Source organism: Dendropsophus ebraccatus, chromosome 2, assembly GCF_027789765.1.
Source record: "Dendropsophus ebraccatus isolate aDenEbr1 chromosome 2, aDenEbr1.pat, whole genome shotgun sequence".
Classification (NCBI taxonomy): Eukaryota; Metazoa; Chordata; class Amphibia; order Anura; family Hylidae; genus Dendropsophus; species Dendropsophus ebraccatus.
This window is the reverse complement of record NC_091455.1, coordinates 54,608,194-54,674,928: the sequence shown is the minus strand read 5'-3', so window position 1 is coordinate 54,674,928 and position 66,735 is coordinate 54,608,194. Positions and strand designations below refer to the sequence as shown.

Genomic DNA, 66,735 nt, shown 5'->3' with positions numbered 1-66,735 from the left:
TTTAGCCTGTGCCTAGGCAGGGTAGTTACCCCAAAAAGAGTGTCCCTCCTGAGGAACCTGTCCCTCCCTGTTATACCCTAATACCCATGCAGGTACCACCACTGGGTGTTATACACCTGCTGGGTGGGTCAGAGTGTGAGGTCTCTTGCTACTAGAGTCTATCTAAAAGGACCTTTTACACGGGCCAATTATTGTGCAATTAGTATCCTTCGAATTAAAGTAATAATCTTCTGGTGTAAAATGGCAATGATCAAACGAGGAACGAGAAATCATTTATATGTCGTTGATTGAAACTTTTGAGCTGACCTTGTTAATCGTTCAAAAGTCTTTCGGTGTAAACACTCGTCGGTTGGTCATTCACAGTTATCAGTATTATATTACGATATTAAATTGATTAAAACTAGAGATGAGCGAACCTGGAGCATGCTCGAGTCCATCCGAACCCGTACTTTCGGCATTTGATTAGCGGTGGCTACTGAAGTTGGATAAAGCCCTAAGGAAAACATGGATATAGTCATTGGCTGTATCCATGTTTTCCAGACAACCTTAGCGCTTTATCCAAGTTCAGCAGCCCCAGCTAATCAAATACCGAACGTTCGGGTTCGGATTGACTCGAACCCGAACCTGGTTCGCTCATCTCTAATTAAAACGATTTATCTTTTCGTCTAAATGTCTCTCAGTTAAAAGAACTCTGAGTGGGAGGCCTTTTTCCACTGTGGCTGGGGAGGGGGTGGATGAAAGCAACAATGTCTACTTACCTCCCAGGTTCATGGGAGGTTCACGCTGCTCTGGTCCCCAGGTCGCTTTCTGGTCTGAGACATAATGTTTCAAGCACGCTCGGGCATTCAGCTGCAGAGGCGGAACCCCATTACAGACGCTGAATGGCTGAGCAGGCTTCAAACAACCCGTCTCGAACCACGAAGCAGCCAGAGATGAGAGCAGCGTGATGCAGGCCCCAGAGCTGGAACCAGGGAGGTAAGTGGACTTTGTACCTTTCATCCACCCCCCTCCAGTCATAGTGAAAAAAGGTCTCTCCTGCCCAGAGTATCCCTTCAAGCGATTTATCTGTAAGTGTAAATGGACTCTAATAAACAGTAGTCATAGACCCAATCTATATAAACTTCCTATTGTCTAAGAACACAGACCAATATATCAGACTCAAATGTCATGCAGACGCAGTATCGGGTCAGATGTAATGATACATTACACACAATAAGCAAACAATGTTGCAAAATTGTGGATACTTAGCCATCCCTACGCTGCATTTCGACCCTAGGCACATTTCCTCAGGGATAGATGCAGCCATTTGTGATAGGTACACATTCATACCTGCATTCTGCTATGTCCAAGATGTCACCAAACACCTCCGTCCCACTACGATGCAGGTGGCCTGGAATCTTCTTTCACAAATGGCCGCATCTATCCCCTGAGGAAACCCGCCTAGGGTCGAAACGCCACATATATACTTTGTTATTTGTGTGAAATTGATAGAGAAGTGCTTGCAGGAGCTTAGGACACAGAGACTATACACAGTGTATTGTACCTCAGTATATGAGCAATGTTCAGCATTAAAAGAACAGTAATACAGTTGGAGGTTCACTTTAAGGCTATGTTCAGGAGTAGAACTGACGGGGCAGATTATAATGGAAAGATTAGCACAGTTTCTGTGTTTTCAACTCACTCCTGGTTTTAGATGAAAAAAGGACTGACCAAAAGACTGACAGAAATATTATGTGTAAACATAGCCTAATAGTCAAACATTGTGTAATCAGGGCTTTACTCCAATAAACACAGACACCACTTTGCTTTTTTTTGCTACTTGTTTTTTTGTTGCTACAACCTTTTTAGACTGCAGTGTTATGTATACTTACCATCAAAAGCAACAGGAAACTGAAGGGCTCTATTATGAGGCAATGGGATCTGTCATATTAGCCATGACATTGGCTGCTCTTAAGTAAAAACACTCTGGTAATGCCTATGGTACTTTATAAATTTTTTTTTTACTGTTATATTTTCCATTATGATGAATACTATTTGTCATGCCATATATAATGCATACTTAAAAAAACCTTGTTCGCATTTCTGTATTTGTTCAGTATTTTTCAACAGTTTTTTTTTTATAAGGTAAGAAGAGACAGGGGTTCAAAAGTGTGAATAAGGCCCCCTTCATACGTCCGGAAAATCTGTCCAGATTTCTTATCAGGAAATCCAGACCGATTTCCGGACCAATTGGGTTACATTAGTGACGGACACCCTTCAGGATTTTTCCTGAAGGGTGTCCGTTCCGGAAAATAGGTCAGGATTTTTTAGATCCTGCCCTATTTTCGTCCGGAAATCCGGCACGGACACCCCCATAGAAGACTATGGGAGCGAATGAACTCCGGACGCTTTCCTGATGCACATCATGAAAGCGTCCGAAGCTCGCTGCTTGACACCCTCATCCTCCCCAGGAACTCACTGTCTGACAGCCTCCCGGAGCTCACCACCCGACAGCCACCGGTCCTGAGCTCACTGCCCGCCGCCCGAACTACATCTCCCATCATGTCCTGCTGACAGAACATGGTAGTTGTAGTTCTGCAACCTGGATGGCCACAGGTAGCTAAACTCCCATTATGACCTGTCATCAGGACATGATGGGAGTTGTAGTTTTGCCATCTGCAACCATCCAGGTTGCAGAACTACTACTCCCATTATCCTCTGCTGACAGATCATGATAGGAGTTGTATTTCTGCAAGATGTGACCATCCAGTTTTCAGAACTACATCTTCCATCATGTCCTATTAGCTGGCCATAATGAAGGTTGTAGTTCTGTAACAGATTAGAGAACACGGTGGCATGGTACACGAGGGGGAGATGGTGGAAGGGTACATGAGGGGCAATGTGGGTTCTTGGGATGTATGTTGGCATACTAGACCATATTGAAACCACTTTTTTTTCTTATCAGGAAATCCTGAAGGTTTTTCCTGATGGTTTCCTGAAGGTAAAAGCGGATTAGGCCCCCTTCACACGTCCGTGTCAGTTTTTACTGTCGGGTTTTCCGGCGTCCCCATAGAGTTCTATGGGGGCGTCTGTGCCGGAATTCCGGACGAAAATAGGGCAGGATCTAAAAAATCCTGACCTATTTTCCGGAACGGACAACCTTCAGGAAAAATCCGGAAGGGTGTCAGTGAGTAATGTAACTATATAGGTCCGGAAATCCGTCCAGATTTCCTGACAAGAAATCCGGGTGGATTTTCCGGGCGTGTGAAGGGGGCCTTACTGTCAGGAAATCCTGATACTTTCCTGATGCTATTTGAGAACTCCTTATCAGGATTTCCTGACAGTAAAAACTGACACTGACGTGTGAATGGGGCCTAAAAGTATAAAGGGTTCCATTATATATTTTCTTAGACTCACTTCTGACTTTACGTTGACTACACGTTGAGTGTAGCTCCAGTGCCAGTAGTGGATTATAATAGGGGCGTTTCGGGCGGCAGCCCGGGGCTCTGAGCTCCTGGGGGGCCCATGACCATCCAAAAAGACTTATACTTTCAGTGGTGTACTGTCTCCTGGCTACACTTCTGCCATGATTAAAAATCTTGGACAGATCTTGGATTAAAAGCAGCTATCCGAAGGTACAAGTGGTTTGGGGGGGGGGGGGGTCAGATTGTGGGTACAGAGTCTCTTTAAGCTTCATAAGGTGATACACACCAATGGATGGAAGGTACCAGCATTCCCCTCTTCTGCCTAATCTGTCAAACACAACTGCAAAGTATTTCTATCTCTGGTTTTCTGTTTGGAGGAAACTAGCAGCTGCTTAGTGTAGCGTGTTTAGATGCACTTTTACCCTTCCTCCAAGAATAAAACCACCAATCAGATGGAATTTCTCTAAATTCCTCAGCAATAATTTTGGGAACTTCCTTATCTCCTCTTACAGGTGCCAACTTGTTGTCTTTATTTGTTGAATGTAACACTGTTGATCAATGGTTAATGTTAATGTTACCTTGCTGGTCACACTGCCACCTACTGTTACTCATTTTCTCTTTCACCCAGTAATGTTGTGACCAGGCGCACACAGAGCATGTCACAAAGGTCCTCTCTAGAGATTTCTGAGAATAAAGAATACACAGTGAAAGGATTTGGTTCTTGATCTGCATTCTCCCCATCATGTCCGTGCAGCCCTTGCCCAAACTGTTAATACATTAGCTGTCCATGCTCCGTTTTCTCCTGAGCTCCCGATCCCCCAGCTGCCGCTTCAGAACATCTCTGAGCTGACAGGCCGGCCTCTGTGTTACTGTTTGGATTTTGACCCTTTTTCCTGTCTTGTGGACTTTGCTCTTTAGGATATTGATTTGGCTTTGACATGACCTCCCGGTTTTGACCCCCTTTGACTGTCTTCTCTGGTTTTGACTTTTGGCTGGGACTGGTGGTCCTCCTTGTTTCTGATTTGGCATTTGATGTGACCTCCTGATTTTTGACTTGACGTGTGGACATTTCTTTTGGTTCTTTCCCCATTTACTGGCTTTCCTGGTTCTGACATCTAACTAGGACTTGTGGTTCACCTGTTTGTTATTTTGCATTGGTCATAACCTTCTTTGCCTTTCCTAGACTGGTGACTATTTCATCTCCCCTCCTGTGCACATAGTCAGCATAGAGACTGTGGCCCAGCTGGGGACTGCTACCCTAGGGCAGGTCATCCAAGTAGGCAGGGAGCTGGGCTCAGTATAGGGGTCACTACCTCCGTGTCCCAGAGGTGACACTATTAGGGTATGTTCACACTGAGGAAAACAGGCGGGAATATCCTTGCTCCCCAAAGTATCCCATAAATGTATTCAATGAATACATTTGCAGTCAGCGGCCGGCCGGATAGTGAGGAGAGGCGCGGGCGACGGGGAGTCAGCGGCGCGATAGTTAGTTTGAAGCCGGGAGGAGGAGGGGGAGCGGAGGAGGGGGCATGAAAAGCAGCCCCTGTGTGAGCGGCGGCGATGTGATAGGCATAGCACAGGTACTACCCCCCCATTATCTGCAGATAATGGGGGAGTAGTACTGTGTATATGTTCCAAGCACCAAGCAGGGAGGGAGGGGGGAGGTAGATGGCACTTCTCTCCCTCCCTGCTCGGTGCCCTGCAAATGTATTCAATGTATACAGATGTAGCCAGGGTTAACATGATCCCTGACGCAACAATTGTGTCAGGGAGCTATGTTAAGTCAATTAGAATGTTGAGTTAAATGCGTCATTGTGATCAAGTTAACCCTGGCTACATCTGTACATTTATGGGATACTTTGGGGAGCAAGGACACTTGTTCCCCAAAGTATTCCATAAATGTATTCATGAAGTCACAAAAGTGCAGTACATAACATTACATTCACATACACTGTAATTCCTACGGAGTGTCCAGCAGGGGCGCACTATATATAGAGTATATATGGTACTCATTGACTTCTATATAGAGAGCGCCCCCTGCTGGACACTCCATAGGAATTACACCATTCGTCGTGACGTCACTGGATCTGAATTTTAACACTTCCTGATACACTAAATTAAGGGAAATAGCAGTATATGAGCATTTCCCATAATTAATGTACATTAGAAAATTGTATAACTTTCTATAAGTAATAACATATAAAAAATTAATTTTGGCTTTCTTTTTGGACTTCTCCCCCCTGCTTCTCTCCTGTGCTTCTCTCCACTGCTTCTCTCCACCATACTTCTCCCCCCTGCTTCTCTCCACCATACTTCTCCCCTGTGCTTCTCTCCCCCATGCTTCTCTTCTGTGCTTCTCTCCACCATACTTCTCCCCCCTGCTTCTCTCCACCATACTTCTCTCCACCATACTTCTCCCCCCTCTTCTCTCTTGTGCTTCTCTCCACCATACTTCTCCCCTGTGCTTCTCTCCACCATACTTCCCTGTGCTTCTCTCCACCATACTTCTTCCCCCTGCTTCTCTCCGCCATACTTCTCCCCCCTGCTTCTCTCCACCATACTTCTCCCCCCTCTTCTCTCTTGTGCTTCTCTCCGCCATACTTCTCCCCCCTGCTTCTCTCCACCATACTTCTCCCCCCTCTTCTCTCTTGTGCTTCTCTCCACCATACTTCTTCCCCCTGCTTCTCTTCACCAAACTTCTCTCCGCTGTTTCTCTACCCCATCCCCAGGTTTCTCTCCCCCCCCTTCCTCCTCACCTCCTCCGAGATGGACGCCGCTGCTGCCCGCCTCACCTACTGGCCGCCCGTAGGGCCCGGACGTGCTCCTCCAAACAGCGGAGACCGGGAGCGTGGTGGGCTGTAGCGCACACGTTGATTGGATGCATGCATCACGGCCCGCCGCAGCGCACCACGCAACCGCCCACATTATAATCCGCCACTGATCGCTGCACATTGCCGGGGAACAAAACACAGGGGCACCATAGTTTGGGGAACTTTCCCCGCAGCACACCCGACCATGTGTCGCGGCACACTAGTTGAAAATCACTGCTCGCGTGTGTGTGTATTTTTTCCCCTCACACATTCTTTAACACAAACTTCTGGGATCACATGACCTGTAATGAGAACAATGGACAGACTATATCCACATTATAAGGGGGCGGGGAAGCAGCACAAGAACTCCAACATGGAGGCAATAAACGGGCGTTTTTGTGGCCTGTTTCTGCCCCCTGCGCGTACTCCCGCACACCGGACGCCTACAACGTCTCCTTCCTATTGAGGGTATATGAGTAGCCGTGCGGCGCTCGCTGCCTGCTCTCCTCAGCACGGAGCCTGCGCGGCCATGTTGCCATAGGAATGAGCCGAGCGCTGGCTGGTGACAGACATGTCAGGGAGCTCAGGGCGGTGACGTAAGCGGCGGGGACGGGGGCCGCGGTCACCTGCTCGCCTGCAGCTATATCAACATGGAGGAATCCCGGGCGGAGGAGAGCGGACAGGACGAGGCTGATGGAGAAGAAGAGGATGAGGAGGAAAGAGAAGGAGACCGAGGAGAGGATGGAGGGGAGGAGGAGGAGCCAGAGCAGGGGGCGGCGCCTCTCAGACCCTCCGTGCTGGACATTCAGGTGTGTGGTGGTGAGGAGGTGTGTGTGTGTGTGCGCCGCCCTAGCGTCCAGCCGTGTCCCTGCACCTGGCTCACCCCTGCGCCCTGTATGCACTGAGCAGTCCCTGTGTGAGGTCACAGCCTGTAGATGACTGTGTGGCATCCTTTGGTGCCATCTCATTGCCCTCAATGGGGTGCTATGTGCAAAGTGCATGTAAGAAATGTGGCATTGCTGTCAGTGACTGCAGGTTGTGGAGAGGTCACAAGTTTTTAGGAGACTTCACCTTCAGGAGACAGGTCCGAGACTTGTAATGCTGCCCGAGGCTTCCTGAGTGCAGTGGCCCCCCTGTGTCCTGGCCGTAATCCCCCAGCACACGTGCACTGCACACCCACTGTCATCACTAGTGCACCCACTGTCATCACTAGTGCATCCACTGTCATCACTAGTGCACCCACTGTCATCGCTAGTGCACCCACTGTCATCACTAGTGCACCCACTGTCATCGCTAGTGCACCCACTGTCATCACTAGTGCACCCACTGTCATCGCTAGTGCACACATGGCGGACACGGATATGACCCCCAGCCTCCTGCATCTCTGCCTGATACATCCACAATATGGGACAGGGATCTGAACGCACAATAATATGCACCACAATCCACAGTGGGTGCACTAGCAATGACAGTGGGTGCACTAGCGATGACAGTGTGTGCACTAGTGATGACAGTGTGTGCACTAGCGATGACAGTGGGTGCACTAGCGATGACAGTGGGTGCACTAGCGATGACAGTGTGTGCACTAGCGATGACAGTGCACACACTGTCATCGCTAGTGCACACACTGTCATCGCTAGTGCACCCACTGTCATCGCTAGTGCACCCACTGTCATCGCTAGTGCACACACTGTCATCACTAGTGCACACACTGTCATTGCTAGTGCACCCACTGTCATTGCTAGTGCACCCACTGTCATCACTAGTGCACCCACTGCCATCGCTAGTGCACCCACTGTCATCACTAGTGCACCCACTGTCATCACTAGTGCACCCACTGTCATCGCTAGTGCACCCACTGTCATCGCTAGTGCACCCACTGTCATCGCTAGTGCACCCACTGTCATCACTAGTGCACCCACTGTCATCACTAGTGCACCCACTGTCATCGCTAGTGCACCCACTGTGGATTGTGGTGCATATTATTGTGCGTTCAGATCCCTGTCCCATATTGTGGATGTATCAGGCAGAGATGCAGGAGGCTGGGGGTCATATCCGTGTCCGCCATGTGCTAGAGAAGCCGGGGACCACCCTTCAGAACTTACCCAGTGTATTTTGTGGCATATCCTACACCGTGTGATCATCCTCTGAGGATAACACAACTAGCAAAACTGCCTGGACACTTATTGTTGCACACAGTAGTGGTGTTGCCTGGGGTCAGGTGAGAGGGATAACTACAGGTACATGCACATACACCGCGGACAAGCTGTCACTAGCCCCATCTGTCAGGAGCGCATTGCCAGTGCAGTTTAGAATTGATTCCAGATAGAACCATGATTATAGATTTCTCCACTTTGGAAAAACTAATAAAGTGCAAAAAACCCCACTAAGGGCCCTATTCCACCGGAGGATTATCATTTGCATAATCATTAACGATCTCAAACGACCACTATTGCGAAAGACCTGAAAACGTTCACTCATTTCCATGGAACGATAATCGTTACTTATGATCGTAATTGCGATCGTTTTTTTCTTTGCTATTGCGTTCGTATCTACTGCGAACGACTGAACGACGTCTTATTCAATGCAAATGATTTGGGAACGAGCAACGATGAAAATAGGTCCAGGTTTTTATAAAGCGATCAACGATTTCTCGTTCGGTCGTTAATCGTTAACTGTATTTCAACCGAACAATTATTGTTTAGATTCGAACGATTTAACGATAATCTGAACGATAATCGTCCGGTGGAATAGGGCCCAAAGGAAGATCATATGATCAGATAAATTCCCAAGGACCCATATAGGTAGTGGGGGACCAGCTGCTACAGTATTCACATTTAGTGAAACAGCAGTTATGCTAAATACCACAAGATGGCGCCCTAAAAAAGTTGTTGTTTTGTTTAGTTTTTTTAGCCTCAGAGTGACCTTCATTCTGTCCACATCAAGTTTGCTGGGAAAGCTTCCAGTATACAGTATACATCCAGGAATCCATACTGTGGGGCTATATTCATATACTAAGTATTCTTTTGCTATCCTATGGGCTGGTTTCACCTTGTTTTGTGGATAGTGTTGAAGATATACATGAGGAAAGCCTTGTACCTTGTGGTGTCATGGAGTGTATTTTTTGCCATTTTCATTCTCATTTTGCTGATATTCAGAAAGGAAATAGATATGTGAGAAAAATCACATCACCCGAACCCATAGGCTCATATACTACTGATTTACATATCCAATGTGCTGTGCTTAGGACCATGCTCTGTTTGCTACCAGGAGGTTGGTTTGAGGTGCGTAGCATTGGAAACTGATGGTTTGGCCCCTATTTCTCTTGTAAGGGTATGTGCACACTGAACAATTCTCGCTAAATTCCCCCCTGACAGATTCAGCGCGGAATTCCTCTCATTTTATAGCACTTGCATAATTGTTGTGGAATTCCACGTAAAAAATGACCTCCCATAGAGTTCTATGGAATTCTGCAAGCACAATCTAAAGAATGAACCTGTCCATTTTTTGGGCTGAACGCGGGATTCGGACGGAATTCCGGATGGAAATTTCCGCTGTTTACACAGACAGATTTCCATTTTGCTCTATAGAAAGGAGCAATGGTGCATTTAAACGGGGCCGATTTTGCTTCAGAATCCACGAGAATTGCTCAGTGTGCACATACCCTAAGGCTGGAGTCACTCGTGGCAGAATTTTGATAATTTGGTTTATTTGTTAAAGATGTTTTTCAGGCAAAATTTGTTAATGACCCTTCATCAATACAAATAAAAACATTATTATTATTATTATTCAATATCAGATTGGTGGGTTGTGACTGTCAGTATCCCCACCGTTATGCTGCTTGCCAGAGCTGTGATGCGGCATATGCGTCGTTTTTCTTCATATGCAGGTAGGACCACTGTACCCACTCAGAGGAGGGCATATTGGTCTATTGGGGGAACTGGGCCCACCTCCAGTGCATAGAGTGGCCCTATTTACATATGAAAAGACCAGTGCAGATGGTGGGAACCTAGGCAGCGATTTGAAAACTCCAGGTCATGTGAAATTTTTTTTTTATGTGGCAAAGTGATACATTCGCTTTAAGGCCAGATTCACACATGCCATAATCCGCTGTGGATCCCTTGCCTGTTAGTTTCTATGAGAATCCATACTCGCAGTGGGATTGTTATCACGGCGTCTGAACACGGCGGCTGAGTGGGACGTCCAGCCAGGAACCCCCGAAGCAAGCAGAAGTCTGCAGCAGGTAATGTATGCTCTGGCCGGCAGGGGGTTTAGGCAGCAGAATTTACATACTCGCAGTGGGATGACAGTGTGGATTCTCATAGAGACAAAGTAGCAAGGGATCCGCAGAGGATTTTGCTGTGAAATCCGCTGCAGATCAGGTACGTGTGAATCTGGCCGAACACCGCGGTATAGATATCCTGGTCTTGGCAAATTCCCCCCATAGACTACTTCAACATGTAGGGAATTGTGCCTAGTATCCAGCTGAAAAGTACATAAGGGAGAAGCATCACACAGAGTTTATTTAATGAATTAATCTTAGCCAGTCTGCATCTCCAGGAGCGTCCTCAGCGCCCAGCTGACAGATAGCATATATAGCTCCCCTATACCTTGGTTACAGGAGTTAACCCAGTTTACCTTTTGAATGTGTATTGTTTGACAGACATGCTTTTAGCTGCTTTTTTGCCCATTGTTTCATTGAGTATTCTTTTTGTATAGTTGGCCTTGGAACGTTTATGTGAGGATGGATATGGAGAACAACCATCAGAGTCTGACAAACCTATTTCCTTGGAAACTAGCCAGGAAGATTCCTTCGAAAGGTAGGTAAAATTAAAAAATTTTCTGTGAATGTGCTTCTCTATAAAATGAGTGACACTGCACTTTTAGACCACTGTAAAGGATAAGTCCAGCAAAAATAATAAATCCTGTGCAGGCAGGAGGTTAGGGGGAAAAGTATACATTCTTTATTATGTTCCCCTCCACCCGCTGCCTGCATTAAATTTTTTTTTATTTTAAAGAGTTGTCTTGGGAACTTGTCTCTTTTTTTTTTTTTTTTTTTTTTATTGGAAGCTTCTATGGGACTATGTGTGAACCGAGCAAAACATCAAACTGGTGCAGAACTAGTGATCATCTACTCGTCGTGGGTCTGTCCTCACTGATATCAGTGGGGAAGTAGCAGCTGGAAGTGTGCTGTGACATGATAGCATTCATGCGGCAGGATAAACCCTGAAATACAAGGGCAAGTAGGGTCTGAGCTGCGGTCTCTTACTGATGTCTGCCCCCCCTCACTTTCTCAGGACAATATAATAATACTTTTCCATGATATTATACACCTCCCCTGTTACTAAAGCAAAAAGGAAAGATCTTTTTTTTGTGCAGGTTGTAAAAATGAATTTGCTGTGACTATATATTGGGAAAACTTGATCGTTCCTTTGAATGGCTGTTCTTCAAGTGTAAGTACATGTGGAATCATTGCAGATTCCACTCAAAGCATTGCAAAGGGTGATGTCTGCAGTTTTCACACTCAAGAATGAGCAAATTTACCTGCTCTGAACGTGGCTTTATATGTACAAGTAGATGCTTTATTCCTTACTTTGCACACATGAAGTGAAACCAGTAGGTGGCACCTTTTCATTACAGCCTAGAAGCATTCAGGACAGCTCTCTATGGGAGCGCACTAGGCATAACCTGTCAGCGTTTTATTGTGCTGTACAGTACTAATCGCATCCTTGGCACTGTTAATACAAACCATTTTGCCCATTCTGTGCAGCCTTTAGCAGTATGGTCAAACAGTGGCCTCTCTCCCTATATCCAATGTAGAAAGGCAGTAGGTGCTATTGTCGATGGCAGGTATGTGTCACCAAGGTGGCTGGCCTCAGTGATAGAAAAAACCCAATAGTTTGCACCAGTGACATTATGTTGCTGAGTGTTTTTTTTTGTGGTAGTTCGGGTCCGGGTTTTTTTATGGAGCGACCAAAGAGCTTGGGTGGGAAGGTCGCTCCCATACTCCAGCCCAGGTCTTACCAGCCCTTTAAAAGGCAGCTGATTCAGAGCAGAGAGGGGTGTGGTGTGTTACTGAACCATAGTGTGAGCGCTATCAAAGCTACAAGGCTAAGGGTGGTATTACACGGGCCGATGGGGGCCCGATAATACCTGTAAACGAGCAGCGATCTGCTAGATCGTCACTCGTCTACTGGGCCTATTACACGGCCCGATAGTCGTTTAACTACATACATTACCTATCCACGCTCCAGGGCTGCTCCTGCATTCCGCTTCTCCACATGTCCCGCTGTCATCATTGTCATCGGCTGATTGTTGTATTTATTACATGGAGCGATAATTGGCCGAATCGGGCCGATTATCGTTCCGTGTAATAGTACCCTAAGGAAGCCTGTGGGATCTGCTGCATCTAAACAGTGAGACCGTGGCCCTTTGTTTATTCTGGCTTACCTGAGAGAAAGGACTGTTTATTTTTTCTTGAAGTGTTTTTTTCATTATGCTGAAGAAAAGCTATTTTTATTTGTAAGACTGCTTTCACACAATAAAGTGTCTTTTTAAAAGGAGAAAGACTGCATGTCCTGGGTCAAGGCAGCGACAGGGTTAAAGGAGCAGTCTGACAGCATGGTGGAGCTCCTTAAGCACCTGGTTAAGGCCAGTGCACAGCAGCAGCAAGCCCACTTGGAAATTGTGGAGGCTCAGCAGGAGACTAATAAACTCCTTATTAACCCCTTAACGACCACGGGCGTATATTTACGCCCTGCGGTCGGTAAGGACGTTCAGAGCGGGGCCGCGCTCTGAACCGCGGCGGTCCCGGGTGCCGCTTGTAGCCCGGGACCGCAGGTATTAGCGGGCACGGTCCGATCGCCGTGCCCGCTAATACAGTAATCTGATGCAGCTGTCAAAGTTGACAGCTGCATCCGATTACCGTTTGCAGCGTCATCCCTGGTGTTTAGTGGGGAGATCGCTCCTCCGGGACGTTGTCCCGGAGGAGCGATCTCCGCTTCTGAAGCCGGCCGGGGACCGCTCCAAGATGGCGCCGTCCCTGGCTCAGCACTCGTTTATTTCCGGCTGCAGCAGCAGGAAGTAAACGAGTGCCTATCTCATGGATCTCTGCAGCATATCTATGCTGCAGAGATCTCTATGAGAGATCAGTGCACGTATACTAGAAGTCCCCCATGGGGGCTTCTAGTATAAGTGTAAAAGTTAAAAAAAAAGTGTTGTTAATAGTAAAAAGCCCCCTCCCCTAATAAAAGTCTGAATCACCCCCCTTTTCCCAGGTTATTAATAAAAGTAAATAAATAAATAAACAAACATGCTTGCTATCGCCGCATGCGTAATCGCCCGAACTATTAATTAATCACATTCCTGATCTCGCACGGTAAACTGCATAAGCGCAAAAAAATACCAAAGTGCAAAATTGCGCATCTTTAGGTCGCATCAAATCCAGAAAAATGTTAATAAAAAGCGGTCAAAAAGTCGTATATGCGCAATCAAGGTACCGATAGAAAGAACACATCATGGCGCAAAAAATGACACCTCACACAGCCCCATAGACCAAAGGATAAAAGCGCTATAAGCCTGGGAATGGAGCGATTTTAAGGAACGTATATTTGTAAACAATGGTTTGAATTTTTTACAGGCCATCAGATACAATATAAGTTATACATGTTATATATCGTTTTAATCGTAACGACTTGTGGAACATATATAACAAGTTAGTTTTACCCCAGGGCGAACGGCGTAAAAACACATATCCACTAAAAACACAAAATGTGTTGTTTTTTTTTTCAATTTTACCACACATTGAATTTTTTCCTGCTTTTGCAGTGTACTTTATGCAAAAATTCAGCCAGTCATTGCAAAGTACAATTAGTGATGCAAAAAATAAGGGCTCATGTGGGTTTCTAGGTGGAAAAAAATGCAACTGCTATGGCCTTTTATGCACAAGGAGGAAAAAACGAAAACGCAAAAATCAAAATTGCCCCGGTCCTTAAGGGGTTAAACAGATGGCTGTCCTGGCTGAGTCTGTCAGAGCCAGGGAGACAGTAACCTCTCAAACACAAGGAGACATTAGCCGTGTAAGGAGAACGGTAAGGGAAGCCTTACAGAAAATGACGCCAGAGGATGATGTTGAGGCTTTTTTGACGGTGTTTGAGAGAGTAGCTGACTGTGAGAAACTACCTCCAGATCAGTGGGCTGAGGTTCTAGCCCCAAACCTTACCGGGAAACCGCAGAAGGCCTATTATGACCTGACCCTGCAGGTTGCTAAAGAATATACAAAACTCAAAGCGGAAATTTTGGCCCGACTGGGTGTGACCTTGGCAGTCCGGGCAGGACGAGTGCACCGCTGGGTGTATAGCAAGGACAAGCCACCAAGATCACAGATGTTTGACCTACTTCATCTCGTGCAGAAGTGGCTGCAGCCAGAGACCTGCTCTCGAGCCCAAATGGTTGAATGGGTCGTGATGGACCGATTCATACCTTCACTCCCTAAGTCTGTGCAGTGCTGGGTTGCACAGGGAGACCCCCAGAATGCAGATGACCTCGTGGGTCTGGTAGAGCGATACGTGGCTGTGGAAACCTCTCTAAATGACTCAGGGAGCCTGAGGTCACCTTACTGGGGTGCCCAGAGTAGAACAGATACTCAAAAGAGGGGGTCCAAATCTACTCTTGAGGGGCGTTCTCAGGCCAAGGAAGGGTCTGAACCCAAGTTAAGGGGCCCATCCCGAGATATTATTTGTTGGAGATGTTGGGGCCCTGGTCACATTGTCATCCATTGTCCTGTGACTACTGAGCCAATGGAGTGCTCCATAGGCCGACGCTGCTCCATGCGTGCAGTGCTGTTCCAAACCCTGGCCAGGGACCACAGATGTGCCAGGTGATGGTGAATGGCACCGAAGTGACTGGACTCTTGGACTCAGGGAGTTTGGTTACCCTAGTAACAGCCAGACTCCCTCATGAAATACTCCCTGGGAAGTGGTTAGGGGTCATGTGCATTCATGGTGACACCAAGCGTTACCCTGTGGCCCAGGTGACAATAGGCACAGTCCCCTGGTACCGTTACCCATCATTGAAGTTCCATTTGAACGGATTGCTATGGATCTGGTGGGGCCCCTGGTTAAATCCGCTACAGGTCACCAATATATTCTAGTGGTGGTTGGCTATGCGACCCGATACCCAGAAGCAGTGCCCTTAAGGAACATCTCCTCCAAGTCTATTGCCCGAGAGTTATTTTTCATATTCTCTAGAACTTGGTTACCTAAGGAGATCCTAACTGATCAAGGTACGCCTTTTATGTCAAAGGTGATGAGGGAACTGTGTAAAATGTTGAAGATAACCCAGTTACGTACCTCAGTATACCACCCCCAAACAGATGGGTTGGTGGAAAGGTTTAATAAAACCTTAAAGGGGATGTTGAGAAAGGTGGTAGAGAGGGATGGTCGGGACTGGGACTGTCTGTTGCCCTACTTACTGTTCTACATCAGGGAAGTTCCACAAGCGTCCACCGGTTTCTCGCCCTTTGAACTGTTATATGGTCGGCACCCCAGGGGCTTATTGGACATAGCGAAGGAGACCTGGGAAAGTGAAACCACTCCATATAAAAGTGTCATGGAACATGTAGCTCAAATGCAGGAGAGGATATCTAATGTGATGCCCATTGTAAAAGAGCATCTCCTGCAGGCTCAAGAGGCACAGTCCAGGGTATATAATCGATCTGCCAGACTTAGACAGTTTGGGGGTGATTGAGCATTCTAAAAGTGGGTGGTCCAGCCCAATAGTGTTAGTACCAAAACCGAATGGTGAATGGCGGTTTTGTAACGATTACCATAAGTTAAATGAAGTATCTAAGTTCGATGCATACCCCATGCCTCGGGTAGATGAGCTGAATGAAAGGCTAGGGCCGGCCCGGTAAATCACAACACTAGACTTTTCAAAAGGGTACTGGCAAATCCCCTTGTCCAAGGAAGCGAGGGAAAAGACACCACAACAGAGGGGTCCTATGAGTACGTACGGATGCCTTTTGGGTTGCAGGGTGCACCTGCTACTTTCCAGAGAGCCATGGACCATATTTTACTCCCCCACAGAAAGTATGCAGCTGTCTATCTGGATGACATTGTCATCTTTAGCCAGGACTGGCAGAGTCACCTGAATAAAGTCCAAGCAGTCCTGAATGCAATAAGGGAGGCTGGGATTACTATAAACCCTCACAAATGTACCATGGGGATGGAAGAAGCCAGATACCTGGGGTATATAGTGGGAAGGGGTCAGATAAAACCACAAATAAATAAGGTGGAGGCAATCCAGAGCTAGCCACGCCCACTCACAAAAAAGCAGGTAAGGGCCTTCCTGGGGATTGTTGGCTATTATAGGAGGTTTGTCCCCAACTTCGCAGAGATTGCAGTGCCCCTGACGGATCTCACTAAGGGTACAAAGTCGGCCATGGTAAAATGGTCCCCAGAGGCTGAGCAGGCTTTTCAAGAGTTAAAGTCAGCCCTATGTAAGCAGCCAGTATTGGTAGCCCCTGATTTCTCTAGGGAATTCATAGTGCAGACAGACACATCAGATGTGGGTCTAGGAGCTGTCATGTCCCAAGAGATAAATGGGGAGGAACACCCAGTGGTGTATCTGAGCAGGAAACTGTCGTCCTGTGAGAGAAACTATTCTATCATAGAGAAGGAGTGCCTGGCCATCAAGTGGGCTTTGGATTCATTAAGGTATTATCTTTTAGGAAGGAAGTTTAAGCTAGTTTCGGACCACGCTCCCCTAAAATGGATGCGAGAGAAAAAAGGGAACAATGCCCGAGTGACACAATGGTTTCTGGCCCTACAGGACTTTAGGTTTAGTGTGGAGCATAGGCGGGGCAAGCTGCATAGCAGAGGGGGGGGGGATGTAGAAAGGCAGTAGGTGCTATTGTCGATGGCAGGAATGTGTCACCAAGGTGGCTGGCCTCGGTGATATAAAAAACCCAATAGTTTGCACCAGTGACATTGTGTTGCTGAGTGTTTTTTTTGTGGTAGTTCGGGTCCGGGTTTTTTCATGGAGCGACCAAAGAGCTTGGGTGGGAAGGTCGCTCCCATACTCCAGCCCAGGTCTTACCAGCCCTTTAAAAGGCAGCTGGTTCAGAGCAGAGAGGGGTGTGGTGTGTTACTGAACCATAGTGTGAGCGCTATCAAAGCTGCAAGGATAAACGACCGCAGCGAGTATGTAATTATACCGCCCTTAACCCCTTCTGCTCCCCCGCTGTAAGCATACTTTACCTGTCCTTGCTGCACGGGTTCGGCGTCCTGCTCTCCTGTCCGGCCAATCAGTGTGTTGCCCAGCCGCAGCCACTGATTGGCCGGGCGGGAGAGCAGGACGCCGGACCCGTGCAGCAAGGACAGGTAAAGTATGCTTACAGCGGGGGAGCAGAAGGGGTTAAGGGCGGTATAATTACATACTCGCTGCGGTCGTTTAGACCGCAGCAAGTATGTAGTGTATGGGAACTGCCAGGACCTGCCGGGCTCGCAGCGAGAATCTCGCTGCGAGCCCGCCCGTGTGAATATACGCTAAAGCGTAACTGTCATGTTTTTTTATTGCAGAAATCAGTAGTATAAGCGATTTTAAGAAACTCTGTAATAGGTTTCATCAGCCAAAAAAGCCTCCTTCTGTACTCAAGAAGCAATCTCCCCCCCTGACTTCTTATCTGTGCATTATCAGGCAAACACGTCTTCATTACAGAGAAGCCAGTGAAGACGGGTTCTGCTCTCTCCATTGTAAGCCTATGAAGGGGGGAGGGGCTGGGGGAGATGAGGGAGCGGGAAGAGGTGACATGAAGGTCAGCTGTTTCTAGACTCTCTGGGCACCTAAACCGCAGGATGCTGGGGTCAGAAAGGTCAGTGCTTATCTATGAACTTACTGAGAGAAGATTGCAGGGTGTTGTGCTGTGCAGGACTGCTCCGTGCTCAGTCACTCCTAACAGCCCCTCCCCTCTCCATAGCCACATAGTGGAGACAGAAATCCTGCTTCATTTGATGTGAGGGGGGAGGCTGGGAGATTGCTTTTTCACTACAGAAGGAAACTCTTTTAGTACATAAAACCTATTACAGAGTTTCTTAAAATCGCTTGTTCTGTTGATATTTAATGTTTTCAGAAAAATGACCCTGAAATGACAGTTACGCTTTAACCCCTAGACGACCCTGGACGTAGGGTTACGTCATGGAAGTCTGTCCCCAGACGACCCATGACGTAACCTTACATCATGGGTGGTATTCCCGCTATGAAGCGCGCTCCGGAGCGGAGCGCGCTTCATAGGAGGTGGGGGCCGGCTGCAGTGAGCAGCCGGGACCTCACCGGTAATGACACGCTGCAGCGATCGCGCTGCCGCGTGTCATTAACCCCTTAAACGCCGCGATCGCGGCGCGACCGCAGCGTTTAAGTGTAAGTGACAGGGGGAGTCCCCTGTCACTTACCGATCGGGACCCCCGCAGTGTGACTGCGGGGGTCCCGATCGTTGAAACGGACTGCTGGAGGTCTCTTACCTGCCTCCATGCGGTCCGATCGGCGATCTGCTACACTGAGCCTGCACAGGCAGGCTCAATGAGCAGAGCGCCGATAACACTGATCAATGCTATGCCTATGGCATAGCATTCATCAGTGTATAAATCAAACTAATGTATGTACAAGTCCCCCAAAGGGACTTCAAAAGTGTAAAAAAAAAAAGTTCAAAACACTAACACACTACCCCAAAACCCCTCCCCCAATAAAAGTCTAAATCACCCCCCTTTCCCATTATATAAATAAAACATATAAAAATAAATAAATAGATAAACATATAATATACCGTAGCGTGCGTAATTGTCCGATCTATTAAAATATAACAAGCGTCATTGCGAACGGTGAACGGCGTACACGAAAAGAGGGGAAAAAGTGCGCAGATTACCGATTTTATGTTACATTATATATTAAAAAAAAATCAATAAAAAGTGATCAAAACGTCCGATCTTCACAAATATGGTATTAATAAAAACTAGAGATCATGGCGGAAAAAATGACACCCCATACAGCCCCATAGGTGAAAAAATAAAACCGTTATAAGCGTCACAATAGGCCCATTTTATTAATATTTAATTGCCAAAAAAAAAGGATTTCATAAAAAAAAATATATATAACATTAGAGAATCTGTGTAACCTGCATATGGCTGTGTTCGGACTGACCTATAGCATAATGGTATCATGTCGCTTTTACCATATAGTGCATTACATAGACACAGGAACCCCCCAAACGTTACCATATTGCATTCTTTCTTACGATTTCACCTATTTATATCTTCATAAATAATATATTTGGAATTCCATCATACATGTTATGGTAAAATGAATGACGCCATTACAAAGTACAACTATTCCTGTAAAAAACAAGCACTTACATGGCTTGTAGATAGAAAACTGAGAGTGCTAGAGCTCTTAGAAGGGGAGGAGGGAAAAACGAAAGCACTAAGATCAAAATTTGCGCGGTCCACTGGGTCATTTTGGGCCTGGTCCTCAAAGGGTTAAGTGAAGTATTACATTGGTGGTAAAAGCTCAGGCTGTTTGGTGGCAATATTGTGTATAATTCATTCAGAAATATCCATGAATATCATCTTCTACAAATACACCTGTTATAGGCAATGCATTTGACAAGTTTGTGTCCGTATCAGGTACCTGTGGAATATATACTCATAATCAAGGCCTGTGTAAGAGTGATCTGGGTTGGCCTGTCACTTCTGACGCTGCGGTGTGGTATGAAACAACCAATGCCTAAGCAGACGTTTCTAATTGCTAGGTCAACCCCTTTCACTGTCACTATAACTTGTGTCTCATCCTCCAAAGCATGAGGCATATAGAGTAAGAGACATTGCATAGGTTTAAGAAGTACAGCAATTCCCCAGACTTCAGCATAGGTGTAGATTCCTTCCACACTTGTTGGATTGCTGGACAAGACCAGAAGCAGGCATAGTGGTTAGCACTGTAGCCTTGCAACGCTGGGGTCCTGGGTTCAAATCCCACCAAGGGCAACATCTGCAAAGAGTTTGTATGTTCTCTCCGTGTTTGCATGGGTTTCCTCCGGGTACTCCGGTTTCCTCCCACACTCAACATACAGATAGGTGAATTTATCTGTGTGCGCTATACAAATAAAAGCATTATCGGCCCTCGAAAAGGAGCATTTCAGGCATGCCCATACATAATAAACTGGGGCCTACCTGAGGGAAAAGTGAAAAGCAAAAGTCACTTTAGGCCAAATTTTTTAATGCATTACCCTCCATTGTTCATCGCTCATAGAGGTGCGCACATACCGTAACCCTTGGGTCAGTTTTGAAAGCAGTTGATTCTTCTCTAGCAAAGTTTCCCAATGTGCAAATAACCCACCAGTACCTTGGCTGAAGTACTTTCGGGGACATTGGGTTATCCAAAATTAGGAGACATTTTGAAAGACAGAAGGGAAGATAATAGAGCTTCCTGACGGCCTTCCAAGCTGCTGTTGTGTTAGTAAGCAATATGCTCGGTTTAGCCTTTTCACGCAGGTGTCTAGTGTGCAATATGGTGGAAAATCGCCATGGGGAGGATAAACCATATTTTAAGTGGAGATTGGAGAAGTAATTGTGCCCAATCTATGATCTGTCTAAAAAGAGAAGCTAAATTTATACACGCTGTTTGTGGATGTCTATATACTTTATCAGGAGTGGGAGAGTTTGCAGGGGTCATACAACTTATATTACATGATGTGCCCGTGCAATAGATTTGCCAGAGATCTGTTGCATTTTTATGAAGCTGTCCCCTGCTTATTCAAAGACATGCAGGTCTGGAAAAGTTAAGAGGGCTTCTATTGTAGTGTCCTGCACATGAAATATATAATGGCGCACAACTTACGTGGGACATCAATAATCGGAAGTTACATCAAAGTCATTTCCCCTCATACTTCTGCCCAGGTAAGCCTGTGTGATGATTGCGCCTTTAGGCTAAACATTACATGTACTGTCCTGTACCCCTGCTCCAGCCAGACCCATCCATATGTTTTCAAGATTTTTTTTTCTTATTTTTCTTAGTTTTTCCAGATTACATTCTCCTGGCAAGATAGTGAATGAGCTTTTTAAAGAAGCAAAAGAGCATGGAGCTGTTCCTGTAGAAGAAGCAAGTAAATTGTCAGAAGAACTTTTTAAACTAAGGGTATGTGTCCTTAAAGTGGCTTCATAGATACATAAGTAGACACTTGGGGGAACAATTAGACATGCACCCCTGGCTTTCAAACGCCGCTTTTCCCCACTCAGTAAACAATGGAACCTTAAGAACCAGAGCTTCCTACAGCTTCTCCATAGCTCCCATCTCCAGTGCAAAGCCTAGTTTAATGTAAGCCTATGGCATAGGGTCTCGCGGGGACGGGAGCTATAGAGACACAGCAGGAAGCCTGTCTCAAAAGGTATATGCGGTGGGAAGAACAGGCACAAAAGCCCATAGAAAAGACTATTGTGCACAATACACCACTTCCTGCAGAACATACAGCAGCTGATAAGTACTGGAAGACTGGAGATTTTTATTTTTTTTTTTATAGAAGTAAATTACAAGTTTCTGGCACCAGTGGATTTGAAAAAAGATTTTTATTTGTTTATTTTTTGCTGATTTAACCCCTCTAATAGATGAAAATTGGTTCACAGCTCAGGATCTTCATCTTTTAGCCAGAGTGGAGAGAAGTTACAAAGAGCGTCACTCTGGATGAGCTGTCTCATTGTTCATCTTTTCCCAATCTATACAGTAAAGCTGAAAAAAGTTGGCTGCAGAACGCAGAAAATGTTAATCTATTTTTTACATTTAAGTCATCAACTTGAAAACGGCAATATTGTATATGGATAGCCACATAATACACCGACCTATTAAGAAGAAAGAAAAACCATATTGTAACAGTGTAATTTTCTGATAATTTCTGAACAATGTATGTTAATGATCAGTGGGGTTTTTTTTTCTAGTCTTTTTCAGGCGGTGGTTACAAACTGGGTGATTCATCAATAAAACGGTCTGAATACATTCAGTCAGATGAGCTCTTCACTGGACCAGATGTAAGATATTCCTACTTATAGTTTAGTAATCAAACTGTGTGAAGTGCTGACAACTGAGCCGTCAGGTAGCCAGTCTGATAGATTTTACTATCAAGAGGACACGGCAGCCTGCAGCATATGTAAACACACATGCAGCACCTTCATGAGGGGCATTCACACGTCTCCAAAGTACTGGGCATACACAGACCAAATTCTGCTGACTGGACCTGGGAGTTCCCAGCATATCATTCATTATGATGCCGGGAGCTTCAAAACTGTTTAAATGTTCATGCTACTGTACAGTCACAGAAGTATAGTTAAAGTGACACTGACACCCCAATTTGTCATTTTTACATAATTAAAAACGTTTAAATGACTAATTTAGCTGTCTCCATACCTTATTTCAGATTATTATTATTAATCATGGTGCTTGTTCTTGTGAAAAGTGTACTTTTATCCACTTGTTACTGCGCCAAAGGGGCGTGGCATAGTCTCTAATGGGCCACATTGCCCCGCCCCCATCTGTGACGTCATCGCTGCATAGGTCCCACCCCCTTAGCGGCCATTGGTGTGGGTCAATCTAGGGGGGGTGGGGCCTAGATCTTTAGGCTGGCCCTTCCAATGGCCGCTGAGGGGGTGGGGCCTATGTGGTGATGACGTCACGGATGGGGCGGGGCTAAGTGGCGATTAGGCCGCAAAGCTCCACCCACATATACCAATCCACAAATAATAAAAAAACATTTTTTACCAGAACAAGCACCATGACGAATAATATAAAATAAGTAATAAACGCTGTAACATTTACCCTTTACACTTGTGGAGAGCAGTCGAAATGCAAAAAGGGGGTGACAGGGTCACTTTAAGGCCCACTACATTTCTATGGGTGCCCTACAGGGGCGGATTAACTTTTATCATAGGCCCCGGGCTATTCACCAAGCCTGGGCCCCCCCCCCCCACCCCACTGTAACTATGGCGGCACTAGCCTGGCGTTCATAGTACAGGACAGATAATGTCATGATGTCCTGATTTGTGCAAAATAGCCATAAAAAAAACTGTGATTTTTTTGCAAATCATGGCGGAAGTGTAGCCAGGAGACAGTACACCACTGAAAGTATAAGTCTTTTTGGGTGGTCATGGGCCCCCCAGGAGCTCAGGGCCCCGGGCTGCCGCCCGAAAAGCCCCTATTATAATCCACTACTGGTGCCCTGTTACAGCAGTGTACAGAACTGAGATTTAAGGTTTAACTCATTTAAAACTATTTTGGTATATGTTTTATTAGGCAAAAAAAAAGCTTTGTTCTGTACTCACAAAGCTGTTTCCCAGCCCCCCCCCCCCTTTCTTATCTGTTGGAGAGTAGCAAAGTAAAGGCGGGTTTACTGTGCACATTAAATCCACAACAAGCAAAGCACAATATCCTGCTGTCTTATTTCACCAAGCTCCTAGTTCAGCACTGGGCAGTCTAACCTGTGAATCCAGCTTTTTCTGTGGCCAGACAGTCTCCAAACTGCACTAGCTGGTTCTCTTTGTCCTGCTCCCTCATCCCCCTTGGTCCCCCCCCCCCCCTGCCCTCTACAAAGTATAATAATACCGATGGACATAGCAAAAGCGTCTTCCCTTTGCTTCTCTGTAATGTAGACGACTTTGCCTTGATAGTGCACAGTTAAAAATTGCTGGGGGAGGCTGGAAAACAGCCTTGTGACACCAATAGTACAAGGGATGGGGCGTGGCCTGGACAGCAAGGAGAGCAGACGCATGTAGGAGCTGCTCCGTGAGGATCCCGCTGTCTACATCCTCCTGCAATTATCCTGAGCACGCTTTACACCGCAAAACTTGGGTGGCAGACCGGTGGCATCACTTACCCCCGACATGAGTCCCACCAGAGCGCGGCAAGCAGCGGCGGAGCGGCTGGCGGAGTTTGCCCGCCATGAGGTCCAAGATGGCGCCGGCTCCTCTCAGTCACAGCGCTCGGAGCGCGGCGCACCGGACCCCTTCGTCTCTGACGGGGAAGATCAGCCGGAACCTACACTGAAGGAGGTATCGGCGCAGCTTGCCTCAGTACTGGAGGCTATTGCAGCCAGCACTACTTCCCTCACAGGGAAGATAGAAGAGGTAAAAATAGATGTGGGGCTTCTGAGGCAGGACATGCAGGCACTCAGGGAGAGAGTCAGACATGTGGAGGATCGGGTGTCCGGGTTAGAGGACAGGATGGAACCGATCCCTGCAGCAGTAGCGGCCCTGGAACACCAAGCAGAGGGTTGGCGCCAGAAAGCTGACGACCTTGAGAACCGGCTAAGGCGCAATAACCTGCGGATTATAGGCCTGCCAGAGAGGGCTGAAGGGCAAGATCCGATCGCCTTTACCACACAGTGGCTGACATCATTATTGCCTGAGGTGACTTTCTCATCTGCGTTCGCCATTGAACGGGCGCACAGGGTGCCTGCTAGGCCTCCGCAGCCTGGAGCGCCTCCTAGACCTTTCTTGGCCCGTCTCCTAAATAGCACAGACCGAGATTTGGTACTACGCCATGCCAGGCGGTTGGCAGAAATTACATATAATGGTGCTCATGTTTCCATCTTCCCTGACTTCTCAGCGGAGCTACAGAAAAAACGGGCAACGTATACGGTGGTGAAACGTAAACTTCGTGAGAAGAATATTCCCTACTCTATGGCATATCCTGCTCGCTTAAGGGTGGTAGATGGTGAGAGAGCGGTATTCTTTGGGACTCCACAAGAGGCGGAGGAATGGTTATACCGCCAGAATAGACGCTCACCTAACCGTCCCTGAGAACATGGACGTTCCTGTAGATGAATATCGGCTGATATCTGGTTGTACACATGTTATGCTACTTAATATGGTGGATTGTTCAAGTTTCCTTACAAGTAGCTGCCCACGGACACGCTGACGACATGGTCTGTTCTAAGAAGAATTGTGATGGGCTTCTGTTTATTTCGCATTTATGGGAAAATGACTGATTGACCCCTAATTCCATAACCGTATACCTCTAATGTCGCCCCTATGGGCGATGGGATTACTATACTGCATATTGCCAATGTGCTGATGGCCTTAAAGGCTTATAGTGGGATCTTAGCTCACCTATCCTACTCTAAAGGTGGTAGTTGTCACGGTTTCCCTTCTGTCTCTTGTGAGTGTGGACCCCTGTTTGTTCAACCTGAGTGTGGCTGTCTGGTTGTGTACCCACAGTATTTGTAACCTGCCGCTAGAGGGCAGCATTGCTCCATATCACATACCCTATGCTATATGCTGGTTATTATTCTCATGTAATGGTACATTCCTCTACCTCTTTGATTCAGTATGTGCCTATTTAGTTGTTATAACTACTTTCACTGTACACCTCTAGTGCTGCATCCCTGAGTGCTGAGACTCCTATACAGCATATTACCACTGTGATGCTGGCGTTGAAGGTTTATAGTGGAATCTCGGCCATCATACAATGCCCTATAAGTGGTCTTAATCACAGCCTCCCCTTCTATCTATGGTATGTGTCGGTCCCAGTTTGTTCATCCTGAAGTGTGGATGTCTTTTTATACACCAGCACTACTTGTGACCCACTCTTAGAGGGCAGTATTGCTCTATCTTGTACGCTCTCTGTTGTATGCGGGTTATTATTCTCATGTCATAGTTCATCCCTTTACCATTTTGATTCAGTATATGCTTATTTAGTTGTTATAACTACTTTGCTCGGGTTCCTTTTGTGTTACTTTCCTAGGCGACGGGATTCATATACAACATAGTACTACTGTAATGATGGCCGTAAAGGTTGATAGGGGGATCTCAGCTACTTTATAATGCTCTGGAGGTGGTTTCTGTTACATCTCTCTCTTCTGTTTCTTATGCGTGTTATGCCATGTTTGTTCCCCCTAAGTGTAACTGTCTCGTTATGTACTAACAACACCTGTACATCTCCACTAGAGGGCAGCATTGTTCTATATTTCATGTTCTTTGCTATGTGTTCATTATTATTATTGTTAGTTGACAGTGCATCCCTCTACCACTATGATTCGGTATACACTTACTTAGTTGTTATAACTGGGGCTCGGGTCCTATGCAGGTCCTCCTGCTCTGCATACGTAGAAGTAGGCAGACATATGTTCTTTTGGCTACTGCTACGGTCCCCATCCGGGGGGAGTTTTTGCTTTTCTTTTCATCATATACCCTTTCTTAGTGTAAAGCGTGACTACGTGTATTCTAATATGCAGCGGGGTTCTTCCCCCGTATGACACTTGTCACGAACTTTAGTGCAACGGAGACGTTTTATTCTCTGTTTATTCCACAGTTGGTTTGGTTTCAATTTGTTTTGTCACCACGGTTTGGTGATATGATCATTAAGCACTGGGCTAGTACAGTTCTCTGTTTGTTTATTATATTACACATGTCGCATCTCATTACACAATGTACCTACTATGTGAGCTGTTTCCTTATGGGGGACACCTTTGCTATGCATTATTTATCTCAAGGTAAGATATGGCGTCTATTACTGTAATGTCGTGGAATGTCAGAGGTTTGGGCACGCCAAGGAAACGTGTTATGGTGTTTTCACATATTAGACGCTTTAACCCCCATATTTTGTGCTTACAGGAGACACACCTCACGCCTGACACATCTCATAGATTGAGGAGACAGTGGGTCCAGTGGTCTGAACATGCCTGTCATACTTCCTTCTCCAGAGGGGTATCGTTACTAGTCAATAAATCTCTCAAATGGGATCCTATTAATGTCCGGAGGGATAAAGAAGGGAGGTTTATATTTGTTTTTGCTTACATTGATAGTAACCCCTATGTAATTTTGGGTATCTACAACCCCCCACACGCCTCCTTACAGGTATTGCATCAAGCTGCGGTGTTTGCGGCTACATACCCGCAAGCGAGAGTGCTATGTATAGGGGACCTTAACATGATGATTAACCCTCTCCTAGATAAACACTGTGGGGGACAATCAACAAGCTCACAATCTGGTTCACAATTGGGATCCTTGTTAGCTGAACTTGGGTGGGTAGATATTTATAGGCATTATCATCCCAATGGGAGGGACTATTCGTGTCATGCAGCTGGTAGACACTCCTTATCTAGGATAGACCATGCATTGGGTACCCCTTCTACGGCATCTGCCGTTTCTAGAGTATTCTATTCACAGAGGGGGATCTCAGATCATTCGGCAATGCTGTTGCATGTTCGGACCGCTGGAGCCTATAAGGCCAGAAACCATAGGATACACCCCTTTTGGCTCTCTCTGATAGGTTCTCATGACAGAATCCCTGACCAGCTAGCTCAGTTTGTTCTTTCTAACGATGCTCATGAAAATAAGAATGTACTATGGGAAACGTTTAAGGCTTACTTGCGTGGTTGTGTGCAGTCCACGATTTCATATCTGAAGCGGGAGTCCGCCCGGGAGGAGATAGAACTAGCAGCACAATGTACACATTTAGAGCAGCAATTTATACGGGATCCTAGCGACTCACATAAGCAGGATTGGTTGGTGGCAGGTCGCAAATATCTACTTCACATTAAAGAAAAAGCGAGCAGGAAATTATTCTTTACTAAACAAACGTTTTTTGAACTGGGGAACCAATCGAGTAAAATGCTTGCACATCTGATTCACCAAAATTCGGCCTCCCCTGCTATACTTAAAGTTAGGGACTCCCAGGGCGTGATTCACGCTTCGGATCATGATATAGCAGCTTGTTTTACGGACTTCTATGTGGACCTGTACACAACCAAAGTGGACTACACCAAGTCCGAACTAAATGACTATCTGGATGGTATTTCTTTTCCCACCCTGTCCGCAGATAGTAGAGAGAGCTTGGAGGCTGTGTTTACCTCCGAGGAGCTATTGGAAGCTATTTCAGATATTAAGACAGGTAAAGCTCCCGGCCCGGATGGAGTCCCGATTGAGGTCTTTAATCGCTATGTAGATCAATTTCCCCCCCTCATGCTCAGCATGCTTCAATATGCCTTTGATGAGAATAGACTCCCAGACTCTATGAACGAGGCCACTATCATTGTATTATTGAAGCCTGACAAGGATCCCCTAGATTGTAGTTCATATAGACCCATCTCTTTACTTAATTTAGATTATAAAATCCTCACGAAAATGTTGGCTAAAAGACTTAACAACTATATTACTGAGATTATCCACAGCGACCAGGCGGGATTCATTCCGGGCCGTTCTACTTCGGATAATATCCGTAGAGTGCAGTCTCTTGTCCAGGTGGGGGGTGCGAAAGGCGAGAATTGGGCCATGGCCTCGTTAGACGCGGCCAAGGCATTTGACTCTGTGGAATGGTGTTATCTACTGGAAGTCTTGCAGAGGTTTGGGTTTGGTCCTAATTTTCTTAAGTGGGTATCCTTATTATACCAGGCCCCAAAAGCTAGGCTCATGGTGAACGGCGTGTATTCCCATTACTTTCCATTATCTCGAGGGACCAGGCAGGGATGCCCATTGTCACCCCTATTGTTTGCCCTGGCCATTGAGCCCATGGCATTGAGGATACGGAGAGCTCCCCTATATAAAGGCATTATAATAGGTGATAGAGAGGATAGAGTAGGGCTATATGCCGATGACACTATTCTATTTATGTCCTCTCCGCAAACTACTCTCCCAATAGCGATATCCCTTATTAATCTGTTTGGTAGATATTCTGGCCTTTATATTAATTGGTCCAAATCCGTTTTTATGCCACTGTGTCCCGATGGTTGGATGGCTAATGCTCAAGGACTGCCAGTGGTGGCCCAATTTAAATATTTGGGCATCATAATTTGTAGACAATATTCTCTAGATGCCAAGGCAAATGTTTATCCCCTATTGGAATACATAAAATCCAAGTTTAGGATCTGGTCGACTCTCCCTCTAGCAGTTCCTGGACGTATTAATCTCATTAAAATGGTGATATTGCCTAAATGCCTGTATATACTGGAACATGCTTCAGCCCCGGTTCCCATGTCCTTTTTCAGAAACTTGCACTCTTTATTTCCATCCTTTGTGTGGGGGGCATCTAGGTCCAAACTGAGCTTACTGACACTTCAGAGGCCCAAGGCGTATGGTGGCATGTCTCTACCAGACATTTACCTGTACTATCTGGCGGGACAGTTGAGGTATCTCGAGAGGTGGGTGGAGGCAAAGATTTTACCTAATAGGGAACATCATTTGGCTCACTTCCTGGACCTCCAACATTTATGGCCGGTCTTGGAGGGTGGCTATTTGAAACAGTCCCGGCTTTTACCGTTACACAAATTAGCATCACAAGTATGGGGCGCAGTCAAAAAATTATTGCATTATCAGGGAGTGATGATAGAGACGCCCCTATGGTATCACCCTAATTTGCCACACTTTTCTGAACACCTGGAACCCCGCTTCTGGATACGACATGGGGTCTGTACAGTGGGGGATGTGTGTCGGGGCCAGGTCTTCTGCTCATTCCAACAATTGCAAGACAAGTTTGACTTACCACGGGGATCCATGTACAGATACTTACAACTTCGGCACGCTTTCAACACCCAATTCCCGCGACCCTCTCTACCCTTCTCAGATTATCCTCTTATCGGTGTGTTTAGATCTCAGGGCCCTGGTGGCCTGATCTCTGCACTATACTCATTCCTCATACAGTACCGAATAGAGAATAATCCTTTACCAGTGGAAGACAGGTGGCGCTCTTCCTTAGGAGAGCTGTCTGAGGACGAGTGGTCTGACGTCCTATCCTCTCATCTATATGTTTCCCCTGCCGTTAACAATAAATTGACACAGTTGTTTATCATCCACCAAAGTTACCTCACCCCTGTTAGAATGCATAGAATGGGTAGATACCCCTCAGAGGAATGTCATAGATGCCACTGCCCGAGATCCGACTTTTGGCATATGATCTGGACTTGTCCAGATGTTGGATCTTTTTGGCAGGAAATAACAGTCCAGTTATCTCAGATGATAGGAATCCCGGTACCGTGTACCCCCAAAATATGTTTGTTAGGCTTACTGGACGAGGAGGAGTGGCCTCATCACTGTAGAATTTTCCTTAGAGAATCTCTATTCATGGCTCGAAAGACAATTGCGATGAGATGGATGGACGTCAGACCCCCTTCAGTGGGTAAATGGAAAAAACTAGTCAATTCCACACTATCGTATGAGTTTATTGTATACAAGCACAGAGGTTGCCCGGGAAAGTTTCGCAAGGTATGGGGCTGGTGGTGTGACTCACCTCTGACGGCATTTCAGCCTAGTAGATTTATACGGATTGGAGAACACAATCTCCCTTCCCCTCAAGGAGGGGACTAATATGATTTGGTGTAATGTCTATATGCGGATGTTCCTTTCAGTTATAATGTAACCTGTGTAATGTTTGCTACATTGTACTATCTTCTACTTTCTGTACAGCCAATTCTGTCTTATGTTTTATTATTTCTTGGATGCAAGTTTACTTCTTTCTGCTCTGATGAGCTGTTATGTACATGTGACGATATAACATATGTAATGCTTGTGTCTGTTCTTTATCCTTCAATAAAAGGAGTTTAAAAAAAAATAGTACAAGGGATAAGAAGCTCTGTAGTATGTTTTATTAGGCAAAAAAAGCTTTCTTCTGTACTCGTAAGCTGTTTTTGAGCCCCTGCACTGCACTGGCTGGCTCTTTCCTCGTGCCCCTTTTGCCCCTCCCCCTCCATGCACAAATTAAAATTGCTGGAGGGGGAGGGGAGGCTGGAAAACAGCCTTGTGAGTACAGAAGAAAGCTCTTTTGCTTAATAAAACCTATTAGAGGACAAATCACTTGTACTATTTCTGCAAAGTTGTTTCACATGACAATTAAACTTTAATACCGCGTTATGCATAAGGCTTTGCTTTCATGCCAACAAGCTGCAGTAGATCAAATGCTGAAAAATATAAATTGAAATGAGTTTGCATTACTTTCCACAATATAATTCTTATGAAGGAATACGCTAGTGAGCTGGTCATCTTTAGTTCTAGTTGTTAAACATGATATATTTTAGTATTTATGGTAACTAAAGGTCTACAGTGTCAGACAGTTTCATCATTCCCTTGCTCTGCTTGTTATTACACATTGCTCTTATCGCTCAGATGCGTCACAGATTGTTATGTCAAGGCTGATTGACCATTTCAAGGGCATCAGCCTGTCTCTGTGCCAGCACATTGGTCATCCCTTCTGCTCTCATACCTGAGCTTCTCATTGTCCATGAACTTTGACTAAGATATAGACAAGCCAACAGTGAAAGTCCACAATTATACAAAAGCAAATAAGAAGCCGGTGCCTTTAGTTATTCTACAGTAGTATTCTTTATAGAAGCCACATTATAGTGTGTTCATGTACATACATCCTTTAGTGATATTTATAAAAGCTGTTGCATGGCTTTGGATTGTAATTGTAATGTATTTTACTTTGTTTTGGTTTTTGACAGGTACAAATCGTACTGAAACTGTGGAGCAATGGTTTTAGTATAGATGATGGAGAGCTTCGCCCCTATTCAGATCCAGTCAATGCTGAGTTTCTGGATTCGGTTAAGAGAGGGTAATGTTGTTGTGTTTTCATTCTGCATGCTGATCTACCATCATGGAATCTGGAATTTTGTAACAGTTAAAAAAACTGAAAATTTAAAGGAGCTGTCCAGGATTTTGAGTTGATAATCACACCCGTGGCTTTTGTGTTAAAGACTGACACCTCGCTGGTATCGACACTTGTGTTTGGCTCAAAAACTGCTACAAAACATCACGTACTGATTTAAACCGTAGGGAATTGGGTACTGATGTTTGCCTTGTTTGTAGTTCACGTAACATCTGAAAAATTATAGTGGAATGTCAGAAGTTTTGATCAAGGGGGTTGAGGTGCTGAGACCTGCATCCATCCCCGAAATTACGTAACCTCAAGTAATATAAATGGTACATCAATTCTGCACTAGGCTAAAAGGGTTTTCCCAGTGAAAATCTTTTTCTTTCAAATCAACTGATATCAGAAAGTTATATAGATTTGTAATTTACTTCTATTAAAAAATCTCAAGTCTTCCCATACTTATTAGCTACTGTATGCCCTACAGGAAATGTTGTTTTATTTTTAGTCTGACACAGTGCTCTCTGCTGACATCTCTGGCCGAGACAGGAACTGTCCAGAGCAGGAGAGGTTTTCTATGGGGATTCATAGAAAACAGAGACAAAGTTCCTGTCTCGGCCAGAAATGGCAGCAGAGAGCACTGTGTCAGACTGAAAATAAAACAACATTTCCAGCAGGACATACAGCAGCTGATAAGTATGGGAAAACTTGAGATTTTTTAATAGACGTAAATTACAAATCTATATAACTTTCTGACACCAGTTGATTTGAACAATTTTTTTTTTTTTTTTTTGGTGGACAACCTCTTTAAGGAACTTCAAGGTTTCCAGCGTTAAAGGGCTTATCCAGCGTTAGAAAAACATAACCACTTTCCTCCAGAGACCACATGGTTCTTGTCTCCCGTTAAGGTGTGGTTTGATTTTAAGCTTCATTCACTTCAACAGAACTCACCCCCCCACCCCACCCCCAAACTGGAGACAAGAGATGTATTATCTCGGGAAGAAGGTGGCCATGTTTTTCTAAAGCTGATAACCCATTTAACACCCTTGGATCATAACTTGAATGCATTAATGTGATAAATATTAGTTAGGATTTTTTTACCGGCTATAAACAAAATTTGTTACTAGTTCCTAATAATGTTATGTTTTTATATTTTAGGGAAATCCCTTTAGAGCTCCAGTGGATGGTACATGGGGGTCAAGTCAGTTTAGACATGGAAGACCATCAAGACCAAGAATATGTTAAACCTAGGCTAAAATTCAAGGCCTTTAGTGGTGAGGGCAAAAAACTTGGAAGGTATAAAAGTAATTCACTTTATTTCATATTTTGTGTTTTTAATGTTTTTAATATAATATTTAGTCATATTCACATGTATGAATTATTAATGAGTGATGCCTTAGGCTGGGTTTTTACACTGTAAAATAAAAACAAAAAAGGGCTGTTTTTAAATGTTATGTGTGCTATTAACACCTATGGAGAAGCATTCAGCAGCGTTACCATTGTATAAGGATTCTATTACACGAAACGATTATCAGCCGTAATTGGCCGATTACCGGCCTGTAATTGTTTTGTGTAATAGCTCATGCTGAAAGGCAACGATTAGCAGACCGACACTCCTGTATGGGCCACCCGGAAGATCTAAAGATCATCCAGACAGCCCCACCCACAGCTCCCTGGCCCTGGGAACGAGGAGTAAGCGAGTGCTGACCTGACAGGTTGGCGCATGCTTCCCCACATAGGACTCTTAAAATGGATCCGTAATTTCCAGACTAGTAGAAAATATTATTAAAATAAAGGTGCTTTTTTGTCATCTACAGTGTGTGAACTCAGCTTTATTGTGAAGAGTTGGTTACTATATTGGTCTTTGCTGTTTTGGTTTGATTTATTATGCTGCAATATTTTCTACAGGGTCTCCTCTGAGCTAGTCCCTGCCGAGACGTAGAAGACAAAATATGACATCACTGTTATTGTATCAAAGTGAAAGGCTAGTCAGTGATGTCAAGAGGGTTTGACCTTACTGTAAGACCTATGTGCTAGAAATCTTCTTAGTATATCTTTTTTTTTTTTAATAAGATGAGAAGTTATGTTAATCAGCATCTGTAAAAAGCTATTGCTTTTGGGGTAGAATACAGTGGTATACAAAGGTACCATCGACGGGGTATGGAATACATACAGCTCATTGTAGGGAAGTGTATAGAATATGTGCCACCGTACACATTCTATACATACTGTATAACTTCAGCATGGCTTCATATTTCAGAATGGTAGTATACACACAGCGTCATTTCAAGTAATTTAATTTATTTTCCAATACTAACAATATTTTTTTTAATTAAGATGTATATGTTTTTAATTAATTTATTCTGTCTTTCTCCAGCTTGACTCCAGAAATCATCAGCACACCTTCGTCCCCTGAAGAAGAACACAAACCATTTTTAAATGCTGAGGTTCAACTTGACGAACATGTTCCAACAACAAAAATTCAAATAAGATTAGCAGATGGAAGTCGACTCATCCAAAGATTTAACCTCAGTCATAGGTAAGGGTACTATTACACGATTAACGATAAACGAACTCAAACAACCGCTATAGCGAACGACCTGAAATCGTTCACCCAATTACACAGAACAATGATCGTTATTAATGATCGTTATTGCGTTCGTCCTGTCACCACTGCGTTCGCCGCTACTGTGAACGACGTCTTATTACATGTGAACGATCTGCAAACGATCAAAAATAGGTCCAAATTCTATTAAACGACCAATGATTTCTCATTGGTCATTTAATTGTTGTCTGCTATTACACTAAAAGATTAACATTCAAATCCGAACAATTTAACGATTTTTCGTATGATTGTTCCGTGTAATAAGGCCCTAATGCAGAAACCTGTTCTGTTGAAGGTATACCTGATCAGTTTATATCATTAGGAAATTGTCTGTCATGGACAGAAAAGGGTTTGGCATTGCCCCCTCATCCTTGTCACTTAAAAACCTTTGACACGTCCTAAGGGTGCCTTCACACCTACCGGATACGCAGCAGATCTCACTTCTGTGGATTTGCAGCGAGATCACCTGCGGATCCATTATCATTCACCCCTATGATAGGACATACTTGCAGCGGGATTAACATCCCGCTGTGAATATGTGCTTTAACCCCCTGCTGTCCACAGCCCCACCGCCGCATGCCGCATCCTGCAGCCCGCCGCCGAGAGCATACAGTACCTGCTTGGCAGCGCGGCTGCAGTGAGGCTGCCAGCTCCGTTCCCGCTCAGATCAGCTGAGCGGGACCGGAGCTGGGAGCCTCACTGCAGCCACGCCGCCGAGCAGGTAATGTATGCTCTCAGCGGCCGGGGATGCGGGCTGCAGGATTCTGTCGGGGATGGTGGATGCGGCGGCGGGGCTGCGGACAGCGGGGGGTTAAAGCACATATTCACAGCGGGCTTTCAATTCTGCTGCGAGTATGTGCTATCATAGGGGTGAATGGTACCGGATCCTCAGCGGTTCTCGCTTTGAATCCGCAGAAGTGAGACCCTCTGCGGATCCGGTAGGTGTGAAGGCACCCTAAAGATGTTTGTGCAGAGTCTGAGTAATTGATTTCTATACTATATATTATGTACGAATAGATAGACTAAAGTAGATAGTACCCCTTGAGCACCATCAATGAATGGCCCTAATGCCAGCTTGGATCATGATGTTGATGTATATTCTGATTGACTTGTAAAAGTTTCTGCCGAGTTTCAGTAGCATTATGTTGTAGGCTTTAACATACTATTGAGGAATGCCCTTGTAGGTTGTAGTCTACAGAAACTCTATTTGCATTTTTCAATGTTTGTTTTTATGATATCCAGGATCTGTGGGTGGACATAGATATGGAGACTGTAATGCTTGCTATTATTAGTTGTCAACTTTGCAACTATGCAGTAACTGAGGGCAAAATGTAGAATTTAATCAGATATGGTCAGTTGTTTATTCTTTACTATAATTCACATTTTTTTGCTCCCTTTCAGAATTTCAGATATACGTCAGTTTATTATCCAGTCTCGCTCAGACTTTGCACAGACTGATTTTGTCTTGGTGACCACGTTTCCAAACACAGAACTTACAGACGAAGATCAAACCTTAGAGGAAGCCGATATACTCAACACTGTGATTCTTCAGAGAATTAAGTAACTCCCCCTTCACAATGGCTGAAGAAATATTAAGTGCCATTTTCTGCCTCCAACCTGTAGAACTTATAAATTACTATCATGTATTTATTATATAGCCATCAGTATGTAACTAATGTAATATAGATATTTCACAATGCCTTTCTTTCTTGAAGCCAATAGTAGTATAGTTTTTACACACCGTCCAATTTTATATTACTGAGCATGGTATGTAGATAGAAGGCAATTGTATTTTAGTGTTCTTGAAGTCAACGAATATACACTGATCAGCCATGACATTGAAACCTTGTTCCTACTATTGTGTAGGTCTCCCTCATGACATGGGGTATCCCTCATGACATGGGGTATTCCTCATGGTCATGTGATATCTGTCCAAAGCCATTGACAACATATCTTTTCAGTTATGTAAATTGTGGGGAGAAGCCTTCATGATTTGGGTTTGTTGTTCCAGCAGATGCCCAACTGGCTAGAGATCTTGGGAACTTGAAGGCCAAGACAATACCATGAACTCATTCATTCTTGCTTCCATCACATCCAGTTCAAGAACTGGCCGTTCACTTGCTGCCTAATACATTTCACCCTGATAGGAGCCATTGTCCCAGGATAACCAGTGTTACGCATTTCACCTGTCTGTGGATTCAGTGCTATGGCTAATGGGTATATAAGACAAACCAGTGATGAAAATGCATCATGTTTAGACTGATATCTCAAAATATATTTTAGTGTACTATATTTTCTTAATATAGTTGAACCACTGAATGCAGATATTATATAGGGACCATAGGGCAGGTGCGAAATTATTTGCTTAAACTACATTTCTATATAATATATTGGTGCATTTGAGGCACAACCACTCAGCTTTCCAGCCCATGTTTGCAATAGGGGGGGTAATGCGGAGCAGCTAAATACACTAGAAAGGGACAACATCCTTGACACATTACTTACATCAAAGGGAAGCATCTAACCTGCTGATATATCCCTATAACCCACGAGGCGCTGAGGATAAAGGTAAGTTTCTTACTGTGATCCCCTGCACCATTTTTGAGAATGTTGTATTTCAGTTCATAGACTAATCAGGTGGTTTGGTGCACTGGGGGTAGGACTACCACCCTCAGTGCACCAAACCAGCCCGCCGGCCCCTTCCCCGCTAATAAATATTCATCAGGCACTCTGCAGTGTGTCACTACATTGAGGGTGGTACTGCCACCCCAAGTGCGCCAAACCGACTAATTAACACATGAATTAAACTACAAAGTTCCCAAAAATGGTGCAGAGGATCAAGGTAAGAAACTTACTTTCATCCTTAGCACCCTGTGCACTGAGTCTCCAGCTTCATAAAATGTAACCCTTTATTCTGGCATAGGCATTTTAAACGTGAAACAACTTAAAACACGCTGGGCGTTTTTTAGCCATTTTTTGTTTAAGATGTCTTTGCCAGAATAAAGGATTAAATTTTATGAAGCTGGAGACCTGCACCTTTCGTTTGTATGGATTTCACGGGTGACAGCCAGCTATATTGGTCTCACATTCTTCTTCCCCGGAGGACCAGCTAATGCTATGTCTGAACTGCAGAGATGCTTCTAACCTGCTGACAGTTTCCCTTTAACTTACTAATAATTTAAAGCGTAACTGTCATTTCAGGGTAATTTTTCTGAAAACATTAAATATCAACAGTACAAGCGATTTTAAGAAACTCTGTAATAGGTTTATGTACTAAAAGAGTTTCCTTCTGTACTGAAAAAGCAATCTCCCAGCCTCCCCCCTCACATCAAATGAAGCAGGATTTCTGTCTCCATTATGTGGCTATGGAGAGGGGAGGGGCTGTTAGGAGTGACTGAGCACGGAGGATTTCTGCACAGCACAACACCCTGCAATCTTCTCTCAGTAAGTTCATAGATAAGTACTGACCTTTCTGACACCTGAATTTAGCGTTTTAGGTGCCCAGACAGTCTACAAACAGCTGACCTTCATGTCACCTCTTCCTGCTCCCTCATCTCCCTCAGCCCCTCCATAGGCTGAAGAGAGCAGAGCCCGTCTTCACTGGCTTCTCTGTAATGAAGACGTGTTTGCCTGATGCACAGATAAGAAGTCAGGGGGGGAGGCTGGGAGATTGCTTCTTGAGTACAGAAGGAGGCTTTTTTGGCTGATGAAACCTATTACAGAGTTTCTTAAAATCGCTTATACTACTGATTTCTGCAATAAAAAAAAACATGACAGTTACGCTTTAACAACCACACCTGCTGGAGGCTTGTACAAAGCATCTACTACTCTTTCAGTAAAATAATATTTTCTGGTACTGCTTCTGAGAATGCTTGCCTACAATTTTTCAGGAATATGGACAGTGATTTACTTAGTATATCTATTGAGCAGCAGCCAGTAATTCGGAGAATTTTTCTGCACATAACATGCAATATTGTTTCTGTGTCTATATTGCATTAGAGTAGTAGGTTTCAGAAACACAGAAATGTAGGTATGTGTATACTGTAAGCCAGGACCCTTGCCTGTGGATCCACCACCCTTAGTTTTAGTGGTCTTACTGATACATAAATTGTATTATGAAATCATGTCGCAATGACTTCTCAGTATGAATTCATTTGAGTTTTACAACTGGGAATTGTAGTTGGTAAGCCATATATTTCCAACATGCTTGGATATTTTTAACTTTGGTAGATGTGTCCTTAGTAAAGACAGTAATGCACTGATGGAAGTGTCACCTTAATGAAGACCTGTCTCTCCTGATCTAGTTTAGTATATACTTGTAGTCACCATGTAACAGCTATGGAGCATCTTTCCTCCTAAAAGACTGCACTGTTTCAAGTATATGTGTAACATGACAACTGGGTGTTACCACACTTGCCACTGGAATATGTCTCTGCACCGTCTGTTATTGTCATCACTAGTTGGACAGTGTTAGACGTTGTAGCAACAATTAACAAGGGGAATGGCCCCGCCCAGTTGTCAGCTTATTCATACATTTCCTGAAGGGAAAAACGATTCTTAAAGAGGACTTGTGGTGCCTGCAGAAAACTTCATGGTTTGCTTTGTGTGCTTTCTTATCGACTTCCCTTCTCCAGGAACAATAGATGGGGAATGATGGGGGCTTAAAAAATAGGCACACAAACTGGAGTGCCGGCTAGACATTGATGTTGTTGTTGAAGGTGTTACAGTTCCGGTTTAAGAAAAAAAATACTCAAGAATTGTTATTTTATGTAAGTATTTGCTAAAAGAGGGAGCTGACAGGTTGTCTTCAAAGGTGTATTCCTATCTGGACAAGCTATGGCCTGTGCACAGTATCCACAGAATGAGGAATACCTGAGGAATCATGAGGGGTCCGACTGTTCTGGATGAAGCTGCCCCCGTGCATCCTCGCCGCCGCTCCATTCATCCTTTATGAACCAATGGAGATCGATGAATGAAGCTTTCGACTTAATTCATTCTCTACAAAGCCGCTAAAGTGACAGTGGGCATGTGCAGCCTGCTGCTCTGATTTTGTGTCCCTGTTCTCAAGACGGCAGGGGGCTGCAGCAGTTGGTCCCCCCTATGATCTCCTATGGATAGGTCATAACGTGTCCAAATGGAAATATCCCTTCAGAATATTGCAATCTTTATTGATAAAATGCACTTTATTATTGAAAACTGTGTACTTTCAATGAAAGCCACACACTATGTTGTAAATACATTCATGAAATGTGAGACTACTTTTCTTGTCATTGTCACTTGTCAAATGACCATGGGCACAGCTGCTAGTGTGGAAAAAGAAGAGGTGATCTTTGCAGCAGCTATGAGCTTAGGTTGGTCTAAACCCGAGCTTACATGTTCTCCAGGTGGCCTTAGGACTGCCTCCAACTTCTTCTTAAAGTGACACTGTGCCCCCTATTTGCATTTTGACTGGTCTCCACAGGTGTAAAGGGTAAATGTTACAGCTTTCATTACTTTTTTTATAATATACCTCATGGTGCTTGTTCTGGTAAAAAGTCGTTTTTATAACCTGTTGATTGGTATATGTGGGTGGGGCCTCGTGCCCTATGTGCCCTAGTGTCACTTAGCCCCGCCCTAATCTGTGACGTCATAGCCGCATAGTTCCTGCCTCCTCAGCGGCCATTGGTGTGGGACAATCTGGGGGGGGGGCCTAGAGCTTTAGGCTGGCCCTTTCAATTGCTGCTGAGGGGGTGGGGCCTATGCGGTGATGATGTCACGAATGGGGCAGGACTAAGTGGCGCTAGGGGCGGAGCAATGTGGCACATAGGGCGCAAGGCCCGCCCACATATACCAATCCACAGGTAATAAAAATGACTTTTTACCAGAACAAGCACCATGAGGTATAATATAAAATAAGGAATGAAAGCTGTAACATTTACCCTTTACACCTGTGGAGAGCAGTCAAAATGCAAATAGGGGGTGACAGTGTCACTTTAAGTTCAGACCAACCCAAGTGTGGTCGAGGTTCTCTCATCTGTAGCAGCAACCAAAGCACAGCTTTCATGAAAAGAAAGCTTAGGTCTGTTTGGTTGGTTAATATTGATGGACCCTCCACTTTTTCTTTTCACTATTTCACTACAGTTAAGGTTGTATGTTTATTGGTTGTATGTTTAGCTTACTTTTTTTTATCTGTGTACGTGCTGTACAACGCCCTTACTGTGATGCATTCAGAAGCGTGGTAACATTACATAATAATTACTTGGCATGGATGTAGTGAATTAAAAAAAAAAAAATCCCTAGTTTAACATACGTCAGTGTTTAGCATTACTTTACTTTTCTGTCCTCCATAGAAATCAGTGTTAAGATATTAGCAGTGCCTAGTTACTGTTATAATCTTATATTACATGTCATACTCACTTAAATACCAGCCATTTTCTGCCCTTGACTGAAGAACAAAACCTTTTAGTCAGATGCGTGATAGGAGTCCTTCAAAGTAGACACCTTTATTAGATTATATTGAGGGGATTGTGGGCTCTGTTGACTGAGTATATAGTAGTTTGGGAGATGAATATTTTCACATGACGCTCCTTCAAAAACTGAGAAGTTCCTCAAGACTATACCATTGATGGACTGTCCTTATGGTGCGTTTACACGGAACAATTATCGCTTGAATTTTCACAATAACAATCGCATGTGAGAGATAATCGGCTCATGTAAACACAGCGAATGATCATGCGACGAGCAAGGAATCGTTCATTGTGATCTTTCAACATGTTCTCAAATCGTCGTTTGTCATTCGCTAAAAATTCACAGATTTTTTCATGTAAACAGTCTTTCACAGATTCACCCTATGTGGGAGATGGGCCTAAAAACGATTGCAGTAACGATTTTTCTAACGATTTATTCTTCTAAACGCTGATAGTTATAAAAACCAAATTGTTGCTTCAAAATCGCTAAACAATCAATTGGGCGAATTATCACTTCATGTAAAGCGACCATTAGGGTTGGCTGTCCTGTATGACGCGACTCCCTTAGAATGAATGGAGCCACGTCATGCAGGGGAGGGAATTCCCTCCCACTGGGGGCGGCCCGGCCCGTCTCCAGTGCTTGAGCACCGGCCGGTTCCAGTGCATAGAACGGCGCCGTGCACGGGAACGGGGCCTGAGTCCGAAAAACGGACCGTGGCGGCGCCATTCGATCAGTGGGTTTAGGTTAAAGAGGGTGTACCAGGTGGTACATCCTCTTCCAGTTTTTCATTAATTGTGTCCTTTTTTGCAGCTTAGTAACATTGATATTTTATCTAAATCAAGAGACAGCCCAGATGTAGAGGAAAGGATAATACTTTAAAATTTGTCCCAACACGAAAGCATTATACATTTTTAACATATTTTATAGTTGTCCAAACACAAGACGCATAAAGTGTAAATGTTACAATGAATCATTCACATGAACAATCCCCCATAGGCATACCAGACAACTTTGGCCATGAGAGTTGTACAGTGAGGACATATACGTATATGATACTTTTGTAGACCAGTTTTTACTAAAAAAATATGTATACAGTATATATGGGTATATATATGTGATATATATGTATATATATATGTATATATATATATGACCAAAATAGCCACTTACATAAATTAGGAGTCGACAATGGAAAGGTATGTGTGGGCTGAACCAGTTGGAATTGATTGTTTCTATATAATGTGTATAGGCAGCTTGGATGAAACCAGGGTATTTATTATAAACCTTCTGTTAGGCTTTGTACATTGTGTGTCTGATAGAGTTGTAAGCTAAATTCACAATCCCTGATGCCATAGGACAAAGGTAATCGTTGAAGGTCTTCGATAAATTTTATTGCATACTTGAAAAAGATAATGTGGGAATTCCCTTTTATCTGAAGGTTACACAGATATTCTGCTATAATATAAATTAAACTCTGTTGAGGACTTTGCATTTATGATATTACTGATTAAAATCTTTGCATGTTTAAGCTATGTGTGTCTGTATCACTAAGGAATTGGACATTGTGATATATATATATTTTTTTTCTTTAAAATAAATTTAATGTACGTATTTTTAGGTGCCATCTCATCGCTTGTTACAATGAGTGGCTGGGAAGCTTCTGGTGTCATCTCTCCAGGCTGGGTTTTCCATTATCAGGTTTTCCCATTTGCAAGGTACAAGTGGTTGGACCCTAACAATGTGGAAAGATGATAAATTATATTCGTGTACCAACCTTCCTGAATTGCCAGCCAAGGGCCTAATTTTAAAGGGAACCTGTCTCCGTGGACGCGGGCACAAAGCCCGCGCAACCCCACGGTGCAGCCCCTGGATACTTACCCTTTCCGGCGAGTCCTGGTACCGGGACGAAGATATCAGCGCCTGAAGCCGTGCGCGCGCGCGCTGCAGAGATAAGTCCGATGCCCATAAAGAATGACGGCTCCATTCATTCTCTATGGGCATCAGACTTATCTCAGGTGATTTGCATACAGCGCACGCACGGCGCTGATATCTTCATCCCTGGAACGGCTCCAGGAGCAAGACTCACCGGAAAGGGTAAGTATCCGAGGGGTCAGGCGGGCTCTGTGCCCACATCCCCGGTGACAGGTTCTCTTTAATCTCTGTAAGGCACAGCTGCAGCTTTCCAGCAGTTGGCAAACTATAATTTCCATGATGCTTGGACGATAGAGCATGCTCAGGTTGTCCAAAACCAAGCGTTTGGCATTTAAATACTAGTGGCTGAAGAAGTTAGATGCAGCCCTAAGGCTGCCTGGAAAACGTGGATAGAGACATAAGCTATGTTCACACAACGTATATTTTTGTAAAAGTACGTCCGATGTTGAAATCGGCAACAACGGCAGTACTTTTTACGGAAATATACGTTGCCTTGTCTTGTATGGGATCCCGGCCGGAGCGTATACGCATGTCAGTTTTCTGCGGCCGCTATTCATTGAATAGCTGCCGCAGAAAACCATGTCAGTGCACACTGTGAAGCGAGCGGATCCGACCGCTTGCTCCATAGCTTGCAGTGTAAAGTTCTGATGCGGGCGCGCACGGATGCGCCCACATCAGAACACTGCGTCCCGAAAGATCATCCGGGATGATCTTTTAAGAGACCGGCCGGTCTCTTACGTTGTGTAAACATAGCCATAGGCTGTGTTCACACACAGTATATTTCAGTCAGTATTGTGGTCCTCATATTGCAACCAAAACCAGGAGTGGATTAATAACACAGAAAGGCTTTGAGGGAGATTTATCAAACATGGTGTAAAGTGAAACTGGCTCAGTTGCCCCTAGCAACCAATCAGATTCCACCTTTCATTTTCCAAAGAGTCTGAGAGGAATGAAAGGTGGAATCTGGTTGATAAATCTCTCCCTATCTTCACACAATGTTAAAATTGACCAGATGGCCGCCATTTAATGGCAAATATTTGCTGTTGTTTTAAAACAGCGGCTGTTATATTGAAATAATGGCCGTTATTTACTGTTATATGGCGACCATCCACTCAATTTCACCATTGTGTGAACAGAGCGGAAGTGTATCCAGCATTGGGCATCACATCATTTATGTGTGGATAAAGTCTTAGACCCAACTATGTATATCTTTCCTTAAAAATATCTTTAAAGCGACTCTGTACCAACAATCTTACCCCCCCCCCCCCCCCCAAACCACTTGTACCGTCAGATAGCTGCTTTTAATCCAAGATCTGTCCTGGGGTCCGTTCGGCAGGTGATGCAGTTATTGTCCTAAAAACCAACTTTTAAACTTGCAGCCCTGTGTCAAATTGGCGTGGCCTAGAGTGTGTGTGCCCTAACAGTGCACCACCTCTCCGTCGCTCCTCCCCGCCCTCTTCACCATTAGGAATGCCCCCAGGCAGGATTTCTCCAAATCATCACTTGTCTGAACACTGCACATGAGCTGGATCGTTAAGGCACCTGCACAGGAAAAATACTGCCCAGGGGCATTCCTAGTGATAAGGAGGGCGGTGAGGAGGAAAGGAGAGGCGTTGCAAGCCTAGGGCGGACACACACTATAGGTCATGCCAATTTGACACAGGGCTGCAAGTTGTTTTTTAGGACAATAACTGCATCACGTGCTGAACGGACCCCAGGACAGATCTTGGATTAAAAGCAGCTATGCCACGATACAAGTGGAATACAACTGGGATACAACTGGAATTTCAACCTTCTTTTCCCAAGTTATTAGTTCATATGTTGATTAACAAATCTACATATGAACAGACTCATACTTAGTCTCATACATAGTCATTGTTATTTTGTTATAAGTAATCGCTTTTTTGAATCCTTTGTCTGTTACAGCAGTAACCAGCTACTGAGGTGGCAGATTACACAGGTTCCTAGCATATATGATAAAACAAAAGATCACACAGCAGGGAGCCGCTGAAAGCCCCTATTCAGAGGTCAGAGTGGTCAGTGCTGACTGTCAGAGGAGATAGCCAGTGATGTAGCTGTAAATAACTCTTGGTTGTCCTGGTTTGGTGCCTCATCTCCCTCCACCCCTCCCCTCTTCATAGAGAACAATGAAGACAGAGGGGAGAGCTTCAAACTGCTTTTTCATGATAAAAATGCATTTTTTACAAAGTTTTTTTTTTTTTTAAATCGCCTGTACTATTGATTTCTGCAAAAAAAAAATTTTTTTATGACAGTGACACTTTAACCCTAGACGACCCTGGGCAAATCCGTACATCCTGGGCCGCCTAGGGGACTTCAGAGCGGGAACCACCGTGGTCCCGGGTGCCGCTTGTAGCCTGGGACCGCTGCTATTAGTGGGCACAGTCTGATCACCGTGCCCACTAATTAAGTATTCAGATGCAGCTGTCAAAGTTGACAGCTGCATCTGATTACTTACTGCAGCCTATTCCCTGGTGCCTAGTGGGGGGATTGCCCCCCCCCAACCCACGACGTTGTAGTGGAGGAGTAATCCCCGTGTCCTCACCCGGCCGGGGTCTGCACCGTAATGGCGCTGATTCCCGCTCGGCACTCGATTGCCTTCAGCCGAAAGCAATGGGTGCGATCTTATTGATCTATGCAGTAAAACTATACTGCATAGATCTCAATGAGAGATCAGTATACTTATACTAGAAGTCCCTCAGGGGGGCTTCTAGTATAAGTGTAAAAAAAAAAAAAGTGTGATTATTAATAAAAAGCCCCCTACCCTAATAAAAGTTTAAATCACCCCCCTTTTCCCATGTTATAAATAAATAAACATGTTTGGTATTCCCGCATGCATAATCGCCCAATTTATTAATTAATCACATTCCTGATCTCGCACGGTAAACGGCATAAGAGCAAAAAAATCCCAAAGTGCAAAATTTTGCATTTTTGATCGCATCAAATCCAGAAAAAAATGTAATAAAAAGCAATCAAAAAGTCGCATATGCGCAATCAAGGTACCGATAGAAAGAACACATCATGGCGTAAAAAATGACACCTCAGACAGCCCCATAGACCAAAGGATAAAAGCGCTTTAGGCATTAGAATAGAGCGATTTTAAGGAACATATATTTGTTAACAATGGTTTGAATTTTTTAAAAGCCATCACATAATATAAAAGTTATACATGTTACATATCGTTGTAATCGTAACGACTTGAGGCCATATATAACAAGTCCGTTTTACCCCAGGGCAAACGGCATATAAACAAAAACCCTCCAAATAAAAAAAAAAGTGTTTTTTTTTTTTTCAATTTCACCACACAATTTTTTCCTGCTTTTGCAGTGTACTTTATGAAAATATTCAGCCTGTTAGTGCAAAGTACAATTAGTGGCGCAAAAAATAAGAGCTCATGTGGGTTTTCTAGGTAATAAAATGCAACTGCTATGGCCTTTTAAGCACAAGGAGGAAAAAACTAAAATGCTAAATTTGAAATTGGCCAGGTCCTCTAATGCAGTGCTTCTCAAACTTTTTCTTCTGAAGCCTCACCTAACAGACAAAATGATGCCTGGGCCTTAGCAGACTGACCAATAGGATGCTGGGGCCTCACCTTCTATGGTAGTAGAAGTCCATGCAAACATAAAAACTATAGCTCAGTCTACCCTCTATTTGTCTTCTTATCTCTGTATAACATAAAATAAGTACAAAATGAGTCAATAATGTTCCTAAAGCAGAGATTGTTGGAGTCAGGGAAAGGACTATGCAGTTTATGGTAACTTTTGTGACTGGCTGTGGCTTTGTCTCGTCTTAGTGTCTCGTCTTACACAGACTGATTAATCTGACAGATTTTTTAAGCCAAAACCAGGAGTGGATTTGAAAAGAGGAGAAATCTCAGTCTTTCCTTTATGACCTGTTCTCTGTTAATAGTCTGTTCCTGACTTTGGCTTCAAAAATCTGTAAGATAAATCTGTCTGTGTAAAGGCACCCTTAGTCAGTGATTGACTGAGCGGGCTGTTATTCCCAAGATGAGTCTGTCTCAGAAGTGGTGAGGCTGCTGCAGTGTGGGACACCATAGGCGCTGCATCAGGACTCTGGGGGAGCGGGGAGAGGTAAGTATAGTTTTCAGATTTTTTTTATAATGCCGGATAACCCCTTAAAAGAACCTATTTAGTAGCTCAGCCTTTTCTTTATTCCCAGTAACCAACTTCACTGCTATTTATGCTACATGCTCGGTCCTTGTTCGCAGTGCAGCAGCAGCAGGGTTATTGTAGGCTGTAGGCTTTTCTGATGAGATGGGATTTTAATCCTAGAAGTGCATATCTTTCCAGAAAACCACTTTTATATGGTAGTTTACAATTGAGTTATAAATGTTTATGTTGCATGTAAATAGCCGGTTATTTAGCTGTTCTATAAAGGTGGTGATTTATTGACAGATAAAAGTCATTATCTATGGATATAAATTATTTTATTATTTTGCTTTATCAGATCGTAAAATATACTCTAATGCCTTACACAGTAGTAGTATTAGAATACAAATTCAAGGGAAGGAGGGACTAAAAGAGAGGAATTTATTAAGCTAGTTTTAAGTAATCTCCCACCAATGCTGGAGCTGGCAGAGATTCCAGCTATAATTTATGCCTGTTTGCAGTAAATCTGACATGCATGTGATGCCGTGTGTAGTGACCCGGTACGGGCCCCTAAGTTCTGTTTCACCTGAGTAAGGTAATTCTCTTAGACTCACACAAGTAGGATGAGGTGTCTGCTGTAACTAGCGTTTTTCCCACTAGGTGTCACTACTGTGTTTCTGTATAACTCATTCTGTAGACAGCTGAATTCTTCCAGGAGTTAACTGTTATGTGTTTCCTTTCGGACCACTCACAGATGCAGGTGCTTTCCCTCTTATCTCCTTCGCTCTCTTTTCTACTCACACAGCCCTCCAATCTGAGACATGGTCAGATAGATCCCTGCAGTTAGAACTTAGTTCCTGGTTGGAGGAGTAGTCAGTTGAGTCTAGTTTTCAGTGTGGGAGTGAGTTGCAATGGGGGAGTTCTCAAACGGGGATACAACTAGCAAGCTACAGTTTTCTTCTTTTTGAGCACTAGAACCACTATTCAGTGCTAAGCCTTCACAAGGGGAGAGAAGCTTAACAGGGATCACCTTGCCCATGCTGTGAACCTCTCTGAACCGTGTAGGGCAGTTACCTTCGAAGTAATAGGAACTGACCCCAGTGGAACAAAGGTACTAGGAAAAGACTACGTATTCCACTGCGCAGCGCAGGACAACTGGGAAGGCTCGGGAGTCTGCTCAACCTAGATAACAAAGCCGGGGGCTCATATTACCCACCAAGGACAGGTAGTTTGCAACTAGGGGGCATAAGGCGGTCAAGACTAGAAGTCATCCGTGAGTATGAGTATTCTCTATTCTCTTCTACTACACACCTCTACTGTTCCATCAGAGTACACTTGTAAATTGGGCAACTCCCCTCCTCTATCCTCTCAACTAAAAAGCACCTTCTTACTACAAGCACCTGGTCTCTACCCCAACTACAAGCACCTAAGTTATTACAAGATAGTAACTACTGTATTGGACTGGACTGTATTGTTGCCACCAGCATCCTCTTGTATTGCACTACGGCTATTCCAAGTAAACTGTTCTGTTTTTCTGAAGCAGTGGACTCTGGCTTATCTCTTCCGCACCTGCACACACCTCTATACACTTGGGTTAACTTTCTTGTAAGTGCTGGTGAGGTGCCAAACTGTCCGGGGTGAGTCCTACACCTTCCAGGCTACTGTGACAAGTGCCTAAGTCACCCTAGACCCACTCAGCTACCACACCAACCTAACAGCTGACCCGGCAGGAGTTTATCCCAAAACTAACAATTCCCGCGCCTCACCACACATGCCCTATTTGTGTGACATCACTTGCTGAGGTCAGCACAATGGGAAAAAAAAAAAAGTTGCAAAAATTTTCTAATTTTGAGAAATTCCTCAGACGCAGGGATATCTCCACCACCCAATGTATTCAGCTTATTAGGAATGGAGGGTAATACTTGTACAACAATTTTATATTTATATATATATATATATATATATATATATATATGATCTATCAAAGTGCCTAAAAACTAATGCCACACATTGTAAATTTCCTAATTTGCCTTTTTATAAAGCCACCATTTTTGTAGTAGCAGCATATTGGGTATCATTACTAGTGTTGAGTGGAGAGGCCAAACTGTTCAAGTTTGGCAACTTTCTACAGCCGCCGAGAGTCAAATGCTGAGTGTTCGGGTTCCAAGAACATTGCCAAACCCAAACCGTTTGGCCTCAACACTAATCAATACAAAATGTCACATTGCCTGATGTCTAGACCAGAGATTCCTACACTGGAAATACAGACAAGAGAGTCTGAGATATGCCTGGAAGCCCAGCAACTAAAAGAAAAGAATCCTGGAGCAGCATGGGATGGGTGGGGAATAATATACAGATCATAGGTCTTTTTAAGGCTATGTTCACACAACATATGTTTTGCATCAATCACGGCTGTTGTTGCAATTTGCAACAACGGCCATGATTTATACAAAACATACGCTGTATTGAATTAAATAAATGGAATCCCGGCCGGAGCGTATACACATAGTATATGCTCCGGCCACGATTCCATCCAGCCGCATGAAAAACTGACATGTCGCACAAGACATGTCACTTCACACATATTAGTCAAAAAAGAGCATAGATATTGGACCACCACTGTTACATATAAACCACTAAATTGGTGTAAATGAGTGGCTAAAGGCCTGAGCCGTAATGCTACCTCAATATAGCTAGACTATATCACCAAAGAAAAACAAAATTGAGTAATGTAGCAATAATTTTATTCAGATAATATTAAAATACAAAATAGACAAAAGGAAAAATGAATCAACACTATAAAAACAGGGTGGCAATCCTGGAGAGATATCACATATTACATAATTGTACAGCAGCAATTCATAATAAAGAACACTGGGACCGGGTGTAAAGTGCTAAGTGCAAAGCTGTCTCATGGGGAACCAACCCCTATATCTACTGTAAAGACCCTTCCCACCCCATGTATGAACTGCTCGTATTACCGGTGAATCACAGAATCAGCTCGCTCTCCAGCGATACGAGCAGTTCATACATGGGGTGGGAAGGGTCTTTACAGTAGATATAGGGGTTGGTTCCCCATGAGACAGCTGCTGAAGCACATCATAATACACACCTCTGCTGCTTCAGAACCTCAAAATACACCTCAGCTGCTGCAGAACCTCATAACACACCCCAGCTGCTGCCAACCTCGAACACTCCAGCTGCTGCATAACCTCATAACACGACCCAGCTGCTGCAGAACCTCACAATACCCCAGCTGCTGAAAAACCTCATACACCCCAGCTGATGGAGACCCTCATAACACACCCCAGCTGCCACAGAATCGCATGCACCCCAGCTGCTGCAGAACCTCATAACACACCCCAGCTGCTGCCAACCTCGAACACTCCAGCTGCTGCATAACCTCATAACACGACCCAGCTGCTGCAGAACCTCATAATACCCCAGCTGCTGAAAAACCTCATACACCCCAGCTGATGGAGACCCTCATAACACACCCCAGCTGCCACAGAATCGCATGCACCCTAGCTGTTGCAGAACCTCATACACCCCAGCTGCTGCAGAACCTCATAACACACCCCAGCTGCTGCAGAACCTCATAACACACCCCAGCTACTGCAGAACCTTATAATGCACCCAAAATGTTTCAGTACCTCATACACCCAGCTGCTGCAGAACCTCATACACCCCAGCTGCTGAGGAACCTCATATACCCCAGCTGCTGCAATACTTCATAACACACCCCAGCTGCTGCAGAACCTCATAACACACCCCAGCTACTGCAGAACCTCATAACACACCCCAGCTACTGCAGAACCTTATAATGCACCCAAATTGTTTCAGTACCTCATACACCCAGCTGCTGCAGAACCTCATAACACACCCCAGCTGCTGAGGAACCTCATATACCCTAGCTGCTGCAAAACCTCATACACCCCAGCTGCTGCAGAACCTATTAACACACTCCAGCTGCTGCGGAACCTTATAACACACCCCAGGTACTGCAGAGCTTCATACACCCCAGTTCCTGCAAACATCTTACATCTATCTTACATTTCCTTTTTTTTTTTCCTTATGTCATTACTCCCTGGTTATCTCTGAACTGTGACCCTGCTGTTGCTATACAACAGTACGGACACTTTCCCACAATCATCCCTGCTACATGTTATGTGAAAACGAACTGCCAGTACTAATGGGACAGATCAGGAGATTGTGACCTGAGCATGAGTGACCCAGCCTAATGGATGTCCAAGGACGGGTCATAACCAAGGGCAACAGCTTATCAAAACAAAGCAGGCGCATGGGGGATTAGTGAGTCTCTCTCTATTAAACAGGATAAGAAATTGCTCGTGTGGTGCACTGCGGAGGCACGACCGATCACTTGCCAGATGGTACTGTGTGACGCTACTACTGTGGTGTTTGTTTGAGATATAGCTGTCTTGACACCAGTGCCAGGTGGGCCCACAGGTATAGGGGCACACCTGCTTTTATTTTAGATTGTCGAGCTATACCCTTTCCCCTGTAGTCGGTTACCTTCCAGGCTGTGAGGGGTGTGCCCCTTGGGTACTTATCACGGTGGTCCAGAGTGGAGTTGTGACCCACCCACAGAAAGGGGAGATGACCCAAGGATGTGGTGTTAACTTTGTAGGTGCTTGAGTAATAACCACTTAGTCAATTAGCATAAATAGATCTTCTTTACTATAGAAATACTTTGTACAATAGCTGACAGCACACTGTAGACTTGACATGACAGGAGCTGTACTGAGGACCTTTAGTGTAAAGGAGCTGCGAGTAGTTGAGAGGAGTTGGTGCTGAGAGTCCAGAACAGCAGAGAGAAGTTTAGACTGTAGGTTCAGAGTAGAGGAGAGGAGTGTGTCGTGAGAGTACCAACCCAAGTAGTAATATGCTCTGCAGGAACTTTTTAGACAAAGAAGTAGAATACTGAAGACTTGAAAATAGACGTTTACTTGTTTTTGACCTTTGTCGCTGTACCACCTGTTGCCCACCAGTGTCAGGTGACTCGTCCTATGAGGCTGACACAAACCCCAGACCTTGTTACCTGGGTTAAGCAGAGTGGCTCGTTCTAGGCCTGGGTTGGGGTTTCTCTAACTTGTCCTCTCCCTTGAGTAGCTTAACACTGCATAGTGTGTGAAAGTGCTGCTTTCACAAAGAAGGTGTCTAAGTTTCCCATGGGCGTCTTTTCTCACTGTCCGCCTCCTTCACTGAGTGGCTGAGCGGACCTGAGACGTCACGTCTCGGGCCCGCGTCAGAGACCAGGAAGCGGCTGGGAACCGGGCACCGGAGCACCGCGATGCGGGACCCGCCGCTGGAACCGGGGAGGTGAGTGGACGTGTTTTTTTTCAGCCACCTCCTTCCCGGCCACATCTGAAAATAGCCCCCACACTGGATAACCCCTTTAATATAGGGGGTCTGAATGTATTTAGCTACAATCTTTATCTCTGTGACAACCTAAGTAAAGTTCCCCCCATGCATGCCGCTCACATTATATCTATTGGAGCTCAAAACATTTACGTAAAGAGCTGAATGATGAAATGATCAGTTTTTGGAAAAGCTCCCAGAGAGATAGCAGAAGGTTAAGGTTTGTTTAAATTGTCAGTATAGGGTGTTGAACAAATATTTTACTCAAAGCCCTGATGTAAAGTGTTATTAACCCCAACAATGCTTTTTCTGCTATAAATAATCACATGACCCTTTTTGGTGGTTTTAATTTATTTTTATTTTATTTTTTGGGGGGGAGGCAGGGGGCAAAATTTATGATGGTAATATATGACGTTCACATGTATAAAGATACCAAGCAGCGACTTGGCTTAAGAGGGATAAGATTTACTATTTGCAAGGCCTTATATCCACACATATGCACTGATCACCTTTATTGTCAATATTCATTTTATAACAATTATCTACTATATAAACAGTTACCAAAAATATAATATGTACATTTTCTTAGGAAATGCCTCATTATTCAGATGTTATGAGAGGGATTTATAGAACAAATAAGCAGGTTTTTTTTTTAAACAAATATGTAATTAAGTTTTTTTGTAACAATCAGCAGTATACACTCAATGGCGACTGTTTTCCAGACACCTATAAAAACCTTAAGATGCAAGTAGTAAACGTGGTTACACATAATGTTACTACAGACGAGATCCTGAAAATACAAAATAAACAATTTATAGCTAATATGAATGAGTTATATTCTACACTAAGTTTCTCAATTCCTCAGTTTAGGACCTTTACAAATGCAGATATAAGTAGGCTATTTCATCATCTTGATATCAAGTGCATGCTCAGTGTGTTATAATGGTGGTTGCTAAACAGTGTGGGAGAGATTTATAAAACATGGTGTAAAGTGAAACTGGCTCAGTTGCCCCTAGCAACCAATCAGCTTCCACTTTCATTCCTCACAGACTCTTTGGAAAATGAGAGGTGGAATCTGATTGGTTGCTAGGGGCAACTGAGCCAGTTTCACTTTACACCATGATGGATAAATCTCCCCCTGTGTCTACCTATATGTTCCTCCATTGTCTGCCATCTTATGAACTACATCCCTATGCGGTGGTGGCTTTGATAGGAAGGGGTGCTTTACATTGAAAATTTGTTATCCCCAAATGTTTCAATTTGACATGGCTCATACTTAAAGCATTGTTGGGATGTAGTACAGGAATGTCAGAAATTGTCCTACATGCCAAACTTCTACCAATATGCGGTGTCCCAGAACAGAGTATTTATTTGTCACTTTATCTCTGCACCTTTATTATAGCCAGTTCTGTTCTGGAAAGCTATGGTCCACTGCAAACTGTGTGTATTGTGTCACCCCTCTCAGTATTCAGGTCTTCTATTCCATTTATTTCTTGTATGCATATTCAGTTATCAGTGCCTAAGGGTATTATGTCGGCCCCCCGTGTTCAAGTATGGTACTTCTCATGTATATTTGGTCCTATATGTCCTAATGGTGTGATGATGCAATGGCTGGATGTCACGTGACTGCCCCTGCTTCCATGGTAACCCCAATGGCCATAGAGCTTTGGCTGGGGAATACCATGTGACTTCCTGTCCTACCTGAGTCTTGTCTTCCATCTTCAGGGGGACAAGTTGTGTGTGTCCTCTCTCCCCTGTCAGGAGAGAGATACGTGTGCTCTGCTGCTCCAGTTCCACAAGAAGTGTTCCTGGCTGTGTTCTATTCTCAAGTTCTCAAGATTCTCATCCTAACCACAAGATCTGGGTGCCGTTCTTCAGTCATTCCTCTCATCATCTCCTCTAATCATCAACAGCAAGTATTCATCTCAGTTCCATTCCGCCCAGCATCTTATCCTCAGTTTCACTACTACTCCCATCATTCAGTACGCTATCGTCACAGCCTATTGCAGCATCACCCATTACTCTGCTTTATTCAAGTCTGCCTTATACCCGGTTGCATCTGGAGAGACTGTTGCTACTAGTTACCACCGTTATAATAAATACACAACCACCGTTGTTTCTGAACCTTGGCATTGGTGTAATTATTGGTGCCCTGACTAAGGACAACAAAGAATTGCTCGGGCTCCGCATGGTCAGGTTCCTGCTGGTTAGCTGCATTCCCTCGTGCCATAACCATGACCTAACATCTGGCAGGCAGCTGCCCGGGATCTTACCCGGTACTACCATCTACCACTACTCTCAGCGGAGTGCCCAGCGCAAATATAGTGACTAATGCCAGAAAAATAACACAGCTCCTCCAGTGAGAAGCCTAAATCATACTTACATACCATACCTGATGCTGTGTCACATTTCAGTTGCCCCTTTCCGATCTGACTTGAACTGTACATACCTAAAGGGAAACTAACAGCAGGTCAGATGCATGTAACCTGCTGTTATGTCCCTAAGTGCATGTGGCGGTGAGTATGACCATAGTTTCCTTACCTTGATCCTCAGCACCATTTTCAGTCAAGTTGTTGTTTAATCCTCATACAAATTAGGAGGTTTGGTGCACTGGGGCGGAGCTACCACTCTCACTGCACCAATCCTCTTCTAACAAATATTTATCCAGCACTCTGCAGTGTTGAGCAATATTCATTAGGATCGGTGTACTCATGGTGCTAACCCCAGCCCCAGTGCACCAAAACTTGTCATTTGCATGAGGAATAAACTACAAATTTACTGAAAACGGTACTAAGGATTAAGGAAACTACCCTCATCCTCAACACTCTGTGTGCTATAGGGACATAACAGCAGGTTAGAGGCTGTAAATTCTGCTGACATTGACATAAATTAGATCTTATATTTCAGTTCCCTGAGATGGCATAACAAAGTCCTCTTTCACCTCTTGGCTATTTTCGTAATGATGCATTCTCCCTATAGGAGAATTAGTACCCCCTGGACCTACATCAATAAGCCTCTCACTAGTCAGACAACACCCTGCTCTGCACTGAAGAGGGACAACAACTCTGAAACAGCTGTCTGCAGATGGGAAGTCTTCTCTTTAGGAGAGATTATTTGGTTTGGCATAAAATTCCCACTCATTGTTCTAAGACTCCTAGATAGAGTGAGACACTGACTTGAAAGGACATCTCACTGTCTAAGAGGTGTGAGAGCTATTTTGCATTTCCATTCTTCCACCAAATTCCCATTGGAGCAGGAATGGCCTGTAAGTCTCCTTACTTCTTTATGACATACTTTCCTTAAAGGGCAACTCCAGTAAAAAAAACAACTGGTGTTAGAAAGTGCCAGAGATTTGTAATTTACTTCTATTAATCTCAAGTCTTCCAGTACTTATCAGCACTATCCAGTACTTAGAAATAATATACCTTGGACCCACGTAATTTGATCCAAAGTAAATGACACCTGCAAACTGTCTGAAACTTTTTGCAACAAAGTTCAGATGAGATTCACTATACATAATACAGGTAGCTTAGCTGCTCATGTGCTATATCCCCGCTTATATATAGCAATATACTAAATAACACAACATAAAGGCTGCAGTACTGTCTAGAAGTAAATTAATACACAAAAGACCAGCTGCATAGAATTCTACCCTCCTCCAATCAGTGTACATTAGTCTTCACTCAACACTAATGCTAGGGCCAAGGTTTACAAACAGAGCAGAGTGAAAATAGGTCTGAGATCAGTGTAAGTTATCAGAAGAAATACTAGGAAAAATAGTAAACTAAACATGCTTGCATTTGGCCTTGACCATAGCAGATGGCTATCTAAGACCTGTGAACTCAAACTCCACTGCTTACGTGGAATATTAGGTAATAAAACCAATACAGACTGTAGACAGGTGCCTATGCAATTCAGCATGTTCCCAGCTTCTTTTTCTTGGAAGAAATCTATACATTGAACATAAATGTAAAAAAAAAATTATACTTGTGAATTAAAATGAAGCTATCATTATGACACACTTTACACTTAAAGGGGTTATCCAGTGCTACAAAAACATGGCCACTTTCCCCTCTCTTGTCTCCAGATTGGGTGGGGTTTCAAACTCAGTTCCATTGAAGTGAATGGAGCTTAATTGCAAACCACACCTGAACTGGAGACAAAATAGGGGGGAAAGTGGCCATGTTTTTGTAGTGCTGGATAACCCCTTTAAGTAATCTACATCTTACTAAGTCGTAGATTTTGGTCAGCCAGCTAGACGCTCTCTAGCACTAGATAAAAAGCTCCAAGATGGGCTGAAATCAAAGGTCTGGCTATGGTGCTTCCACATGCATCAGAAAAGCAGCGGATTTCCCACAGCAGAAAGTCTGCAGTAGGTAAATGCAGAATGGAATATGTGCACCAAATAGATATCTGAGATTTCATCATTTTCTGTAAAAATAAGTGGCCGGGTGAAATTTTTTTAACTCATTTGATTGGGTTCTGTTTATCTTCTTTTAGGAGTTGTGTGAAAATTATATACAGTTTCAGGCTATGTTTACAAGCTGTATGAGACCGGCCGTTCCGTGACCTGGCCGGGTCACGGAACGGCCAGTCTCATTAAAGATCATCTTTAGCGCCGCAAAGTTCTGATGCCTGCCCACATCAGGACTCCCCACTGCACACTATGGAGCGTGCGGCCAGAGACGCTCGCTCCACAGTGTGCACTGACAGGGTTTTCTGCGGCCGCTATTTAATGAATGACATGTCAGTTTCTCACAGCGCCGCTAGGAATCCTGGCCGGAGTGGATACTATGGAGGGCACACGCCTCTTGGTGAATCCGGCCGGCTGGGCGCCCGAACCTGCGCCCGGCGTACTAAATCTACACCTGCTTCCAGCAGGTGTAAATCATGATAATTGGGGTGTGAGAGGAGGCCACACCTCCTCCCTGCCTTGTCACGCCCCCCAAAGCTCCCTCAGGCCGCACATCGGGCGAGCGGGGTGTACGGCAAGCGTACGCCAGGAAGAAGGGGCGAATCTGCACCTTCTCCCTGGCGTACACCTCAGGCATACGCTTCATAAATGTCCCCCTATGTGTATACACTCCGGACGGGATTCCATAGACGGTAATGTAATGTATATATATTCGTAATAATTGGCAATCGGCAACAACGGCCATAGTTTTATGAAAATATACATAGTGTGAACAAGGCCTGCGGATCCCTTACTATCGTTCTGAATAGGATTACATACTCGCGGCAGAATTTTCATCCTGCTGTGAGTATGTAAACGCTGTTTCCCTTAAACCACAGTAGCCCGTCTGGGGCTCCTGGCATCCTGACGTCCCACTCAGCCAATCAGTGGGTGCGGTGGGGCAGGGGAGCCCCTGAAGCAAGCCAGAGCATGGACTGGTAATGTATGCACTGAACCACTGCGGGTTAGGGGGCCAACGTTTACATACTTGCAGCAGGATCAAAATTCTGCTGCGTGTACATAATCCTATTCAGAATGACAGTACAGGAATCACAGCGGATTTAGCTGGGAACTCACAGTGTGAAATCTGTTATGTGTGAAGCTAGCCTTAGAGGTCAAATGCAGAAATAGAAAATTCTGAAGGGTTCACAAACTTTATGCATAACTGTGTGTACATATATATATATATATATATATATATATATATACACACAGTAATACCTCGGTTTTCAAACGTTTTTTGAATGTTTTTGCGAGTGTGGATGGTGGGTTGTACCTGGTGAGTTAAGCAGTGGTGAGGCTTCACATACAGTACAGTGCTGTATAAGACTGCTGGAGTGCATATACAGTACAGTAGTAGTACAGGCAGTGCACCACCATCTCCCATACATTACACTGCTGGGATGGAGGGACGCTATACAGTAAAGGATGGGTGAGGAGTTGGTGACTACTGTACTATAATTGCTGGTTCTGATGAACATTTCTTATGTTTAATGTCCTGTACAGTATATAGTGCTGTTCTGTACTGGGAAGACACTGCTTGGCTCAAACTGCCTTCCGGAACCAATTAAGTTCGAGAACCGAGGTACCACTGTGTATATATATATATATATATATATATATATATATATATATATATATGTGTGTGTGTGTGTTTGTGTAAATACACTTTTTCCAATCTACTGCAGATTGCAAAGACTAACCAAAAAATTAATCTTATTTGCAGACAATCATTTATTTGCAGTAATTCTGATTATATGATTATATAGATATAATTACCAGACACAGATATATGGAAGGTATGGAATAGATTTGGTGCAGAATAAGATATGCCATTTTGAAACATTTAATGAAGGGGGAAAAAAAAGGGTTAAAATACATTAGGTGATATTGGCAGGCAGCAAACTGTGCTGTAGCAACCAATGCCAAGCAGTCATGGCCAAGGCAAATAAGATTGTGGGATCAAGGAGAATAAATGGGCACCATGAGACTATTGATTTATATCTATACAAATGACCAGTTACACTGCACATGGATTACTGCCCTAATAACTAATAAGCATTTTACGTCAAATCTGACCCCTTTTTTTAGACTTGGTGAGGCTGGCATGAACAGGCAAAAAAAAAAAGTTTTTGTGAAAATAGGAGCTTGTGCAAAATTTTTCAACTTTTCTACAACAAACTGTAGGTGTAGGGGGTTGATAAATTAGGCAGTTTGTGAACATAGCCTTTCTGTGTTTTTAACCCACTCCTGGTTTTAGCTGAGAACCAAAATACTGAGCAAAAATACTGTGTGTGAACATAGCCTTAATTTGGAAGAGAGATGGCATAGGAATGATCTAATCAATTTGTATAAATGGCAAAACGAACAATATTGTAAATATTATTGTTATGAATAGTGGTGCACTCGGTCAGGAAAGAGACGGGGAAGACCCGGACAGTGCACCCTGCACTAGTCCCTGCCCACTCTTCCTCCTTACTTGCCACTATCAGTTCTGAGCAACTGTGGACAACCACAGTACCAGTCCTTAGCTTAGATGCAAGGGTCAGAAAAACCAAGGAATAGCACAGAAGAAATACAGAAACGCTTAGCTTGCTAGGAAAACTCATTAGCCAGCAAAGGGTTAAGACACTGGAGATATTTTAAATGATGTGAGGGATAAGGTCCAGGATTTGATTGGAGAAACCAAATGTCAATAACTGCTCAGTCTAAATAATCTGCAGCCCTGACTAGAGCTAGCATTAGACATTAGAAACCAGACGGGTGTGGTGGACCCTGTCCTTCACCACACAAGTGCTGAAATAAGGGTCCATTTACACAGAAAGATTATCTGACAGATTATCTGCCAAAGATTTGAAGCCACAGCCAGGAATGGATTTGAAAAGAGGAAAAATCTCAGGCTTTCCTTTATGACCAGATCTCTGTTTCTAGTCTGTCCCTGGCTTTGGCTTCAAATCTTTGGCAGATAATCGGTCAGATAATCTTTCTGTGTAAATGGACCCTAATGGTGGGTTAACACAGAGAGAATTATCTGACAGATTTTTGAGGCCAAAGCCAGGAACAGACTACAAACAGAGAACAGGTCATAAAGGAAAGATTGAGATTTCTCCTCTTTTCAAATCCATTCCTGGCTTTGGCTTTCAAAATCTGTCAGTTAATTCTCTGTGTGTAAACACACCATTAGACATTGATGAGACAAGACTCCGACAAATGCAAATAAAATACAGAATAAGTGCTGATTTATGGCCAAAAGCGCTAAGATCCCAACAGGCACAGTCATAACAAAAGTTAGCCAAATTTGCCAACTTCAGTGGTATCAATGGATTATCTAACTTGTATGGGGAGCTCCCTACAGGTGATGTGGAAGAAGAGAAGGATCAGATATGTTGGATTTCAATTGCCAATCCTTTTTTTCTCAAAAAGACAAGGGTCCTTTTACTCATACAGATATCTGACAGATTTTTGAAGCCAAAGCCAGAAATAAGTATAACAGAGAACAGGTCATAAAGAAAATACAAAGTTCTCCTCATTCCTGGCTTTGGCTTAAAAAATCTGTCAGATATGTGTGTGTGTGTGTGTGTGTGTGTGTGTGTGTGTGTGTGTGTGTGTAAAAGGACCCAAAATTACTGCCACCTCTTTAATCTTCATTGAGAACACATGGACATTAGGCACATGAGTGTGACAGATTGAGAGGGATAGCTGTTGACTGTATTTATTTTGGCTGACACCTATTGAAATGCATTGGAGCAGTAAGACTGGAATTCTCCTGTGTAATTTATAGAAAATCTTGGTTTACAGTGTCAAGAAATATTAAAAATAAAAAAACCAGCAAATATATAGTTAATGCTTGCCTAATGTATGTTGTCAATTTTGATTTAAATTTTGTAGTTCTAGTGGTCCGTTTAATGCCCCACTGTGCTGCTCATGTGTTTGCATTTCACTCGGAGTTGGTGGGTGGGCCCTTAGGTCTGTTAGTTTCCTCAGCTGCAGCAGGGTACAGGGGCATGTATGGCTGGTGGCCAATCAGCATTCATCTTCACTGGCCCAGCCTGTGCAAATCAGAGGGACAGCCGACATCACTTCCTTTTTTGCTGTTACTAAAGACCAAATGGCCTTAGTGACGAAGCCTTGACTGCAGTTTTACAGTTAAAGGGGTATTCTGGGGAAAATCAATAAATTAGCAATGGAAAGGGTTAAGCAAGGTTAACCCTTTCCTAATATACTTACCTGTCCTGTATTGGCTCCCCCAAGGAGATCTCCGCTCTGGTCACGTGGTTGTCCAGCCGCCGACCATCTTGTTTCCTGCAATGTCCCGGACTCTCTCTACTTCCGGTCCGATGGCGTCACCATACCCAGCCTGCGTCCAGCGCTACTTCTTAATAGCAGCAGAGCACTGAACCCTGATTGGCTGGCTAGCGTGTAGAAGCCAATCAGGGTTTAGTGCTCTGCATCCCCACCACACTCCATTGTGGGGGTCCCCTGGGCCTTCTGTATATTACCAGGGGTTGTGGGGGCTCAGTGCGGAGTTACATGGGCAGGGCCGGTGTCAGCACCCGCCCCTGTAGCACTACAGCTCTCTTGTGTGGCATCGCACATCACTCTGCAGGACTCCCCCAACCCCCCCCCCCCCTGGGGTGTCAGCAATGCCGACCCTGAGTCCCGGGAGGGGCGGGCGGCATGACTTCATTCATAGCCACCAGACACCCAGAGCAATGTTGCCCGCCGCATCCCTTCCCCTCCCGGGACTCAGGGTCGGCATCACTGACAACTGGGGGGGGGGGGCGGGTTGGTGCAGGGAGAGTCCTGCAGAGTGATGTCGGATGCCACACAACAGCACCTCGCTGGGACCCCTCACAGTGACCTGCTGCACTGTGAGGGGTCCTGACGCCGGCCATTGTAACTGTGCTGTTGTGTGGCATCCGACATCACTCTGCAGGACTCTTCCCTGCCCATAGAACTCCACACTCGGCCCACAGAACCCCCTGGTAATTTACAGAAGGCCCAGGGGACCCCTACTATGGAACGTGGTGAGGATGCAGAGCACTAAACCCTGATTGGCTGCTACACGCTAGCCAGCCAATCAGGGTTCAGTGCTCTGCTACTATTAAGAAGGAGTGCTGGACGCAGGCTGGGTATGGTGACGTCATCGGACTGGAAGTAGATAGAGTCCGGGACGTTGCAGGAAACAAGATGGTCGGAGGCTGGATGATCACGTGACCGGACCGGAGATCTCCTTAGGGGGCCAATGCTGGACAGGTAAGGATATTAGGAAAGGGTTAACTTTGCTTAAGCCTTTCCATTGCTAATTTATTGATTTTCCCCGGAATACCCCTTTAAGTGGCAAACCTAGTATCACCTTCCCTGTCATTTCTAATGTCTGACTAACTTCTCCACACAAACTCCACTTCTCCAGTGAGGTGATTGTTGGGGCCCCAATGACCTATCACATAGCACTTATCCTCTAAATAGAATGTAACTGTTGATTTAAGGTAAAAGTTATATGATTTCGGTTTCAAAATTTTCGTTATGATATTTAATACAGTCAATGGCTATTTAGTATTTTCAGTAGTTTGTCTGCAGCATTGCAGGTAAAGTTTTATGAAAGTTAACATAAAAGGAGAAGTCCCACAAACATAAAATATTACAGACAGGCAGGGGTTTGCAAAATACTTACCCACCCCTGTGCCCCAGTAGCGCTGCCTTACCGATCTCTGACAGCCACCGGCCTCCTGCAGCTCCACTGTCAAATACTCGGCTTATGGATTGCCTGCTCAGCCATTCAGTGAGTAGGGAGGGACACCACTGCAGTCACTGCCGGTTAAGCAGGCAATTTTCAGCGGGACCATGACATTGCAGGAGCCAGACCATAATACACTAGGAAGCCGGCCAAAAATTACATCTGGTGGCTGTCCAAGAGAGACACTCCTGGGACAAGGGGATAGGTAAGTACATTTTCTATTATGTTCCTGCACCCCCTGCCTGTGTTTTTTTTTTGTATTTTCATGGGACTTCTCCTTTAATGCTGTGTTGTAAGGATTATAAGTGATTACGGTTTTGTAATCAGTTATCACTGAGCGAAGCTGTTTCTTTCTGCTAGGAGCATACCGGTTTCTTTTTATATGCTCATATCAAATCTGTTTCATCATCCTTGAAAAAAGTTCACATTTGCCCAAGGCTTCATGCAAGGCTAAATAAAACGTCACAGATTGATCTGCAGTTTCAGATAAGTGTCTACCAATACAGTGAAATACAGAAATACAAATAGCAGATTGAGGGTCACATCAAAGATTGTTCTGCTGGCAGACACCATAACCTGTTGTCAATAAACAGTTCAACATTTTTATTTGTATTGCAAAAGTTCCAGTTGGCAAATAATTCTATAAGATTCTTTTATTACCAAAATAATTTGCTACCATAAATATAACTGGGCAAGCAACATTTACAGCCAATGTAATACAGCGATCATTTAAGGACATTGTTCATACAACAAACATTCAAAATTTTTCTTGAAAATGATTCGGACCATTTGCCCCCTGTGTAAGTGGTGGTGCATATAAGACAATAGGAGCAGATTCATTATGGCTGTGGCCAGCGTATATTGTCAAAAAGTGTACTACCATCCGGATGATCGTCACTTCAGATGCGGGCCATCTAAAGTGACGATCATCCGGATGGTAGTACAGTACCGGCCGGGATAAACTTCAGTAACACCAGCCATTCTGTGACCCAGCTGGGTCACAAAACAGCCGGTGTTATACGTAATGTGAACATGGCCTCATAGTAAATGCATCTAAATAGAAAGGTCGCAAAAAAAGGCAAAAACTAATTAACCTGGTACTGACTATATGTAGGCCTGCACCATTTTTTTGAAAAGTTGCAAATGATAAATTGGGTGCAAATCCCAGATTACACAAATTTTTTAATGAATACTCAAAACAGGCAGATTTAAATAAAAAATATTCACCTGTGGAATACTGGTACATGAAAAGAACTTAAACTAAAAATGGGCGAAAAATTCAATTATTCTCCTAAAAATAGGCGCAAAGCCCTTCATAAATTTCCCCTATTGTGTGAACATAGTCTAAAAAAATGCTTTAAAAGTTTTTAATGTGTCTCTTTCATTTGCCAAAACTAAGATATTTCAAAAGTTTTTTTCGGCTATGGTCTTGTTAATCGGACCCCCAAGATCATTGGAATAAGCCAGGAGAAGCATGCAGCCATCTCTGTCTCAAAAGATGGCCTACATAGACTTACAATGGAGCTCAACCCCTGAGACAAGATTTTAGCAAGCGAGGGAATGAAGCGTACAGCTAAGCTCTTTTCCCGACCTGTTCTCATGATCATGGGGGTCTAAACACCCAGTCCACTGCTGATCAAAACTTTTGATATATTTTGTGACTTGGAACTTCCCTTTAGCTATGGTATAAAGTAGACCACATAATATCAACTACTTTGATGCCACAGTCACAATTGACCATGGCATCTAGAGGGTTAATCCACTAGGATAAGTTGGATCAGGGCTTTGTGTATATTATAGCCAGCTCCCATTGCTGACTGTGTGGGCTTAGCCCCAGAGCCTAAGCCATGTGACCACTGTAAATGTCGCACACTTCTTGATAACTACCATCCTATTACTCTGTAGGCCAGAAAAAGGTAAAACAGAACCAATCGCCTCCTCAAAAGCAGTCAGCTGTCATGATTCCCGATTAGGAACTACTCCACAGATCTTTACACCTTTTTGGTGGTGACTGCCAAGTTAACTACAAAGGCCATATAGGAGCCAAAAGGGAGTAAGAAAAGGGTGGGGGATTCCGAATTAAATAAAAATCAGATGAATCAGTGAGGCAATGGCTTCACATATGACGGCTCATATCAATAAATGTATGGATAGAACTCAGTCTTCATTACCAAGTGCAACAGTAGTTAATGTTGGTTAATGAAAATATAGAAAAAGTCATTGACATTTAGACCACATTATAAGCTGTACTTTTACTACATATACAAAGCCGAATATAGAGGGACTTTTGCCTGATGAGATACTAAAGGGTTATTAAAGGGCATTGTCAGAACAAATGTTACGTAGGGAAAAAGATGAGGCATTTCAAAAGTGGGCTAGGGACTTAGCTGATGAACACTTACCTGAAGGAATACTGCAGGGCCTCAAAGGTAATGATCAATGAACAATGGCGAGAGATGTACTTCAAAATAATTCACTGGGCCACCTATGCCTATGACGTATACTATGCAAATGCCCCTGCTCATTACTTGCGTACATGAGAGAGCTAATCTTCTACATGGCTTATGGTCATGCCCGGAAGCTACAAAAGTGTGGACTGAGGCTTTTGCATATGCTAAGAGGGTCTGGAAGGTCTCTTTACCATTTACTCCCCAAACAGCAGTATTTCATATCCTTACACCAGACACATTAGACCTAGACTTAAATCACACTCCAGTCCTCATTATTCACACGTTCCTTTTAGTGGTCAAGAAATGCTTACTCCGTCACTGGTTGGTAGCCACCACACCCACTATGAGGGAAATTATGGACACTATGTCCCATATACTTCATATGGACCATATAAAAACCGAAAGACATAAAGAAAAGGGGACGAAGAATTTATTTAGAAAATGGAGGGTCTTTATTGAACAGCAATTTACACCTGTAGAAATAGAACAACTAATGATGACTTTTAGATATACGGAGTGGTACAACAAGGAGGCGCTAAAAAACACATTGGGCAAACTACAACTACCTGATAGAAGGCCAACTTGATGGACACTTTCTCGGGACGAGAGGGGAAGGGAGTGTGTGTGTGGGGGGGGGGGAGGGGGGGGGGTTTCTGGAAGAGGTACTGAGTTTTGGGTAGGAAAAATTTATAGTGGATTATTGTATTATTTTCAAATGATGCTGGTTCTGTATCCCTGTCGGGCAGAGACTGGACTCTGTACTTTAGGCAACCAATGCCAACCTGTATTTACATTTCTACATTTCTGTCCCTCTGCTTTCTTATGTGGCCTCCTGAAGGGCACGATGCCCTTTGTACCTCTATTTGTATGATATGGCATCAATTCTGTCTCTTAACAATAAAAAAAAAGGGCATTGTCAGGGAACAAAAAAAAAGGGCATTGTCAGGATCATATAAAGGAATATACCCTACAGGACTGAGTCCTGCTGCAACATGGCAGAGATGATAGGAAACACTGAGTATAGCATAGGCAAGACAGGCTGTGGCCTAGGTAGCCTTCTAGAAGCACACAGAGGTATGGTAGGTTTGAGCAATAATCCATCTTGGGCGCAACCCTTCCTCCTGGCAAACTAGCAGTATTGCTTACAGTTCTCTGGGCCCAGATTAGAAAGCATAATAAATATTAGTATGTTCATTTTTGCAATGTACAAGCATAGCACACCACTTAAAGGGGTTTTCCAATTTAAAAATACTTCCCCACGATCCACAGGAAGTATGAGATTGTGGGGGGCCGACCTTAGTGCCACCTTTGTTATGACCCAAGCTCCATTCATTTTCTTTGTAGCCGCTGGAAAGAGTTGAGTGCTGTACTCGTGTCTCGAATCAGGAGCCTAGTTACCAATCGAGAGACCTCTGATGGGCACTGAGGTCGGACCCCCCGCAGTCTCATACTGTGGATAGGGGATAAGTATTTTTAAGTCGAAAAACCCCTTTCAAGAGATGGTAACCACCAAGCCATTGTGCCTCTGTGTCAAATAGACAAATACATTTCAATTATTTACACTATAAAGGGTCCAGTTACTTATGCTGAATGTCCCAGAGAGTTTCTAGCAACCTAGAGTATGTTTATGGATCATATGGTAGATTAGCAAGGACAGATGGGTAGCTATAGAACTGCAGAAAAAGATCACACAGCATCTGGTTGCAGTCTTTTACCATGGAGATATACTGTATAGGTCTATAGTAACTGTACATGTGTATTTAAGACTATTTGCCTAGTAAAT

At 44.1% G+C, this 66,735-nt stretch overlaps 1 protein-coding gene across 2 annotated transcripts; it reads left to right on the top strand.

Moving 5' to 3' along the window:
* The first annotated feature begins 6,709 nt into the window (after positions 1-6,709).
* On the top strand, positions 6,710-37,679 carry UBXN2B (UBX domain protein 2B). 2 transcript variants are annotated; one of them, XM_069957553.1, is made up of 8 exons: positions 6,712-7,023; positions 10,934-11,034; positions 21,277-21,397; positions 22,192-22,281; positions 31,677-31,786; positions 32,981-33,118; positions 34,200-34,361; positions 35,829-37,679. In XM_069957553.1, exons 1-8 carry the CDS (start codon positions 6,865-6,867, stop codon positions 35,989-35,991), a joined length of 1,044 nt encoding a protein of 347 aa, XP_069813654.1. In that variant the 5' UTR covers positions 6,712-6,864; the 3' UTR covers positions 35,992-37,679. The 2 variants fall into 2 exon arrangements, with proteins under 2 accessions (XP_069813655.1, XP_069813654.1); XM_069957554.1 differs by lacking the exon at positions 22,192-22,281 and having other exon boundaries at positions 6,710-7,023.
* The last annotated feature ends 29,056 nt before the right edge of the window (positions 37,680-66,735 follow it).

Excerpts from the sequence above, each read along its gene's own strand:
- UBXN2B (XM_069957553.1), top strand. The coding sequence starts at position 6,865 with ATGGAGGAATCCCGGGCGGAGGAGAGCGGACAGGACGAGGCTGATGGA. Across the intron at positions 11,035-21,276 it reads CAGGAAGATTCCTTCGAAAG|TTTTTCCAGATTACATTCTC; the intron begins GTAGGTAAAATT and ends TATTTTTCTTAG. Across the intron at positions 21,398-22,191 it reads AAGAACTTTTTAAACTAAGG|TCTTTTTCAGGCGGTGGTTA; the intron begins GTATGTGTCCTT and ends TTTTTTTTCTAG.